Raw genomic sequence first — 60,948 nt, 5'->3', positions numbered from 1 at the left:
ATAAAAGAGTTTATATTTGGACCCAAATGCCTTTTTATTTAAATTTTAATTTTTCTAAATTTCAAAAATTCATATTTTACAAACCGTACATCTAAATATTGCAAATAATATATATACAGAAAACTTATAAAATAAGGATTTTAGAAATATAAGATTTGTTTAACAAAACTTCATAACCAGAAAAAAATAGACAATCTAAAAATCTATTACAACAATCTTATTTTATTTTTTATAAAATACTCGGGTTATTTGCAAGAAAATTTTCAGAATTATTCATTTTCATATATAGCATAACATATAAAAAAAATTAGCCCCAATAGAGACCGAATATTTATTATTATTATTATTATTTTTTAAATGGTATGTCTATAAAACAATAAAAATACTTTGACGCAAAATATGATATCTCATTAAATCGATCTCTGTTGGGGCTAAATTTTTTATATATTCGGCTTTATATGTAAATGAATAATTCTGAAAATTTTATTTTAAATATCTCGAGTATTTTATTTTTAAAAATAAAATAAGATTGTCGGAATAGATTTTTAGATTGTCTATTTCTAGATGTTATGAAGGTTTGTTGTACAAATCTCATATTTCTGAAATCCTTATGAAACATATATTATTTATAATTTTTAAATGTACGGTTTGTGAGATATGAATTTTTAAAGTTAAGAAGAATTAAGATTTAAATAAAAAATGCATTTTAGTTCAAATATCAATTCTTTTACCCCATTCGGATAGTTGAGGAGGATTCTTTGATAAAAAATTAGACAAGGAGAATTTAGTGAAAAATGTTACAACTCGAGGGAGGTTCTTTGATAAAAAAATAGACAAAAAAATTTTACTAAAAAATACTACTCTGTACTTTGTCTTTTTTAAATATTGGGACAATTTGGACATCGCAATTCAATTATATGGTTCAACTATATAGTACCTAAATTGTCACTTTAATAATGTCAAATGTTAAGGAGTGTGAGACTTGTCCACTTGTCACGACTTCTAAATTAACAGATTTTGAAAAGAATAAAAAATAATGTACAAATTATACTTATTCAATATAAAGATTCACTTTGTAGAAAAAATAAAATAAAAAAATCATCAAATTAAATTAGCATATTTTGGAAAAAAATAAAAAAATAATGAATAAAGTGAAAAAAAATCATAAAATAAAATTATAATGTAAATGAATTTTGATACAAAATTTTGACTCTTTTAAACAATTAAATGTGACCCGCATATAAATAATATTTGCTTAGTACACATTTCTCATATAGTGATGATTATGTTTTTAAAAATAAATAACACGAAAAGCGGACAATATTTAGAATAAATAATGACCAAATTCAAAAATTATCAAATTGAATTTATGTGACAGACTCGGTAGTGGTATCACTATTCAATAATAATTAATTATAAACATTTTTTTTTTGCCTTAATGCGTCTGCCTTCTAACTATTATCGTCCACTCTACCCTTTTCAACGGTTTCAAGACTCTTTTAAGTCTCAACTTCTCTCTCTATGACCCATTTCTCTCTGACTGCGAAATCCCAATTACCTCCATAGCTTCTCCGTTCTGCTCACGCAAACTCTCTCACTGTCTCGCTATAAATATAACTAGACAAAGAAGAAGGACAACAACAAAAATTATGGAGTCCGATTTGATAGAAACAATGGAGTCCAAAGCTAACGGTCCCAAAGAGGAAGAGAATCGGAGTCGGGTTATCGATGGACCGACCAATCCAATGGTGACACCTCTTCTCACAGATCTCTATCAGTTCACTATGGCCTATGCTTACTGGAAAGGCGGCAAGCAGAACGAACGAGCCGTGTGAGTCCATTTTTTTTCCGAATGCCCAATTCGACCCTTTTCATTGATTTTCTTGTTTTCTATTTACTTTCACTGTTTGTTGATTTATGGGTTTGTTTGATTTGATAGTTTGTATTTATTGTTAGTGGTTTATACAGTTTGTGATTTTGAGTAGTTTTTTCGAATGCCAATTCGACCTTTTTTATTGATGTTCTTGTATTCTAGTTGCTTTCATTGTTTTTTTTATTTATTGGTTTGTTTGATTTTGATAGTTTATTTTGACAGTTTATTTATTGTTAGTGGTTTACGGTTTGTGATTATTGTGGATATATGTATGTTTGCATGCCTGGGTATGTAACAGAAGACATAGTCAGACTGGTTGTTTTTGATAAATTCAATTATTTCAGTTGTTTCTGTGCTGAAATTTGTCAAAACGTCGGTTAGTTTTGAATGATCGATTTTACTGCAACACTTGAAGCTGACCTATGAAGTTTCATGAATAGTAATTCGTTTTGGTGTGAATCCAATTTTTTGAATGCCAATTCCCCTTTTCATTGATTATCTTGTTTTCTGTTTGCTGTCACTGTTTGTTGATTTATGGGTTTGTTTGATTTTGATAGTTTATATATACATATTGCTTGTTTTTATTTTTAGTGGTTTACAGTTTGTGATTTTTTTGGATATATATATGTTTGCATGCTTGGGTATATAAAGAAGACAGAGAATTTTTTATTTTATTTTATTTTATTTTATTTTTGGCAAGAAGCACACCCACACACCTACTTTTTGCCCCTATGGGGACTTGAACCCTTGACCTTCTACTTTGGAAGGTAAGTGATGAAGAACCGGGCATGGCCCGAGAGTTTGAATTGCGCATGACTCTCACCTATGCATGGAGGAGAGGCAAGGACAGATAGATCTTAGAGTTGTTCTATATATTTTAGGAATTTTGGTAAATAAGAGTTACCTTTGCAATATCTCCTTTTTAAATGGTTTTAGTCTAGGTTTTCCTATAAATAAGGTATGCTGTCTCACAGCTATGTTGGAACTTAGCATAGCTATTTTCTAACTTTAGGCATAGGCACGGCTACATGGCAGCCATTACGGTTACATGTCTCACTAGGCTCATGGCAGCCATTTTTATTAACTTTTTATCTTTGCAGCAACTATTTTAGAAGTAAGTTTGTTGTGGTTTGCCTGTATAAATCTAGGCATATGTATTGTATTAAGTACCTTTGATGAATATTGAGTATTGAATTGCATATCTCTTCTCCCTCAGATTCTTCTTCTCTCCTGTCTTCTTTCCTCTCTCTTCTTCCCTCTCCCATTGTCTCTTCTGGTTCTAAATCACTCACACTAGTCTCTTTTACATCAGTAAGGAAGTACCACTAGGCTACAAGGATCTTGGTAAGAAGACATAGTTAGATTGGTTGTTTTTGATAAATTCAATATGTTTCAGTTGTTTCTGTGCTGAAAAATTTCTTGAATAAAATGTGGGTTAGTTTTGAATGATCGATTTTACTGCAACACTTGAAGCTGACCTATGAAGTTTCACTAATAGTAATTCGGTTCAGTTTTTTCTATGTTAAAATTTATCTTAAATAAAATATGGGTTAATTTTGAATGAATGATTTTACTGCAACACTTGTAGCTGACCTATGAAGTTTCACGAATATAATTTTATGTCGGTGTGGCAAACTGTGTTTGCTTAAGGCACGTATAGATTTTTTTTCGTAAAAATGGGCGGAAACAAGTTAAAGGAAAGGAAAGGCACAAAGAATGTCACTTTGTTTTAAGGAATGCGGAAAATTTGATAAGAGCTGAGAAAATCATGAGTTTGGTGGAGTGGATATGAGAGAGTTGAGAATTTAAACAGGGATTAATGTGTCAAAAGTTCAAAAGTACGCTAAACTGTGCTAAAATGGAAGTAGTGTCTTGCTTGTAAAGTTTTGGGTCTCATTTAGACATGTTATAAAGGTGTTCAGTGGAGCTGATATTACATCATTATCTATTTCACCTTTGGGAATCAGTGTGTTCAGTGGAGCTGATATTACATCATTATCTATTTCACCTTTGGGAATCAGTATGTTATGTTTCTTGTAAATAATTGTGTTCTTGGTTTTATGTTTTTTTTTAGGAGTTTAAGATATTTTATTGTACAAACTGGTCTATCAAAGTTGCTTGTGTGATCAGCTGGTTGTGAAGCAGATGAACATGAAACATGAAGTTCTGTTTTGCTTAGTAGTGAGGCAGTGCGACTCATACATGGAGCACTTCGGTATAGTTTAAGCGACTAGCAAGTTGATTAGAGGCTTAACAACTAGCAACTTGGGCAGAGGTTTAATAGTGGTGATCGATAGAGGACATTGTAAATCCTTGCTGGAAATGAAGGTTCTAAACTAGTCACTAGATTTTTGAAGCTATAACCAATGGAGTCACAAGGAAATTGTGAAAAAAAGTGGCTACCAAGACATTTGGTGAAAAGTAAAGAGAAAAAAGTAGCCACCACCAAAAAATGCAGTTATTTTGTTTGGTACTTGACTTATGTTGATAGGAGGTTTGGAATGAGAAATTCCACTATGAAATCATAGAAATTGCGAGGTGACAAATGTCGGAATTTCACTTCTCAAAGGAAAAAGTGCAAACTCTTAACCCAATACAGTTTCTTTACCATAAACAGGGGCAAAGCCAGAAAGTTAAGGTTGGGGGGCCAGATTTGAACTATGTAACAAGAATAAAAAAAATTTATTAATCAATTGTAATATATATATATATATATATATTTAAATACTAGTCATAGCATATATACCTTGAGAAAATAAATAAATGAGAAAAATACAACTTAGACAAAAAAAAAAAAAAAAAAGTTGTTAGAAAGAAAATAATGGAGAAGAAACGTAAAGAAATAAACATTGTTAGAAAATCAATTTTCCTTTATCAATTGCCGTATTAGTCTTTTTATTCCTTTTTTTCTCTCTTGAATTAATAATATAGATATTGTACTTGTATATATAAATAAAATAACAATGTGTTGCGATAACGACTATAATAATTATTTACCAAAAAAAAAATGACTATAATAACAATGAGCTTAAATTTTTGTTTCATCATATTTGAGCTTTTAGAAGTATAGTTAAAAGAGTGCAAGTTTAAAAAATTTTAAATTTGAAGGAGACACAAACTAAATTTATTTTCAAGTGTTTTTAAAAACATTGGGGGTCCAATTGAAATTTTTAATAAATTTTAGGGGCAAAATTTACAAATTAATTAATATTTAGGGGTTATTAATATTTTCAAAAAAGCTTGGATGGTCAATATATGAGTTAAAAATATTGGGGGGCCAATTAAAATTTTTAATAGATTTAGGGACAAAATTTACAAATTAATTAATATTTAGGGATAGTAAAAAAAATTTTCAAAAATGTTTGGTGGGGGCCATGGCCCCTGCTGGCCCCCCTAGCTCCGCCCTTGACCATAAATGCACTCCATCACCTGTATTGCAACTACTGCAATGATGTCATGATGGCTATCTATCCATAGGAACTTGGAAAAAGATATCAAATGAACAAGAGAAAAGTCCCACTCTCTTTCCAACCTCTTCAATTTCTCTGCTTCTTACTAATAAATTTTCTCAGACACAAGCATATCTAGCCAGTTTTTACATTTCGTAAAATGACCTCACCAAAATGGCCAATCACATTTTACCAAGGGAAGATGAAGAACATGGGTTTGTGATTTTGAATATCAGCAAAATCAACATAAATCTACTAAACTATAGGCAATTAAATTGAATAACACAGAGTCATAGACCTTCAGCAGTTTTTTAATGCCCACAAGCTGCAATTTTGAGAAGATGAGGTTTAATATTTGCCTTTGTGGATGTAACTTATATTTTCTTCATCTCCAATTCTTTATATTTTCTATGAAGTATTTGGCACGACAAGTTCAGGGCTTCCTATTAAACATCAAATGTAAACTTTATGACCTGTGTGCGTGTGTTTGTGCGTGTGTTTGTGCGTGTGCTTGTGCGTGTGCACAAGTATGAGTAGGGAATACATGGTCATTTCTTGATCCAAGATATTTGGTAAACCTGCTCAATACAAGGAACCATGTCAGCAGTTGAATTTAATTGCAATAGAAAACTTTTCAACTTTACCACTCAATGAGGCACATATTATTTATATTTGCAACTAGGAGTAAATTTATGTGTGTTTAATTCTTGCAGTGCCTTTTTCAGCCTTGGGTACTGGATCAAGGCTGAATCTAGTTCATAGTTGGTAGTTACGCACTATTTCATGCGTACTGATCTATTTCATGCGTAACTACCAAGGGAATGTTAACTTCCAAGTTACATCAGTTCTCTCACTGCTACCCCTATCTTCTTCACTCTAAGCCTTGGATTGATTTGCAAAGACGTATCAGCCTTGAAGTTTTACTTGATAGTCTTTGGCCTCTTTAAGTGGTCTCATTTTCTTAATACATAGTCTTTTAGGTGGTCTCATAGTACTGATCTATTTCATTTTCAAGCTTCTAACTCTGTTCTTTTTACTAATGTGAAGCTATCTGCTGTCGAGACTAACGAAAAAGAGCTGTGGGACTAGTAAAGCTACACATGTTTTGAATGTTTATAGAACTATATGTTTTGTATTTGTGTAAGCAGTTCATTTTTTCTATCTCTGATATGTTTCAGATTTGATTTATATTTTCGGAAGAACCCCTTTGGCGGTGAATATACAGTTTTTGCTGGTCTAGAAGAGTGCATAAAGCTCATTGCTAATTTTAATATGACAGAGGAGGAGATTGCTTTTATCCAGGCGTCCTTGCCTAGCACATGTGAGGTAAACCAACTTATTGGTTATGTTAATGGTAGACAAGCAGTAATATACTGAATCTAGTTCATAGTTGGTAGTTACGCATGGTATAAGTATTGAGTAAAGTTAACATAGAAGAATAAGATACTAGGATTTTCTTGAGCATTTGAACTTCATATATTCAGTACAAATTTCAGAGTCACATACGGCTTACATATGCAATCGGCAGAAAGATTGTCTACTATACCATATACATTGGTGAATTGTGCTTCCCTTGCAATCTGCAAAATGATCTCATTCTTGCAATCCTGGTGAAATGTGTGCCTTTATGCATTGTTGCGGGACAATTGTAATTGGATATGAATGTTAATTTATATTTACACGCATATATACAATTGAAATTGATAACTTAAAGTCAATGTGTTTCCAGACATAAATTATATAGGCAATTTGTCTGTTTGTGATGACTAGCACTGACATAACACATTAATTCTGGAAATAAGCATCCTTGCTAGTGGTTCTTGCACAAAGACTATGGTGGTATTTTATGTACCAAGCAGAAAACATTGTAGACCACTGCATCTTTCACTTGTAGTTGCAGATTCTCCAGACTTGTGCTGCTATCATTATTTTGATGTTGTGATGTAGCATTATTGCTCTGACCAGTGTACTGAAATTGATACATATTGGACTGAGCGGAAATTGGACTTTGAATATGAAAAGACCTAGATAATCTAGCATTCACTAGCTCCATTGTTTTTTTTTTTTAATTTTTTTATATATATATATTTTTTATACAGTACTACTATATTTTATTACTTTTTCCCCCAATGTTGAGAATCAAGTATTTGTCATACTAATTTGAAAGAACTTTCACATAGATTGTCTGGGTTTCACATTCTTGCTTGTGGTCTTTAAACTGCATTTATGAGATATTGTGTCGTTCTTCATACTTTATTATAATTCATGGTTTCTACATTCAAAATAAGTAGTTCACTAATCAGTGTTGGTGAACTATAGGATGGCTTCTATGAGTATCTTAGAGGAATTGATTGTTCTGATGTTGAAGTATATGCTGTTCCGGAGGGATCTGTTGTTTTCCCAAAGGTACCCTTGCTGAGAGTTGAAGGGCCAATAGCTGTAAGTACCTATAAATTGGTCTAATCTACATGAACTTCTTTTGGACAAATGTTGTTGTGTTTTGATGAGTCAATCCATGCAGATCTTTTTTTCTTGCTTGCTGTTGAACAGCACATGCATTTCTTAGTGTTGCTTATATTTCCTTATCATGAAATACCTTAAGGATCCTATTTGTTGTTCCAGGTCGTTCAACTGTTAGAAACTCCATTTCTAACTCTTATAAATTATGCATCATTAGTTGCTACTAATGCAGCAAGGCATCGTTTTGTTGCTGGAAAATCAAAGCTTCTACTTGAGTTTGGGCTTCGACGCGCTCAGGTTGCTGATATTTTCCATTGATTTGAAGAGCTTATCTGCGTTATTCATTTTGTTAATATATTCTGCGGCTACTTTACATATAGGGGCCTGATGGTGGAATTGGGGCATCAAAATATTGCTATATTGGAGGATTTGATGCGACAAGGTAATACCCAGTGAACTACTGGATTCTTAGTTTATGCAGTTGTCTTTTTTATTGTGGGGTTTCTTATCTTATCTATGGGGATATGTTGTCACTTCTCTTGGATGTTTGCTACTTTATTAATGAGAAACTCATTTATGGGACTGATCACCCATGTGAAGCTTTGTTTAGAATGACGGTTTTACAAAATTAATACCAAAAGACTTTTGAGTGCAGTTTACTTTTTTTTCTTCCATTTGTGAGTCCAGTTTACTTTTTTTTTTTTCCTCGATAATTAGCACCCAAACAGGGAAAGCAGCCAAGAACAACTGCAAAAAAACCCTATAGCCTCAACTTATCCACAAAAGACAAAAGAATCTCCATAGATTTACAATTTTACCCCTGAACCCCAAAGAATAGAGAGCTACGTATAGAAAATCTTAAAACCCCCCAAGGGGACTCCACCCCATCAAAGGATCTCATATTCCTCTCCCTCCACAAGGCCCACCACAGACAGAGCGGGGCCGTCCTCGATGCGTCTCTATCTTGGGGCCACACTGAACACCCTCTGTAGGCATCGGTCAAACTCAACACAGAATCTGGCATCTACCCATTAATCACTTGGCAACTTGTTCCTCTTGAAGAGAGGACTGAAGTCTAAGCTAGTATGCCAAGTCCCCAACTAGACCTGGAAAAGAGGAGAGGGGAATAGGTTTTCAAAACCATGACTAACAATAACGGGGTACTAAAATCTATAATCATAATCAAGTTGGCAATAATTGATAGTACTTAAATAATAGAAATCTAAATAAACATTGATATCATATAGTCTTATTCTAAACTGATAAAATTACTTGACATACCCGTTATCCAGACATCCTTCCTCAAATTCTTTTGCTATCGATCAATGAATCCTTTCCTCGTGCGATTGGATTCTTATTCTGTGATTACTGATTGATCTCCTATTCTAGCTGTTGAACTCCAACCTCATTATCTTCGTTTGATTTTCCTTTGAAGCCTTTACACACCATCTTATTCAATATACCTAGATGATGGAAATTAAAGAAAATCTACTCTAGATAGCCTATATGCACTATATGTATGCTAGTACGCTCTTGTGTACTGTTTCCCCCCTAATGCTGTTTATATAGGCCTTTGATCGCAAGAATTTTTTTTTTTTTTTTTTTTTTTTTTTTTAATTTTATTTATAAAATCAGTTAGGAATTTGATTTTTGCAAGGTTCAATCAATTGGCTTGGTAGTTCGATCCAAAAACTTGCACAAAATGGGCCAATTGATGGTTTGATCGATCAAAAGCCCTTGTTTGAAAAAACTTAGTTTTCCAAATTAAAACCTTTTTAAAAATACTCAGTGAGGCATGCAATGTATTCTAACATAATGAATGATACAAATGCACAAAACAAAACCATAATTGGTGAGTTAAGCATATGAGAGTGTGAATTTACCTTTTTACGCTTGTCATTATCTTGAATTGTCATCTTCACCCTTTGGATCATGAGGTAGCATCTAATTCTAATTACTGTGATGAATTCAGAAATAAATAAAATACAGTTAATTTTCTGAATTCATCATGGTGATTTTACAGTTTAGTTTTGTTTATCGTCTAATGGTTCATTTCCTGGATACTTTTTGGTTGGCTGGAGCCTGTAGCGCTGATGCTCCCAAAATGCAAGTCTTGAGCGAAATATTGCTGCAGTTTTAGTGATGGATTTATCCTCGATTCTTTTTAACCTCATGCATTGTGTATCACCTAGCAAAGGGTTGAGCTTTACAGGATCAACTCTATATTGTGTACCTGGATTCCTGTCATTCACAAGGCCACGTGCACAATATCACACACATTTAATTAAACAAGGATAAAAAAGGAAAATTCTCAGATACTTCACAATGTGATAACAACTAAATGGAGTCATAGTCATTTTCCTAATTGATCAGTTGAACTACATCAGTTCGAAGAAGTTACTTCAGTCAGAAACTTTCATTGCAGACCTTTATTAAACTATATATTTGTGCCACTTTGACAGTTAACCCAACAGGTCAGGCATGATGTAAAGTTATTTTTTGCGTGCCCTTTCTGAGTGACTTGGGAATCACTTGAGCCTTACAACCTTCTTATCTTTTCCAATAACTTGTTGATCAGAGTTGTCTCTCATCTCAATTTTGTGTTAATGTGTTGACAGCAATGTTGCAGCTGGGAGGTTATTTGGGATACCACTCCGTGGGACACATTCCCATGCTTTTGTTAGCTCGTTCATGGTTGGTGAAATTTACAAGCAACTTACACAAATTACAAATGTTTAGTAGTAGTTTAATAATTCTGTTTGTAGTTTGTACCACACTTGTAAAAAAAAGAAGAAAAAATCTGTTTCTACCACAGTGGTGATCAATAACTTTATCCCGTTTATTCTTTTTGGAGTCTTCTTCTCTCAAAACACAAGTGTTTGGTGACTTTCAGTGAATCACCCAAGTTGCGGCATTAGCATGTTCATCCTATTGAATAAATTTTACCATTGGATTTCTAATTTTTTTTCCCTAGATTGAATAAGTATTTAAGTGTTGGTGGTAGGAAGGGATGGTCACGGAGAACATTTACCCGGATTTATTCAATTCTACTCGGTTAGAACTGGCCTACTTTGACTCTTGTGGAAATTTGATGAATACAAATCAAGGGATATGTTAAAATCTATGGAATTAAGGGAACAAAAAACATTTGACTCTTTTTAGGACAAAATAGTTATTATTTTAAACATTATCGACTTAAATGGAATTCATGATGAAACTGTAACTTCTTTAAAGTTTGTAAAAGATAAAATATTTTATCCATTGTTTCTTAATAAATGTCTATGAAAACAAATGATTGGTTAAATTTTGTTATGTTTAACAGAAGTCTAGACATAAATGATAGTCTTGTTGAACATTTTTATGATAAGGGAAGAAGAGGGGATGAACATAGAGTCTCCCAACCAATTACTGAAATCTTCCCACATCATCTAATGGGTCTCCATCTACGTCATTAAGCCATGGTTCTGTTCAATGGGAATATCAGGTCTAGCTCCAAGCTTGCCTGTTTCAGCCAACGAATCTAACACATACTTCCGTTGAGAAATGAACACCCCTTTCTTCGATTTGCACACCTCGATGCCAAGAAAGTATCTCAATGATCCGAGGTCTTTAACCTCGAACTCTTTCCACAATAATGACTTCATTCGACGAATCTCTTCTGGATCATTTCTAGTGATAACAATATCATCAACATATACAATAAGGGCAGTGGTGCAACCCTGGTGCTTCTTGATGAAGAGAGTATGATCTGCCTAACTCTATGTCTACCCTACTCTTTTCACAGCAGTGCTGAACCTCTTAAACCAAACACGTGGCGACTACTTTAACCCATACAAGGCTTTATTTAGCTTGCACACTAAATTATGACCATTGGCAAGCTTAAACCCTGGTGGCATAGTCATATACACCTCTTCCTCCAAGTCAACATGAAGGAAAGCATTCTTTACATCCAGCTAATGTAAGGGCCAATTCAAATTAGCTGCCAAAGAAAGAAGAACACGTATAGAGTTCATCTTGGCAACTGGAGAAAATGTTTCCAGATAATCAATTCCATACGTCTGAGTGAAGCCCTTTGCAACTAACCGAGCTTTATATCTCTCAATTGTTCCGTCTGCATGATACTTTATTGTGTAGATCCATTTGCAGCCTACTGGTTTCTTACCCCTAGGTAATGGAACAATATCCCAAGTACCATTCTTCTCAAGGGCCATCATTTCTTCAAGCATAGCTTTCTTCCATGGAGTTTGACTAAGAGCATCTGAAACACTAGAAGGAACAGATACAGAGGAGATACACGAAGTGAAAGCACGATATGTTGGAGATAAGGCATCATAGGATACAAATTGAGATATGGGATGCTTTGCACAACTACGAACACCCTTACGATAGGCAATAGGGACATCAAAATCAACAGGAATGCTATTGGGAAAAGAATGAGGTGTATTAATGTCAACTAAGGAATTACCTGGATTGAGGGAGACTTCTTGGTCCTGGGGTGAGTCAATAACTTGTTTTGCCCTCCTAGTGTAGACAATTGGCTGCTTTCCCTACTGCAAATCATTAGTGTTATGAGGACTAGACATATGTACCTCAGTAAGAAGCTCCCCCTATGGGAACAAGCAAAGGAAGGGGGCATTCCCTCTGAATGGACAACGTATTCTCTACCTGTATAATAGTCACCCCCTGTAGAGAATCCCGATTAGGGGAAAAAAAAGGAACAGACTTAAAGAATGTAACATCCATGGAGACAAAGCGACAACGAGTGGTAGGGTTATAACACCGATACCCTTTCTGAGTGGCAGAGTATCCAAGAAAGACACATCGGATTGCCTTAGGGTCCATTTTGTCCTTACGATGAGGAATGTGAACATAACAAGCACAACCAAACACTTTTGAAGGACAGTAAACAAGGCAGTGTCATGGTGTAAGACAGTGAAGGGGGATTGATAGCCAAGAACCTTAGAAGGCATGCGATTGATAAGGTATGTAGCTGTTAAGGTTGCATCGGCCTAATAACTTTTAGGCACCCCCATCCCAATTAGAAGAGAATAGGCCACCTCCGTAATATGACGGTGTTTTCTTTCAGCTACATCGTTTTGTTGTGGTGTATCAACACAAGAGGTTTGATGGACAATCCCGTTATCAGCAAAAAAGGAGGCAAGACCACCATATATAAACTCTCATCCATTATCAGATCGAAGGATTTTGAGGGGATAACCAAACTGAGTACATACCATCCTATGAAAGGTTTTAAAAATGGAATGAACTTCATCTTTGGTTTTCATAAGATAAAGCCAAGTATATCGACTAAAGTCATCAACAAACACAACAAAGTAACGAAAACCAAGTAACGAAGTAGTAGATTCAGGACCCCACACATCAGAATGAACAAGCTGCAAAGGAGTTGTATTTTTATTAATACCAGTAGGATAAGAAACACGACATTGTTTGGTAAGAACGTATGTTTCATAATTTAACTCAAAAGATTCAATAGAAGCAAATTGGGGAAGCACATGCTTCAAAACAGGAAGAGGTAAATGACCTTGTCTATTATGCCATTGCATTAACAGATTTTTATTGGCATTACTATTCCTAACACTAGATTGATTTGCAACATAATAAGAAGTTAGCCTCGCAGTAAGTACAAGCCATTGTCCTCACGTCCACTTCCAATCGTCTTCCCTGTGTCCTAGTCCTGAAACACACAATGAGATGGAAAAAAGGTTACACTACAATTCAAGCCTTTTGTAATGTGACTGACAGAGGAATGTTGTGCTAGTAGATGTCGGAGAGCATCAAGTTCAGCCTCGAACAAAGAACTCGGTGGCCCTGAGGAGGCGTAACTAGTAGAAGCAGTCTCATGCTCTGTAGTATGTGCCGTAGATAACCCCCTAAATGGAGTAGGGCGACCGTGCAGATTCCAGCATGTTTCCCCAGTGTGGCGCGTACGCCCACAGTGATCACACCTCAACTTGCTTTTGTCATCCTGTTTCCCTCCTTTTGGAGGATTGGGCTTGTTCCATTGTTGTGTGGCAAGAGCAAACCTCTTAGACAATGGTACTTCTGGCTTAGGCTTAGTGTTTACAGGTGCAGAAATAGCCTCCAGTCTACTCTCCTCAGCCTGGATATACGAAAACACATCTTTAACAGAAATAGGGGCTAAATACCTGCCTAACACTTGTACCCTGGCATGTTCGTATCTCGGATGCAGACCGCCCAAGAACTCATAGATTCGATTCCTTTCTACCATAGCATGAAATGCTTTAACATTAGCTGCACAAACAGGTATATAGTCTTGGTAGTGATCTAACTCTTCCCATTTACCATGCAGAGTGTGGTAATATGTAGCAAGAGTTTGGTCTTCCTGCTTGAATCTTGAAATTTGTTGTTGGAGTTCATACAGTTTTGCAAAATTACCAACCGAGGAATACGTCTCTTCCACAGTCGTCCATAGCTCTTTAGCTGTTTTTACAAACAGAAACCCTTTGCTGATCTGTGGCTGTGTTAACTGCAACAACCACGTCATAACTATTGCATTATCTGCACTCCACTCTTTGAATTCAGGATCGCTCTTGGAGGGATACGTGACAGTCCCTTCAATATGGTCAATCATCCTATGACCAGTGATATGCATACGAGCAAATTGAGCCCATTCCATATAGTTCATCTCATCCAGCCTAATAGTCGTCATACAAAGGCCTGGATGGTGATCACTACTACCTCCCAATATTGGAGTCAGACTAGGAGAAGACCCAACTTCTTTTGAAGTCACCTCTGAGGTAGACATTTTATCAAACAGTTTCTGGGTATACAATCCTCAAAAACAAAAACAGCAACAAAATATGTAGAGAACCACCTCTCTAAAACACAAACTTCAACTAGAAAGATTACCGTCTTCTGATGCATAAAAAAACGACCACACAGTCCCCACACAAACTCTAGAAAGCAACAAAGTAGACCATACCAGAATCGCGAACGATGAAGAAAAAGCCGTTGTTGCCCGTGAACACAAAAAAAAATCGATCAAGACTGCAATAGATAAAAAAACAGGTACAAAATTTTTTTTCCCGGGCAAGGGCGCGCTGCCCCCAACGACCCCCAGCCAACTCATTGCAGAGTTGGATCCGCGGTACGTGTGGCTGTGATTAACACTACTTCCTTGCAAACAAATCCCATCTTGGTATCTCTTCAAAACCCTTCACACCCACTAGGGTTTACACAAACTTGCCCTAGGGTTTTAACTACACACCTAGAGCTTTACAAACCATGCTTTGATACCATGTTGACTTTAAGACATAATCAAATCAAGAGTAAGTGATAAAGAAGAAGAAGGAAAAGTGAAGAAAGCGGATGCGCAAAAAAGAGAGAGAGATGGGGAAAGAGAGAAAGAATGAAAGAATACTTTCATCCTTCTACCACATTCTATTTATAATAACAAGTTTCAGAATTACACATAAGCCCTAACATTATATAGGTAATAACAAATAAGCCCCTGACAACAAAAGAAACCTCGGTTTTGCAGCTAGTTTGATCATGTCAATTTCTGCATGATACTTATTTGTTTTCCATGTCAATCATTTTAAGGCGAAAACTTGTGTTGGTGTCCATTTCATGGTAAGTCATGGAGCAAGAAGTTATCCGCAAGGGTCTTTTGTATTTTGGAAAAGATCATACCCATCGATCTTGTTTTATATGCATCGGTCTTTTGTATTGTTTTATATTCATGCACTCTAGGTTTCACCGCTACAGCTATTTATGATATTAAGTGGTTGATTGGCTTTAGTGATTTTACCAGATCTGAGAGACACTTGTAGAGTTTTGAAGGGGTGGGGAAGAGATGTTGTCAAGCTGAATGAAAAAATAACATTTTGAATTGCTAGACATGTTAATTTACGTGCAATTACGTGTCTCAAGTACTTCCGTTTTTCATCCATGTTCTTTGGATTCTGGTTCATGTCTTGGTTTGCTGTCCTCCTCCATTTCTTACCAAATATTTTGTCATATTCTCTCTTTCTTTTGTTATGATGTAACCTTCATGGGTATTTGACTGTGATGTTATTAATTGTTTTTTTATATACGCAATTCAATTAGACAGTAATCATATGCATCATTATAGTATTTTTGTCCAGTGGACACCATATTTTCAACTGTTCAGGGAAAAAAAATTATATATGTATTTGTTTGATTCTCTGTTATCCATGTATTCTTTCTTGCTTGAGTTGTTTTTTCCCCCTCTAATCTTATTAATCCTGTGATCTGCAGAGCCCTGATGAGATCATAGACAAGTCACTTCGGAGTTGTGATGGTTCAAGTGCTTGCGAGGATTTTGTTAGTCTGGTGCAAGCATGGCTAAGCAAAATAAAGGTGCTCTTAAAAACTTGTTATTCTCACTCAAGTATAAATGCATTAAATGCATGCCGTCTTAAAAAGTAATTACTAAGAGGGATGCTTACTTTGGGGCTAAAGGGAGTAATAAAATATGCATTATTTTTAAGTGCAACAAAAAATTATAAATCATTTAAACAGTAATTATAAATTTATGCAATATAGGACTGTAAATAATTATAAATGCCCAATTGTAGAAAACGAGGAAGTGAATGTTGAATGATAATAAATTGTTATGACTTTAGTGGGAGTTTGGGTCGTTTTTAGAAAAACTAGCTGGTGTATACGTGATGTTTTTGGACAGAAAGAGGAGATGGTTTGTGTACCAAAGTTACATGTGTGCTAGCCAACCCGTTGAGTACAATTATTTAACTTGTGTTTCCCAAGGGCCCCAAATTTCTATGCCTAGTGCAAAGTTTCCTCTAAAACTTTCCCTTTCCAAGGGTTAAAAATAAGCATGCAAAATCTTAATTTTAAAAAATCGAGGAAAAGAAAGAAGAGCTAAATGTGAAAGATCATAACTGGCATTCCTCTTGGAAATTCCATTAGTATATTGTTTTATGTATATTTGGGAAAAGGCTTGGTAATATTGTTTTATGTAAATTTTTGTTGGATTGAAGTTAGGTTATTTCTTTTGTTTATGTGGCGAGAAATTAACGTCTTTAATTTTTTTCTTCACTCTAAATGGAAAAGACTAGAGAATCAATATTTTCTTTTACTCTCATCATTTTCCTCTCTCTCTTGATTTTGCATATGCATATATGTATAATTTTCAGCTTCTATTTGTTTTTGTAATTGTACTGTCTAATTTTAGAAAGGCTGTTCGCCTCTACAATGGGATTTTTTAAATAAATTCGTTAGTACCATGAAAAAAATAAATTCCATGGGAATCTTAATCTTTTAGGCTCTTCATGTCTTACTTCTCAATTGTTCTGTTTGTGGATACTTTTCAGTGGTCACATGTATCTCGTGGCATTTTTTCTGAGACAAATCAGAGCGAGTTAGCAGCTTTCACCTCATATGCCCTAGCGTTCCCTAGAAATTTTCTAGCTCTTGTAGACACATATGATGTAAGTATAATTTTTTTATTTTTATTTTAAATTAGCCTTGTATTCCTTGTATATCTGATATAACCTTTCTGTTGTATTTTTTCAGTTACCTGCCTGAATGCAATCTTTTGTTTATCCATTGTTGTTTAGCATTAAACACTTGGTATTTTCCATATATACTTAATTTGGTTAAGGTGATGTTTGATCCTCAAATTTTGACGTATTACATTTATTTTCTAACTATGCATAAAATACTAAATAATTAGTAAAAGTATGGGATGCCAAATGTTCACACGAGGGACAAGCCTCGTTGAGCCCTCGTCCTCCCCGAACAGAAATGAAATCCTTGAATCAGCTTAGTGCCCCCTTTTTCATTTCCGAAATGTTCTGCAGAAAGCGTCCTTGCCCTTTCCAAGACAGTTCCAGGAATGGCGGGAATCTTTTTTTTCTTTAATTTCTTTCATTTTCCTTCAACAGGTAAGAGAAAAGGTTCTTTTAACTCATATGCTGTTGAAATCCAAGAGGGAATCTCTATTAATTCGGTGGAGTAGAGGCTGGCTCGCTTTTGCTGTTGAACTGGTCATTGGACCATTAATTTCTATGTAATCTGTTAAAAAAAGAAGGAAAAAGATTCTAAATCACTATTGAAAGTTGTTTTTATTTTATATGTTATGCTCGTAGCTATTAAAGTCAGGGTTCTCATCATTTAGCTAATACTGCTCACTTGAGTGGTTTTCTTCTAGTAAACTTCCTTCCAAGCTACTCTTGTAACTCTAATTGGGTAACGTCATAAGGATTTTCTATTTAAACCATAATTACTATGTTTGAATAGTTTGATGACAATCCAACTCCCAACTATAGAGTTGCAGAACATTTTCTTGTGACTTGTGAGTGTGTTTTTGCTTCGTACTCTTCAAATTTTCTCTTCCTTGTGAGCTTTAAGAGGATCTTACATTGACAGTATTGACTTGCAACATTTTTGTTGGAACTTTGGCTTTCTTTGCTTCTTATACACCTCTTGTATACTTGGTTTTTGCCCTTGCTTACTTTGTATGACGTATGCTTATGCTTTAGATAGTAGATAATGATAACTGTCAACATGCTTTCTGTTGTTTTGCATTTCATGGTAGTTGATATATCTTGGTTTGCTAATTCATAATCATAGTGCAGTTTTAACTTCTGTACAGCCACTCTCTCTTCATGTAGGTGAGTCTAAATTGACTCACTGATTTGGCTTTTCTAACACAATGGTGATACATCCCTTTTATCAGGTCCTGAAGAGTGGAATACCTAATTTTTGTGCAGTTGCTCTGGCACTAAATGATTTGGGGTATGTCTAGAACGTTCATACATATAGTCATGTGCTGGCATCTTTATTCATTTAAAGTCTCTTTGTGCAGGAATTCTGTTTTAATGACCAATTTATGTATCTTTTGAATATTACACCACCTGTGGTTTTCTCATTCAGTAGGAATGTTTCTCTTTATGCTTGCAGTACCCTACCAAATGAATTCAATTTGGCAGAGGGGAATTAAAATAAATCTGCTTTGTCCATTCTGAAGAGTTGGATTAACAAGCGTACAGCATACAAATGATTAAGATGATTTGATTATCGTGATTATTATTGCTGGACTTAACTGTACTCAAGAAAGCCTGTCCCATTTCCTTTAACTGATTGTCCCATCTACAAGAGGTTTGAGAAAGGTTTTACATTATCTCTCAACTGACATAAAGGATAAAACACTTAGCACGAGACAAACAGAATTTGTAGCTGGCCTGGATTGAATTTACTATGTAACTTTATGCTAAATGGACATTTATTAGCTTTCAGGACCTTATTTCTTCTGCAGAATAAGAACTTCAAACTAAAAAATTAATCCATGCATAGTGAAATGTTAATATCTGTTAGTAACAATTCCTTAGGGCATCAGATGGGTTGCTTGAAATGGTTTCTAAATTACATTTAAATTTGTTAATTTTGAAATTAGTTGAATTTCATACTTTTGGGATGCCTTTCTTCCATATTTCTTCTGCAATAACACACAGTTTTTAGTAGAATTTGTACTGGAATTGATACAGTAAGGATAATAATATATTTCTAGATGGTGATTAGTTGTGCACTATTAAGAGTATAGTCTTCATTATGATCACATTTTATTTTATAATCTACCTTTCATTTAGTTGTATACAAAATTTTAACAGAGGAATATACTGGGTACATGAACAACTTTGCGTAACAATTCCTGCCTGATTAAGATACTAGATTGAGGCAAAATTTAGGAATTTTTTTGTAACTGAAGCAAAATTTATTTATTTATTTATTTTTGATCAAATAAAAAATTATTCTAAAAGTATGCTATTTGAGTGGAGCAAATGTGCCGTTCTTGTTGTGCATTGAGAAACACCTTCTGCCATCAAGTTGTCTTTGCTTTTGCCATTTTTCTCTTGGTGTTGAGAAATGTATATCCATATTACCTATTATTGTTTGTTGTTTTCTTCTTACCTCTCTTTTCCTTTTACTTCCTATCATTTGCGTAACATTTTCATGACATCATTTTTTCAGATATCCATTTGTTCATTGCTGAGTTTAGATGGCGTGCAGGTACAAAGCAGTAGGTATTAGGTTAGACTCTGGTGACCTTGCATATTTGTCTTGTGAGGCACGGAAATTCTTTTGCACTATCGAAAAGGAACTCAGAGTGCCTGGTTTTGGGAAGCTGAATATTACTGCTAGTAATGACCTTAATGAGGAAACTTTAGATGCTTTAAACAAACAGGTAAGATTTCTAATTTGACGGTGCTACTGACCAAATTATTCATATTCTTAAAACCACTCTAATGTCTTGCTGTCAATTGAAAAGTTTCTGAATATTGTCTTAGGCAATCAATAGAAATAATCGGAAGTGTACCACCATAAGCAATTGGACTTTCTTCTCTAATGAATGCTTTGATGCCAATTGTTGCAGTCAGTCAGCAAGCTACATGGATGTGGTGTATTTAGATGATGTTATGGTTAACAAAATTCCCTCCATTTAATAATAACCTGGCAGTGTTTTTATTGTCTAATAAATTCACTTGAAAGGCCACTTCTCTGGGGTGTCCCAATTACTTCTGAGTGCCTGACGTGATAATTGGCTTGTTTTATTTTGTTTCTATGAGGAAATTATATAAGTTGAAGTTTGTGCAACTAGTTTTAGGGTTTTAGATGAGAAGAAGAGAGAAGAATTGTTGTGAAAAATCTGTACATCTCTAGGGATTTATACAATACCTCCCTCTTATATATTAAAACCAGTAAAGAACAACAATACCCTTGATAACGAAATAATACTACAATAATGTCCTCTAACAATATAGAATTGTTATATTTCAGTGAAGCTATCTCTGGTTTTGATCTATTTTCAATTAACACCGTTTACAAATACACAAGGCTTTGTTCACTGGTCTACTTTGCAGCTTATGTATTCATAATATCGTGTGACTCTGCCGTTAGAGAACACAATAATGGTAAATTGGCAATTAAACTTTCTCCAAAATCTCAATTTATTTTGAAAAATGCTATACTATGGGTGACATGAGGTTAACGGCCGTCTTTTCAACTTTATTTCCGTCTGAATTATAATCTTTGATTAACTAATTGAAGCTTTGACAGTAATTATAATCAAGCGACCCTGCTCTTTGAGAACACAATGACGAGAAATTGGCAATTAGATTTTATCAAAGATCTCTATTTATTTTGAAAAGTACCTTACTATGGGTACACGATGGTTAGGCCTGTCTTCTGAACTTTATTTTCTTCTGCATTATAACCTCTGACCGAGTAGTTGAAACTTTGAAGGTGATGATGAGTCTATAATCACATCATGAGTATTCAGATTTTTTGTGATTGAATCAAGAAATATTTGGAAAAGAGTAAGAGCAAAATATAAAATATGCTTTTTAAAAGTTGAAATGATGATGCATAGTCAATGTACCAATGTGCTTTTACCCATTAATGTACTTTGACTTCAAAGAACTCAAGCAACAGTTAAGAAGTTTTTGCTGAATATTCGTAAACCAAGCACTGTATCAGTGACACTGACCTTCATGCACTATATCAGTGACACTGACCTTCATGTCATCCATTTGACCAGTATTGCCTTTGCAACGTCACACCTCCTGCCATTTATAACAAAAGTATAGTTTTCATTTTCAGCCTTGATCTGTGTTATCTGTTTTGATTTGATGCATGTTTTTATTTTTTTCTTTGCATTAATCTTTTTCATGCTACGTACAGGGGAATCTCTTTGGCTATTTACATACATAAAATGAAAATCATCCTTTATGTCTTCCTTAAATTAATATTTGAGTAACATTATATTTGACAATAAAAACAGAAAGTTGATTATACACTTGCACTTATAAAAGGAAATGGAAACGTGTGTATTGCTTTGATTCAATAAGAAATATGAGATGGTGCATCGACTATCAATGAACTGTCACATCATGTCGAGCTGAAGGATGTAATTATATTATTGGTGATGCTCCGTTTTTCGGTTTAGTAACTGCTCGTACTTTCTTTGCAACGCCCATAAACATTCACTATGAAATTGTGTATTGTTCAAAACAAAGTTGAACCATTAATAGAGACAGTGGCAGATGGCCAAAATTTGTTGTGATGGATTATGAATTATGTACCATTGGAATTTTCCAGTCTCAATTTATTGATTGTCAATTATTATATTGTAATGATTTTTATAGTTCTCCTTTTCACTGCACAAAGGAAGAAAAGGAGAGGAATTTTTATTTCTGGGCCTATTTGTCTATATTTAATAACTTTTTTCATGCACAGGGTCACGAGGTTGATGCATTTGGAATTGGAACCTACTTGGTTACATGCTATGCTCAAGCCGCTTTAGGTTGTGTTTTCAAGCTTGTGGAAATAAACAATCAGCCTCGTATCAAACTTTCTGAAGATCTTTCAAAGGTTTTGTCGTGCTACTGAAATATTTTAAGAGTATTCCGCTTTCGATTATGGAGGGTAAATTATTCTCTGGTTTTAGGTCACTATTCCATGTAAAAAACGGTGTTACAGATTGTTTGGGAAAGAAGGTTACCCCCTTGTAGACATTATGACGGGGGAAAATGAACCGCCTCCTAAGGTATTTTATCTACATACTGTATAGATGCTGCATATCTATTAATCTTCTTGTGAATGGTAGATGTTTTTATGCTTCATTCACTCAGATATGCAGGCTGACTCAACTGTTAATAGTACTTCATCCACTCAGATCACTACCTTGTGATAAGATTTCCCGCCTCACAGAGAGATTGGATTTTGCATTGTTGTAGCTTTTGATCGAACCATTTTGAAGTCCGGTTGAGAAATATTAATTTCACATTTTTCTCACTGATTTTTTATAAAGCCAAATCTGTTGTGTGTTAGTCCCCTAAAAACCTAATTGTTCTCTTCCTTCTTTTATATCTTATATGCCCCTATCAAGGCACAATTATGTGGACCAAAAATGCTGAATGAGATTGTACACTCCACTTGCCTCCAATATGGGAGGATACCTTTTAAAAAAAATGGAACATGGTATCCATGTCACAGAACCTTTCTCTAGGCAACAATCCTTTTATTGATGGATTCAGTTGGAAGAACTGTTTTGCAAAGGAAGTTGGGAGTTCAACTGCCTAAAAATGATAGATGGTGTTTTCTTTAATGCATGAAGTTTGTATGGGAGTATTTAATTAGGCAGACTTTGAAAGGCTATCCTTTAATATGAATATCCATAGTACCATGTCAGTTATTTCATGTACATTTATAAAAAAAAAAAAAATGTCAGTTATTTCATGTACATTATATGCATATATGTACGGTAAATTTTTTTCAGAAGCTTATATAGAGGGTAGAGAGGCCATATTAATATGGTAGAAAATAACGAACACCTACAAGGTTAGTAGTTGATTCATCTTGAAACAAGACTTAGATGTCTACTGTTTTAAGTGCTTGTTATTGTGATTTGTATGAAGTAACTCCACAATTGAGTAATACATGGAAGTGTCTCAATTATTATTATGTTTTTTCGTACTTTATTTGCAGGTAGGGGAAAGGATTCTGTGTCGCCACCCATTTAATGAATCCAAGAGAGCATATGTAGTGCCGCAGCATGTTGAGGAGCTTCTAAGGTGTTTTTGGCCTGGCAGCCCTGGTAAGAGATTTAGGATACATAATCTCTAGAGATAGTCACCACTGCATTCATAATTTTCGGCACTTTGTGCTTGTAACAGCATAAGAAGTGCCCTGTGTCTATAAATATATGTCGTCTCAATTTCCTCATTGAAAATAATTCTTTACAGTGCCTTGTTTTTACTTGGGTGGGCAAAGCTAATTGTAGGTACAAAAAATGGCCTTTTCTATGAACGGCCAGTTTTTATGCCATACACACACTCTTCTCACTCTTTCTCCTTTCTATTTACACTCTCACTGTCTTGCCCTAATTCCCTTTCCTTGGTGTCCACGTTTCTGGGTCGATAGGCCTTTCAAATTTGCTGGCTGGCCCATGGCTTGGGCTAGTCCTACTCTTTTGGGCCGACCTTTCACCGTTCGACCCATAGTAATCTTTCCTGTGGGCATTTTCCCCATTAACTACTGATTTGCACCCGATCCCCCAAACTAATCATGTTCCACCTTCCAGCGTACCAGAAATTTGTCTTCCATGGATGCGTTAAATATTGAAGCTTTTGGTTGATTTTAATCCATATTTTCAGATATCTCCCAAAATTAGCTCTTTCAACCTGTAACAAACAATATCACATTACACCCTCATTCATTCCCTAAAAGCATGCACAAATTACTATGATGCACCATATCTGATCCTGTCTTGATCTTTCTGTTTATCCGTCTTAGCATCCTTAAAATAAGGGATAAGTGCAGAAAACGCCCCTAAAATATACTCCGCGTAGCACTTTTACCCCCTGAAAAAGTGTGCAAAAAGCACCCCTAATCTTTTCACATTGTGCAAAAATATCTCATCTGACATAAATTAGTGTTGTAATACCTGTTTTGCCCTTTTACTTTTTCGAAAATGCCTAAGGGGGTATATATGCTTCTAATCTTATAGGATAGGGGTGTTATGTGCACATTACCTTATATATATATATTTTTGAAACTTTTTTCTCTATATATATCTCTAAACAATTTTTTTTTAAACTTTGAGAATTTGCAGAACAAGGATTTGAATTTTTGAAAAAATAAAAAAAATCCCAATATCAGTGTGTACAGGTTTTTGGAGTTTGGAAAAATTTTGTTTTCTTTAGTTTGCACTTTATTTTTATTTTTTATTTTCTATTTTTATCTTTTCTTTTATACTTTTATTTTTCTTTTATATTTTTATCTTTACTTGTCCATTGCCCGCGTCCTCCACTAGTGTCATTTTTTGGTCATTTTATAAAATTATTTATTTTTATATATTTTATAAAATGGTTCAGTAAGGGTAATTTAGTCAACTTAGGGTTTAAATTTGTTAGAGGGACCTATTTGCACCAGATTGAATTTTTAGGGGTGTTTTTTTACACGAGTGGGACATCCTCTAATAGTGTCCTTTTCAGTCATTTTACAAAATTATTTATTTTTATATATTTTATAAAATGGTTTAGTAAGGGTAATCTAGTTAACTTGAGGTTTAAATTTGTCAAAGGGACCTATTTGCACCAAATTGAAACTTTAGGGGTATTTTTTGCACGTGAGGGGGTGTGATATGCATCTTAAGCATACTTTAGGGGTTTTTTTTGCACTTTATCATTAAAATAAAATGAAAACTAAATTTTCAGCAATAGGTGGATTGCATACAATCTCTGAGCTAACTTTTTTTCTACTTGAAGATAAATTAAGAGACGAGTTACCACCACTTAAGGCGATTAGAGATCGTTGCATCAGGCAGCTGGAACAAATGCGGCCGGACCACATGAGGAGACTTAACCCTACACCCTACAAAGTGCTGCATTCTCTCTCTTGCTTTCATGACTTTTTTTTTGCTGAAAACATTTTCTTTCGCGAATTTTTTGCCGAGTTACAACTATGAAAATATTCATTTTATTGCTGAGCAGGTCAGTGTAAGCGCGAAGTTGTACGACTTCATTCACTTCCTATGGCTCAATGAGGCACCTGTGGGGGAGTTGCTGTGAAGATGGATGAACAAGATGTGCTGCAAATGTGATATGAAATGGAATGCAAGTAGTGATTCCAATGAAATTGGAGGAATTTCAAACAGTATGAATTTAAATGTTGAATTAGCTATGTAACTATGGGGTTGATAACTTTGATCTTTCTCTTATTGCTTAATGAAAGAAAGATATGTTTGCTTCACCTTTTATACTGCCACTGACATTTATAGGGCTTTGATGGATCATAGCAAAGGGTCCATCTAGCAAAAGCATTTAAAATTATATGAACAATGTTTAACAATATCTTTTAGGTGTGACGGTGTTGCCTGAGCGATAAAAGAGTCGGACCTTAAGTATCCCCACTCTATGGTCTTAGGTTCGAGTCCCCAACCCCCTATCCCCCACTCACTCACTCACTCACTCACTAACCATTGCCGGGTAAAAAGTCCAGTTGGTTTTGTGTCAAGACTCTCTCTTGGGCATTCTCTCGATGAAAGTAGAGAGAAAATGACCTATTGGAGGGTAAATTATATCGACTTCCTAGGAGGTTTGGGTATATTGTACATGGATAGATCGTTCAATATATATTATTTTGATCTCCCTTTCGGTGCGTGTTAGTGTTTCTTTTTTCTCTCTTGATAGATTTGTTTGATCAAATTTTATAAAATAATAATTTTATCATTTCTTTATATGAAAAGATAATAATAACTTTGTGTATTACAATATTTTATATTATTATATAAAAGGACATTATTAATTTTTATACTCAAAATTACTTTTCGACATCGACAAATAAACCAAAGTATTGATATATAATTTGTCCAAACTTCGATGTAATTCACCCTTTCAAAAAGCACAGGACTGCCTATACTTTACCTCTTGTTTGAGGCCTTAGCCAAGCCCTCTGTTCTGTTTAATATATTAATATTAAATAATTATTATTTAACTCTTATTTTACGTTTGGTGTGCAGGAATGAAATGGAATGGAATGTCCATTTCAACCATTTATTTGTTTGGTGTGTAGGAATAGAATGGAATTGTCATTCTATTGGAATGAAAATTCATTTCTGGGAATGAAAATCCATTCCACAACTAAACTTATGGAATGACCATTCCATTCCCAAGTAATTGTTTTTAAAAAATCGACTTCCCAAAAAACCCTCATACTTTAAGTTCAAAAACCACCAACCATCTTCTTTCACTACCACCACCACTACCACTGCCTTCCACCACCACCACCATCGCCACTACCATCTTTCACCACCACCACCACCACCACCACCACCTTCCACCACCACAGCCACAGCCCTACACCGTTGCCGCCGTTGTAATACCCCGAAATTTTAAAGAATGTATTTAAATTAATTTTGTGTTAGGTTAATTAATTTTATTTATTTGTGCATACTACATTATTATATTAGGTTCATTTAATTGTGCATGTAAATTAATTGTGTATGTTAAAATAGTAAATTTGTTCATGTAAATATGCATGTATTATTATTAATAATTTTATTTGTTGGTTATGCTTATATTAATCATTATTAGTTAAGTAAAGTATTATATTTGTGTTATATAGTATTATGATGATATAATGTATTATTTTGTAATAATAATAATTATATTAGTTTAATAATAATAATAATAATAATAATAATATTAATAATAATATAATAATAATAATTATAAAAGTTTTATTAATAATAATATTAGTAATAATAATATTAGTATTAAATCAAGGTAATGATGAAAAATTAAATACTAGGATAGAATTTCATTTACTATGGTAGAATGGTGGATCAAATATCTTGATTAAAGATAGCATTGTCTTAAAGCCATATAGGTAGGAGTATGAGAAATGGGTGAGAAGTTATTAAAAATAAGATATTTGTAATATTTATATTATATATTTTGTATATAAATTAACTAGCTTGCCTTAGAAGAAAATAAAAGGGAGTTAGAAGCAAAGTATAAATTCTAGAGAGCTATTTTATAAGAGTGAAAGGAAAAGAGAAAGAGAAAGAAGCTTGGACCGGTGTAGGCAATTTTACCCGACTACGCGCAGACCGGCGGATTTATTTTAAATCCAAAAAGGCAAGTTATTATCTACTTTTCCCCTTTGAATTAATAAATTAATTGTTTAGCTTATTTTTATGCATAGAGCCAAGGTTAGGAGGTTAATAAATAATTAATTTTATTTTATTAAATTAATGGAATTTTAATTATATAGGATGGTATATATTTATTTAATGTCCTATGAAATTAATAATGGCTAAAAATAATTAAATAAGACTTTAGGGATTTTTCTAGAATTTTCTAGATTTTTCCGGGCATTTTCTGCAATTTCCGGCGACCTTCCGGCGAGTTTTCCGGTCGCCGGCAGTGGGGGAGACGACCGGAGTGATCCGGTGCAACGCGGCGCACCATAGGAGGGTGTACGCGCGCATCCTGGCCATTAGTGGAGTCTGATTGATCCGGTGCATCGCGGTCCATGATACCGCGGTACACCCGGATCTGTGGACGTTGGATGAAGGAGATGTAGGTGGATTGATCCGGTGTGGCGCGCACGTAGGAAATCTGAATCAACCGACCAACCAGCACACGCCGCGTCAGCAAGGCACCCCTAGTGCGCGCGTGGTAGCGCGTGGCAGCGCGTGCACGCGCGTGGGACTCTCCAGACGCGCGTGGGAGCGCGTGGCTGATGCCAGACGCGCGTGGAGGCGCGTGGGAGAGTGGGGAAGGTTGGGCTGCGCGTGGGGAGGCTCTGGGAGGCGCGTGAGGGCGCGTGTGGGGTCCCTACAGCTGCTGGAAATTACCAGAATACCCCTAGGGCCTGTTTTGTAAATTCCAGAACCTTAAAACTTGGATTTTTAGGTACTGTGTTGGTAATTACGGGTTTAACGGGCCACGAAATTATTATTTTAACACCCGTTACTTATTCTTATGGCCGATTAATCTTTTCTAAGCATTTATTGGCTCGTTCGCAGTACGGATACTAATGTGATTTATTTAAACGACATTGTTAAATATAAATAGTGTTATTATCGTATTTAATGGTATCAAACATTACTGTTAAATTAAATAAGGCCATGGTTTTAATCAGATAAATTATCCATGATATCTTATAGGATGTTTATACTGTTAATTGATATATAAACCATGAATATTATGCTGTGTGCATTTCAGGAAATAAATGGACTGTTTAATTATGTCGCATTTATATTATATGGATGTGTTGCCATATAGAACCATATGAGCTGGCTAATAAGTTTAGACTCATTTATACCTTATGCATTCGTTGCGATAGACAGATGTGTGGCTGTCGGGGTATGTGGTTTAATATTATTGGCATGTGTTGCCTAATTGACATACTCGGTATATTTATTAATATTGTTGGCATGTGTTGCCTAATTGATATGCTCAGTATATTCATCAGTACTTTGCGAGGTGTTATCACTGTGTAGTTCGTTATAGTCTGTGTTGTCAGTACCGTGCACCATGTATAATAGCTGATTTCCCGGGTAGGGAAAGGCGACACTTGACCACCTAGTGTGAGTCTAAGTGATCACCGTCTATTCTGGTTGAGGTCATGTTATACATTGGATAGTTCCCATAGGATGTATACAGATATAGTACTCATCCGATTCATAATGATTAATTTATTTGATTCTCTGATTTGGGTCATAGTAGAGAGGACTTGCTCGTGGGGTTGACCCACCATTGTTGTTATTTCAGGATACGGTCAGTATCCGTTTCAAGGCTGAGGTTAGCAGTGTGGGACCATCATTCGAACTCATCTACTCCTACGATCCAGTGCAGGGTAGAAGTTTTATGTAGTATTTCAGTTTCAGTTTTTATTTACTTTTGACGTTGAACTCTCAGGGTTATATTTAGGGATCCCTGACGTAGGATTTCCAAGTTGTAATGAAGTACTGTATTAAATAAAGGATGGATGGATGTTGTATTATTTAATGTTTCTTTCCTGTCTAAATTCTTTTATTTCCATCATTTTGTATTCCATGCTTGTATATTGCCAATTGTTTTTGATATCCCTCGTTTTTCGTGTATAAGCCTGATCAACTTATGCGTGGGAAATGTGGGGGTGTTACAGCCGTCGCCTTCCACCACCACCATCGCCGCCGTCGCCTTCCACCACCGCCATCGTCGTCTACCACCTTCCATCACCACCACCGCCACCTTCCACCTCCGCCGCCACCTTCCACCATTACCGCCGTCGCAGCCACTGCCACCACCACCACCACCATCACCATCATCACCACCTTCCACCTCCGCTACCACTTCCCACCACCACCGTCGTCGTAGCCACCGCCACCGCCACCGCCACCGCCACCACCAACATAGTCACCACCTTCCACCACCACCGCCATCGCCACCGCCTCCATTGCCTTCCACTGCCACCATAGTCACACCACTATCTCCTTCCACCACAACCACCACACTACTGCCACCGTCTTCCACCAACACCACTGCCACCTTCCACCACCACCACTGTTGCCACCACTTTCCACCATTGCCACTACCGCCACTTTCCAACACTATCACCTACACCATTACCACTTTCCACCATCCACCACCACCATTTATTTTTAAAAAATTATTAGAGAATATCATTTTGTTAATTTTATTTATTTGTTACTAAGATGGATATTTTGGAGAATTCAATTAGAAATTTATTCCATTCTAAATTTTAAATTGGTTCAACCAAACACTAGAATGGTTATTATCATTCTATTCCTACACATTTCATATTTACAACCAAACAATAGAATGAGAATGACCATCCCATTTCACTAGCATTCTCATTCCACTCCCACTAGCATTTCATTCCATTCCTACACACCAAACGTAGCAATTAGTGAATAAAGATTTGATAGTGCGAGCGAAGTGAACAAAAGTCAAAATAAAATAAAATAAATGGTCTAAGATTGGGATGCAGATAAGTGAGTAAACTTCATGTACTAGTTCCATGTATATTTTTTTTTTATAGATTACATTTGGTAATTAATACACGAAACAAGACAAAAGGTGAAGCAAGCATATCTTTCTTTCATTTATATTAATCGCAAGATAGAATCGAGTAATTAATACTTTAAAAAATATATATATATATATAAATTTAATTTTTTTTTTGAGTTTATATAAATTTAATAAAATGGGACTATCTGGCATTCTTGTTTTTACGTGGGACCTTAGACGACTGACTATATTAATCACAAGATGGAATCGATTTATTATATTATATGATTCAATTTTAAAAAGAATATTTTATTTTATTGGGTATTAATTTTTATATTTGTATTCGTTCGTTTATAATACGATTATTTATCTCAAGTCCTACCATGCAACTCTCTAGTGCCAATAGTACCAACACTTGTTACCGGTTCAACCAAACCGGTCTATTTCCAAGTTTATACCTATAAAGTTTACTAAGATCCAAAGAAGCAACTTTTGACAGCTAGAAGCTTGGTCCTTCTCCATACACACTCACTTCATTTCCTTAGTTAGCAAATCATATCTTGCCACATGTACAAAAAACAAGCAAGGACCTCCACACTAACAAATTATTATATAATTTCGGAACCATTAGTCCTACCAACCACTAATTAACACACAAATAAAAAAATGAGAAAGTATTACATATCTGGGTATTATTGATTTCGGCCAATCACCGATTAACACATAAGTAAAAAAAACTGAATAAAAATGGACATAAAATTTATAGTGTTAATTGATGATTGACCAAGTATCAATGATCTTGGAGTCGTGTAATAATTTTCAAATAAAATTGACACATTTGTTTTAAGTATTTATTAGTGATTGATGTGGGATCAATGATTTAGAATCATGTAATAAGTTTTCATTTTTTTACTAAATTTACCAGAAATTATTAAATAACCTTCAACCATGAAATATTAATATATTATTACAAAGCATCATGATTGGAGCGCATTAGCTGCATGCGTTTTATTTTTTACTAAACTAGAAACAGTATTTTTGTTGTAAGAATGTTTTGAAAAAAAATCAAAAACATGTTTGGGAATGATATTTTGTTGTGAAAATATCGGAAACGAAAAATAAAAAAAAATAACTTTTATGGTTTTTAGAAAAAAATAATTTTTATAGTTTTGGGTTATGAACAGTTGTCAAAAGAAAAAAAAATTTTTTTTTGATATTTTATTCCCAAAGTGTATTAACACTGTATAAAATAAAATAAGACTAAATGCAGATAATAAAATAAAATAAGGTTGCATTAAGTATATTTTATTGTCAAAGTCAATATTATACCGGTCTAAAAATAAAAATAACATAAACAAAACGGCATGACAAACAGAAGAATAAATTTTCAAAGTTTACAATAAGCCGAGTGGCAGGTGATGAAAGAGCTAGTGGGCATCAACCGATTCCAAAGTCCCATCATGACAGCTGCTATTTCATACGGAACCTCTCTCTCACTGCCTTTACTCCCTCACTCTTCTAGCTCTAAATTCCTCACCAATCTCTCTCCCTCTCTCTACTTGTACCCACATGACCATAACTCTGTCTTCATCACTCTTCACATACATGAATCGATTTCTATATCTTCTTTGAAGCGCTATAGAGATCAATTCACTTCACAATCCCAAATGTCTCAACACAACACCACAGTCATGAACGAACAGCTCTCCAAACAGACCTTAATCTTCGGCTTACGCTTGTGGGTCGTATTGGGTGTCTGCGTTGGAGCCGCCTTCGTCATCCTCCTCTTCCTCCTCTCTCTCTGGCTCACCCAGAAGCGAAACAGAACACAGAGAATCAGACCCTCCACTCACACATCCGCCATTCCAATCGTGTCCAGAGACATTCAAGAAATCAAAATCGACCGTTGTTGTCAAGACCCCAATTCGAATCCCAACAGGAATCATCTCAACCCATGCCAAGAATCGGAGCAATTTTCAGGCATTGAGAGGCAAGCTCTGCTTCTGAAGCCGGAAGAAGAGAGCCCAATTGGGTATAATCGAATTCACATTGAAATTGGTAAGGATCATCGGATTCTGTACCCTGAGAGGTTTGGTGGGTTGTTGAATTCGCATGGAAATGGTGAGAATCGATCGGGTGATCAGATGGCTATGGTGGGTCCTGAAGTTTCTCACTTGGGTTGGGGACATTGGTACACTCTCAGGGAGCTCGAGGCTTCCACGAATGGGTTCGCCGACGAGAATGTGATCGGCGAAGGCGGGTATGGGATTGTTTACCATGGTTTATTTGAGGACAACTCTCAGGTTGCTGTCAAGAACTTGCTCAACAATAGGTGATCATCACTTGCTACTTTATCCATTTAGTGCTGTCACTTGTTGGAATGTCATGATATTTAATCTGAATGGGATAATTCTAATTATCATTTGAATCATTTTCAATAGATGAGTTATTAATTCCTATTATTATATTGGATTGAAGTTTGTTATTTTAATTTTGTTTTTGATGTAGTAGCATTTTGAGTGTATTATTGTATGGTATAATTGTGAAATTGGTGAATTGAATATTTGTAATGCTGTAGGGGTCAAGCTGAGAAGGAGTTTGAGGTTGAAGTGGAAGCAATTGGACGTGTAAGGCATAAGAATTTGGTGAGATTGCTCGGATATTGCGCCGAAGGAGCACATAGGTACTCTGTTTTTTGGCCTATTGGGACCTTCTTTTTTCACACTTGAGTTTTGGGTATTTTAATTGTTAGCTTGAACTATGGTTTTTAACTCTAATATGCTCTAAATTAAATAAAATGTTTACTTTATTTTTGTTGGGACGGCTTGTTTGTGAGTTTTGTGGCATATTTGGTGGTGTTACTAATAACTTGTGTGTGTTCTATGCAGGATGCTTGTTTATGAGTATGTGAATAATGGGAATTTAGAACAGTGGCTTCATGGGGATGTTGGGCCTTGCAGTCCTCTTACTTGGGAAATTAGAATGAATATCATTCTGGGTACTGCAAAAGGGTACTAATCAAGTTTATTTCACTCTTTCCTTCCGTTCTTTCATTGTATTGCATCATTAATCATTTCTGAAATTTAATTTTGAGTGTAGGTTAACTTACCTTCATGAGGGACTTGAACCAAAAGTTGTCCACCGTGACATTAAATCGAGCAACATTTTACTAGATAAGCAGTGGAATCCCAAGGTCTCAGATTTTGGACTTGCTAAACTCCTTGGCTCTGAGACGAGCTACATTACAACCCGTGTGATGGGAACCTTTGGGTACAGCTGCCCTCTCTCTCTCTCTCTCTATATATATATATATATATATATATATATATATACTGTTTGTGTGGGTGTGTGTGTTTGTGAATGCAAGAGAGGTGAATTCCTTCTTCTTTTGCAGCTATGTGGCCCCTGAATATGCAAGTACTGGCATGTTGAACGAAAGAAGTGACGTATATAGTTTTGGGATTCTTATTATGGAAATAATTTCAGGGAGGAACCCTGTGGATTATGGTCAGCCCACAGAAGAGGTTTGTACTAAAATATCACAGCTACTAGCTCATGAAATGGATAAAATTTGATTTTTTAAAAAATAAGAGCTTGTAAAGGTTATCATTTTTTTTTTCTTCCATGATTTTGTCTTTCTTCAACTTAAGTCATGATTTTTCAGGTGAAATTAGTTGAGTGGCTCAAGAAGATGGTTGCAAACAGGAATCCGGAGGGAGTTTTGGATCCCAAGCTACCTGAGAAGCCTTCTACTAGAGCACTGAAGCGGACTCTTCTAGTTGCCTTGCGCTGTGTGGACCCAAATGCACAAAAGCGACCAAAGATGGGGCATGTCGTACATATGCTTGAAGCTGAAGAGTCGCCTTTCAGAGATGTATGTATGCTATTCATTCTAACTATAGAATTTAATAGTGGCCAGTATTGCACTCCTAGTTGCACATACAACAAAAAGAGTATTTGTTATGTAAAGTGAATGACTTGTATCAAATTACACTATACAACTCAAATAGATAAAATAGGAAATGCTGTTATTAAATCATCCAAGATAAGTTGATATAAGTCAAAATAGAGAAAGGTTTACAAAGGTTATCAAAGTGAATTTCAATAATTGTTGTTTTTAGCGTTCTTGAGTGGTAATTCTAGTTTGAACTAGAACTTGGATGTAACATTTAATGTAATAACGCTATAGGCTATAGCTATAGGTCATTTCGTTTTCCATGTGGTCCATTTAATTTTTTTCCCTCAGAACCTGCAACTTTGGATTTCATTTTTGTTGATAATGATCTATGAACGAAACACATAATCAATGGAATAGAAGAAATAAATGCTGGAAGCATTATCTATTCCTTTTAAGCTTGAAAGTGATCCATCCAATTTTTACTTGTAGCTGAAGAATATGAAGACAACTTTTATTTCCCCCCCCTTTTTGTTACCAAGATGTTATTATTGTTTTGAATTTATTCATTCATAAAGGCTCGAATATCTCTTGTTTTAGGATCGACGAGCAGGGAGGGACCCGGGGCATGCACATCATGACAGTGCAAAAGAGGGGTCCGTAGGGATGCAAGTGACAGGATCAGGTGACAGCAGTGAATACGAAAGTGGGGTTCATGCCAATGAGGCAAGATGAGACAGCAAGAATGGCAGTGAGAAAGCCGGTGAAACTCTCTGTGCTCAAGTAACAGGTCACATGGCACATTTCTACTGCTTGCCTCTCTTCATCTTGAAGCTGGCCTCTGCAAATATTATTTACATTATCCATATATAGGCTGCTTTCAGAGTTGGTGCTCTATATAATTCATAGCATATATATAGCTCATTGTGCTGCACCTTGTGTAGTTTCCGTGTGCGATCAAATTCAATTTTCTCCATTGGATTCTTTTCCAAAGAGTGCATTCATATATTATGAGCTGTAATTGTTGTTTTGGTGATACATGTATCAAACTCAATAATATTGAATGAAAGATCATCACATCTTTATCATATTCTGCTTCCAAGTATAGAGGTTCTTAATGTCCTTGTATTCTCCTCCTCCACTTTTGTACTCCGAGTCTCTCCAATCGAACCAGATGCTCGAATCCTTTTTAACCATTCAACTGTGTCAAGGGCTCTTGTCCTTGTTGAACCTAGAACTTGAATCATGTTGAACAACCTTTAAGTTGACATTTACTACAGATAAGTTTATGTGTCTGTACTAAAATGCTGTTGTTGAATGAATATAAATACTCCAAGAAAAGCCACTTTACAATGATGAAGATGCACAGTTCAGTTTCAACAGACACTGAAAACTCCTAGTAAATTCCCATGTTGAAATTGGTTAGGCCAATAACCTTTATGCTAAGTAGGTGGGGGCTGCATAATGAATGGAAGGACCCTCCAGTAACATGGTTGCTAGTCGATTTTCCGTTGGGGGTGGGGTGCCCTAGTTGTGACTTTAGAAAGCTTGACAGCTGGGGATCTAACCATGTTCTGGTCTCTTTGGACCCCTCCACTGATGACTTAGCTGGTCCTGCCCCAACAACAAAGACACAAGGAGGCACATTATTAACACTCACCATTTTTGGCTTTTGATCTCTCTAGGAAAACAAATAGACCTACAACAAGCATCCCCACTGTTTGGGGGGGGGGGGGGGGGGGGGGGGGGGGGAGATTTGGACTTTCGTGTTTATTTCAATTTGATTTTATGCATATGACAGAGAGTTGCATTTGCATGTATGCACCTAAAAAACATGCTGCTGCTTTGATGAATTGAATGTTTTCACACTAAAGTCCAATATAATTGAACTTTGAGCTGCAGTGATTGGTTGGAAGGTTAGGGTTTTTTTTTTTTTTTTTTTTAAACCTGTGGTTGATGGGTTTCTAATTGTATTACTAATCATTTCTGCACTAACTGAAAAGGGCTTGATAAACTGTTCTGATTCATATCTATCAATTACCACTTCCCTCCCATTTTGAGGTATTTAGTGGTCAGTATTATCTAGTCTGTTTAAGCTTTATGCTCCCTTTGGTAAGGGTGATGGAAAAATGGGAGGGAGTGTCTTTTTCACTTTTTATTTAGTTGAATGGAATGGATAGGAAAAATAGGTGAATGGGAAAGGGGAGCAATGGATGGGGCATCCTAGGGAAGGAAGGCGTCTTGGTACTTTTTGTTTGGTTGAATGAAAGGGGATAGTAAAAATGATGAATGGAAACAAAGAAAACAAAGGAAATGAGAAATTTTATGGGGTCTTAGTCAATTTACAATTCATGTAATAATTTTGCTTCTCTTCCTTCATCCCTTCCCTCTACTTCTGGATGGATTAAAATTTGTGGGCCAGGAAGGGCGACTCATCCATCATCACTTTCATTTCCTTCTTGTCTCCTCTCTACTCTACCAAACGAAGCAAGTCTGCTCCTTCCTTCCTATCTTTCCTTCGTTTCTCTTCCTTCCTACCAAACAGAGTATTATACACTGGGAACACGATATATCGTGTGGGTGCATAGTACTATTAATGTAGCACAATTCATCAGTAGCCTCATTATTACAACAAATGTGGGTGCATAGTACTGTTTTTGGATTACTTGGGCCAAGGGTGTTTGCTAGACACCCCATATGCGCTTGAAAGCTAGCAGTTTTCAGTAAACAAATTCACATGAGCTTTCCTTCTCATTGGTTTGTTATCTTCCCTTATATAGGGTCTGTGTCCCCCCACATTCAATAATGAGCATACTGGTTCCTTATTAGGTTGGAAGTTTGCTTCATACTTCCATTTCCAATTTCATGCAAATGCTTGTTTTATTACAATAATTATTCATGTTCCTCTTCCTCTGCTGGATCAAAGCTGTATCGTTGGATGTAACGTAACCATTGTCTGCAGATGTCGATAGATCAATCACTCTTAAGGGGTTATCCAGCGACTTAGTTGATAGATCGCCCATTTTCCCGAATCGGTGTGCCTGTGTTTGAGTTTTTTCCCCCTAACTTGTCAAGAAATAAATAAATAAATAAAACAACATGTATAAGTTTTGTGGTAGCACTGCTTGTGCAATGTTTGGAACCTAAGCTCATCGTGTCTCTAACAATCTTCAATCTTTCTTTCTTTTCTTTTGTGTTGATTTTCTTGAACTTAATTTGATTCAACTGAATTATAAATTTTTGAAGGAGAAAAGTTTATGGTGAGCCAACTTGGGACTCTCATATCAGATGTGGAAATTGGAATGTTAGATTGGTTTTAAACCCTAACCTTCCCCCTAAAGGTGATGATGGGTTTAATTTCAGAATCTTTGCTTGTCAAATTCATCAACAAATTAAGCTTTTTAAGCTAATGTAATGGAAATTACTCAAATTAATTTGTAGATGGAATTGCTAGAACTGTATGTTCCATTTCGATTGCAAGATTTCAAACAAAGAGATTTATGTTCAATTATGTAAGAAATATAGCTTGATATTTTAGAGAAATATAAGAAATGAGAATGTCAGAGCATCAAGAGCGGAAAGTATTTGGATGCGGTCTCTCCAAGTGGAGGGCCCAAGTGTTTAGCATGGGTATCTCCGCTTTGCAAGGACCACACGGTATTATTCACTCCATTATTCATAATGTGGAGAATGAAGTAGATAATATGGGTCTAAAATGGTAAGCGAAAGTGGAAATAATAATAGAAGGAATAATGTGGGCTTCACAAAGTGGAGATGTCCACACTATGAGCTCTAAGTATTCAAATAAAATAGATAGTCACCTTAGCACAATTGTTGATGTGTCACTCTATTTTTCAAAAAAATTGGAGAGGCAAAGTAGAGTCTTCTACCGCAGATGCTTTTAAGATGGATGAGTGAAGTGACTAAAAGAGATAATATCATTAATGAAAGTACTAGCCATTGGTGAGAAAATTTAAGAGAGTAGATTTAGGAGAAAGTATACAATAGGGTATATTACATGTGATATTCCCGCCCAATACACAAATATATTTTTTTTCTTTCTAAAAACTATCATTTTCTCGTGCATCAAGACAAATTGAGAGTTTTTATAATTTTTATTGGTGGGGTACCATGTATAAATATTCTTGGGGTATTGTATACTTTCTCGTAGATTCAATTTTATTCTCTTTTTCTTTAACCTATATTGATCTTTATTCTTTGGTCTAATATTATTTCAAAAAAAATTATAATTTGAAAAATTGTTAATCTTCCAATTCAAGATTAATGTCCTCTGAACTCACATGTGAATCTTCCATTATAAGATTATGATGAACTAATTAAACTATGTATTAATAGGTACTTTGTGAAAACTATATATTAATTGAGATGAAAAATAAGATCTATTTTTTTTTTTGGTAAGTAAGAAAATAAGACATTTGAAAAAATAAATATGCAATTTTGCAAATGTTTAGTAATACTTTTACAACTCTATGGCTCTTTTCATTTGATTTATTACTGGTATATGATTGAAAAAATGATAAAATAATATAAAAATAATAATTTTCATAATAAGATGTTCTCATTAGTTATATTTAATCTTTAGTTATATTTAATCAAGGATCTTGTAGTCTCTGGAGTTCAAAATCTCATAGCGGCATTGGGTGTTTGAGTCTAAAGTCACATAGAGCAGGAGTGGGCCCGCGAGCGCGAGAATGACAAAATTTAAGTCACACAGAAAAGAAACAGGAGCGAGAGTGGTAAGAACGACACCCGTTCAAAAGAATTATGTGACTTTGGTGTGAGTGTGTTTCTTTGTGAAAAAAAGAAGAAGAAAAAGTTATATTTAGGATACAACTTGGGGTAGTAAACTCGAACCCAACCCAATTTTTTACGTGCTTTAACAACCATTTCAGCGATTATTAGGATTGAGATTAGGCTGTAAAGTCTAAACCCTAAACCAAATATTAATAACTTTTACATCTTTATAATAAAAAAAACATTATATTTTCTTATTATCGTGATGAACCATTTTATTTCAATCTGTTTTTCTTTAAATTTGATTTATTGTTTAGTAATCATTTGAAAAATTAATTTATTGAGAATTTATTAACAATTTTTACATCTTTAAATTCAATTTTTGAGTTTTTTTTGAAAATTTTTATGTACAGAAGTAACCAACCAACTCTGAGATCAACCCAAATTATCTAATCCGAGCTCAATCGATTCGAGTTGAGTTAAACTCGGGTTAAAACAAGTGGGTTGAAGGCCGGGTTAAAGTTAAACTTGGGTTGAAGGTTGTGTATCTTTGAATGAGGTTTGGTGGTGATGGGAAAAAAAGCCTGTATCGACAAAATGGGCCTGAAATTCTGGGCCTATTAAATTCTTGACCTAGTGTGGGTCATTCTGTATCTTCATAAGGCTACCAATTAGTACTGTTGGGCCTTGCCTGGTTTAATTGGGTCTTGATGGTCATAGGGTTTTCGTATAACTAAAAACTAAAAAACTGTTATTTAAATTACAAACAAAGCAAGCCCAATTTTTAGTAAGCTATAGAGATTTAGTATATTGAAAGATTAGTTTCACGCTCTAAATTTATGTTGCACAAATACCACACTCATGCATAACGAAATCTTAGTCATTCATCATAAGACCGTAAAGAGGAGGGATCCCATTTGTTCCACATCAAGCAAGCTAAGTTTTATAAGAATGGTTTAGTGCTATAAAAAAACATTTTCATTCACTTAAACGGTAGCAAAATATCTTGGGTAGAGCCTAACATTTCTCTGTTCGCTTTTAAAGCACTTCATTTATGTCAGGTGACTAAACTTTGAAACTCTCAGTTTACATTTCTTCATTCCAAAACTATTTGTTGAACAAACAAAAAGTTACTAACTAAAATTATCTTCTTATGCCACACAAATACCAGTGCACAATGAGATGAACTAATGATGATGGGAACGTTTGCATGACATTATATCTCATACATTAATTTGTGTGAAGTTGTATAGACTTGTGTAGCATTTATCTAGCATTATATAGTAGCTCTGTAAATATAGTTTTGGAGTATTCTATAATCTCGTTTTGGAATTCTTCTACAATTAATAGATATTGGCCATTCATCATAAGACACTTGGCCTATAAATAGGAGGGATTTCATTTGTTACCAGTTAAGTTTTATAAGCATGGTTTAGTGCAATAAAAAACATTTTCATTCATAGCAGGAAACCCCTTAGATCAATGTGCCACCAAACCCAAAACGACAGTATGATACTTCTCTCTAGTTCAGTGAAATTGTCGTTTATAAAAAAATTCTGATATTCAAAGCAATCAAATTCTCAATACTGCATTTGTTTTTCTTCATATAAAATAATAAAAAATAATAATTAAAACACACACCAATAGTAGACTAACCCAAACTAAAAAATAATAATTAAAACACACACCAATAGTAGACTAACCCAAACACGAGTTATACAATGAAAGAAAGAACATATACAATCTGATAAATTCCTTTAAACTTCACATTTCATTCGTGACATTAAGCTAAATAAATCATTCTGTTTCAGCTCATAAAAAACTAATGACTTAACTATGTTGCACATTTTAATTAAGTTTTCACACAATTATTCTCATATCATAACTATGTTCCAGCTAGCAGCAAAACCAAAACCCCTCCAAAAAGTACAAGTTCAAATTTGTACAAACTAACCCAACACAGTATTAATCAATTAGAGGATTGCATCCTAAAAACAAAGGCAGTGAAACTATAAAGTACAGTATAACTAACCATAAAAAAAAAATTAATAAGACTACAAAGTGTTACCAATAAGCTATACAAAAAGACAATGGTAGGATTATCATACCCACCCCAACTTAATTGTTACTTTGCTTCATTGTATTTAATTGTGTCATGCAGGTGCCAAATATCCGAGGGATTAACAAACAAATATTGTTAATCTATCTTGAGTTTCTTGAGTATGGGTTTTAAAACTTTAGTCCAACCCTTATATTCCTTTGCCCAATTTTAGTCTCTTTTTCTTTAACCTATATTTATCTTTATTCTTTGGTCTAATATTATTTCAAAAAAATTATAATTTGAAAGATTGTTAATCTTCCAGTTCAAGATTAATGGTCCTCTGAGCTCACATGTGAATCTTTCATTATAAGATTATGATGAACTAAATAAACTATGTATTTATAGGTACTTTGTGAAAACTATGTATTAATTGAGATGAAAAATAAGATTTATTTATTTTTTGGTAAGTAAAAATACCAAAAAAAAAAGAAGACATTTGAACAAATAAATATGCAATTTTAAAAATATTTAGTAATACTTTTACAACAATGAATTCACTTTATGATTCTTTTCATTTGATTTATTACTGTTATATGATTGAAAAAAAAAATGATAAAATAGTATAAAAATAATAATTTTCACAATGAGATGTTCTCATTAGTTATATTTAACCAAGGACCTTGTAGCTTTTGGAGTTCAAAATCTCATAGAGGCAAAAGTAGGTGTTTGAGTCTAAAGTCACGTAGAGAGGGAGTGGGCCCACGAGCAGGGAGAGGCAAAATCTAAGTCGCACATAAAAGAAACAGGAGCGAGATCAGTAAGAGCAACACCCGTTCAAAAGCATTATGTGATTTAGGTTTGAGTGTGTTTATTTTCACATGCTTTAACAACCATTTCAATGATTATTAGGGTCGGGATTAGGCTGTAAAGTCTAAACCCTAAACCAAATATTAAAAACTTTTACATCTTTATAATTTAAAAAATGTTATATTTACTAATTATCGTGATCAACTATTTTATTTCAATTTTATTTCTTTAAATTTGATCATTTGAAAAATTAATTTATTGAGAATTTATTAACAATTTTTACTCCTTTAAATTCAATTTTTTTTTTTAAATTTTTTAAATTTTAAATTTTATTTATTTTATGTGCAGAAGTAAGCAACTGTGATAACCACTTAATTTTGAAACACGGGTTGATCAAATCCGCGTACAAGATCAGGGGATATCAAAACAATTAAAGTATTTGAAACAAACACAGATTACAAAAAGAATTAAAAAGAATAAATAACTCGCTAAAGAAAATTAATAAATAATAACTTTATTTATACTTCTCCAAAATTATAACTCGGGAATCCCGTAACTCAAGGACCCTTAAAAACATTATCCAATAATTTAGTCAACTATAAAAAAAAAAATAAGTCTATCATCATACTTTAAAATAAACTGAAAGAATAAATAAGTCCTCCAGTTGCGGATCCTTAACCTTGAGACTTGGACCTCTAGTAACCTGAAAGATAAAAATAAGTGGGTCAAACCCACGAGCAAGTTTTCTCTACCAGGCCTCTGAAAATCAATAAAAAGATCATCTCTGACCAAAGCCAATCCTAATAAAGTCTTTTATCTTTAATATACAATGATACACACACATATATAAATAATTATATATAATACAATAATTACATCTATTACTAGGTTCATAAATTCCAAAACCATTAAGAATGATTAAATAATAATCATACCTAGACCAAACCACCATTTCTTTTAAAGAAAAATTTATTAACCTCAATTACATCCTAGACAGTTAATTAATCACTTAAACAATAAAATATAATTAAATGAATATTATATTTAATCCAAAACCCAATAATGATTTAATTATTTAAATTACACAGCCAATATCTAGGTTTTGACAAATCATCCATGTCTCTATCAATATTATTTTATTAATATACATAAAATAATACACTAACCTATAATTACTAGATTATTCTAATTTAAGAATATACATACAATAACTTTAGATGAAATTTTAATCATCTAACACATAACAATTTAATTACGTTTTGGCAAATCAACCATGCCATTATAAATATATTTATTTATATATTGGCAATTCAACCATGTCTCCTTTAAGCATATTTATTTACACATTGGCAATTTAATCATGCCTCTACAAGTATATTTATTTATATATTGACAATTCAATCATGCCTCTACAAGTATGTATATATATATACTTTTAAACTAGCAACTCATCTTTAAAAAAAAAAAAAAAAACTAACAACTCATCCATACTTCTTATGTATGTATTTTATTCATACAAATATTTAGGTAATATATTTACGCATTTGGCAACTTATCCATGCCTACAATTTAACCACGTACCAAACCTTAAAAGTTAATTTATCAACCAAATAATTCTTACATAGACAAATTAACTTATCAATAAAAGAATTCATACCTACACATTTCATGCATATCATATGCATATAATTAATTTAATAACCAAACTATCTAGATATACCAAATAAGACTAATAATATTAATCATCTTAAATAATATATACATATACACATATATTATTTAATATATATATATATGTGTGTGTGTGTGTGTGTATAACACATTCCTTAATAATCATTGATTATTTAAAATTATATATACATATATATCAATAATTATATATATATATCTAGTTTAATTAATTTATGAGTTGTATATATATATATATATATATATATATACAACTCATAAATTAATTAAACTAGATATATATATATATATATATATATATACCTCTATCACTAATATATTAATTTAATTATATTTATGTAAATTAAATGCTACTAAATATCGTCATAAATGGTTTCCCATAAATACTCTATCTCGGTTTAAATAATTTTTCGACACCATCTTACTAAAACCTAAATATCTCCTAATAGGATGGGAATCTGATAATGAAATTGGTACCATTAGAAAGAGGACGAAAAATCTTTAAATTTGAGCTCAAGAATGACCTAATTTCAATTTAAGATGACTGAGTTATGACCGTTTAAATTTCGAGTAAAACAGGTAGAATAATAGGCTGAGCTCAATCGTTACTGTGAGCGCGACCGCACCGAATCATTTCTATGTTGACCAGAACAAATCAACGGTCCAAATCTAAGTGTGCACCACTCTCCATGGTCTGCGCTTCACCAGATCACTTCTTTGTTGACCAGGCCACTTCTATGGTCCAGATGACAATGCGGACCAAAACCCCATGCCCCACACCACATTAAATTATCCATCCCTCGTCAGCACCATCCCAGGGCCAGGATCTGCGTGTACACACTATTATCCTACGCCACGCCGCGCTAGATCAATTCCCTATTGAGGCAACCGTTCCATAGACGCTAGTGTATATATTATATATAAACAATATATATGTTTGTGTATATATATATATATATATATATATTTATTTATTTTCCAAACAAATAAGAGGAAAATAAATCTAATAATTTCCAGAAAAATATATAAAAATACTAGAATTCAAAAAATTTCAGAAAAATATCAGAAGTTCCAGAAACCATAATTAATCCTCTTGGGTCATAGATCAACGTATAAATGAATTTGAAAATATATACACAACATCTATATATACAATTAAAATCCAATACTTCAAGACTAAAAATATATAATAATTCATACTTTTAAATAATCCGTTCTAGCGAATATTTAATTAATAAATTTAATTAAAGCCTTGATACTCAAGGTGAAATCCTTATGAATTTTAAGAGGAAAGATAGAGAAGTACTCGCCTGAATTTTTCGAAACGAAACCGACGCTTCAAGCCTTGATTGCCTCTTTCAAATCTGACGTCCTCTTTCTCTGATCTGATATCCTCTTTGTCAGCCTTTTAGTCTTCTCTCTCTCTACTTTTCTTATTTTTCTAACGTGTAAACTTTTAGCCCTAAAACCTTATGCGTATATTTATACACATTAAAATCCAAATCATATTCATGACTACCAAATAAAATAATAATCTTTAAATAATATATATATTTATATACACATATATTCTATTATATACATAAATACCTTTCATAAATAATCATTAGTTAAATAAATCATATATACTTATATATATATATATATATATATATATATATATAATTATGTAAAGATAATTATTTAAATATCTTCATAAGCATTGGCCTTTAATAATTAACCCAATAAGGCTCAATCCAAGCCTAAGACCACATCATTTGGTCCAACTTCCCTTAAGCCTATATCCAATTAATTTAAATAAAATAAATAATTAAATAAACACTTAAATTAAAATAACTAATTCCATGAAGCAAATAAACAAAATAAAAAATTACAACAAAGTCATACCATACCAATAAAATCAACACGCCAATAATTCAATCAATAATCAAACACACACACAACAATCATCATATCAATAATTCACGAAATATAAATAAAATAAAATAATTAATCTAAGCACTCAATAAAACAAATCAATTAAAAATTAAAATAAACGGAATTAATTCAAATTAAATCAAATAAATCATTTAAAAATAAAATAAAAGTAATTAATCTCAATTAATAAATCCTTTAAAATATCGGGGTATTACAGTAACCAACTTTGAGATCAACGCAAATTATATAATTTGAACTACCAACAAGCCTATGGCCGAGCAGTACCAAGTCCTTACTTCTCAAAGGGAGGTCAAGGGTTCGAACCTCAGTGGAGGCATGTGTGTGTGTGAGAACCAACTAGGAAAAAAAAAAAATCCAAGCTCATTCGCTTCAAGTTAAGTTAAACTCGGGTTAAAACAAGTGGGTTGAAGGTCGGGTTAAAGTTAAACTTGGGTTGAAGGTTTTGTATCTTTGATTGAGATTTGGTGTTGATGGAAAAAAAAGCCTTGTATCGATAAAATAGGCCTGAAATTCTGGGCCTATTCAATTCTTAACCTAGTGTGGGTCATACTGTATCTTCATTAGGCTACCAATTAGTACTGTTAGGGCCTTGCCTGGTTTAATTGGGACTTGGTGGTCATGAGCTGCTTTACTCCTGGTGTATGTTCGGTCCACCAACTTGGCCATATTTGGTTTTCCTTGTATATTTGGGTGCTATGCAAGTCCAAAAAGACACAACATTATCATGCAGGATGAATGTGTTCCTAGTTCGATCTACACCATTTCTGTAACACATTTATCAAAAATTCAAAAAATAGAAAATTATTTTTAAAAAAATTATAAAATAGTTTTATTAAAATATGTCTTTTTATAACTGAGTTTTCAGAAAATTAAACAAAAAATTAGAGTTTTTGTACAATTTTCTATTTTTAGAAAACTAAAAACAAGAAAACTGTTATCAAAAGTACAAGCCAAGTAAACCCAATTTTTAGTAAACTATAGAGATTTAGTGTATTGAAGGATTAGTGCCACACTTTGGCTTAAAAGGTTATGCCACACAAATACTACACTGGTGCATAACGAAATCTTAGCCATTCATCACAAGTCCCTGGCCTATAAAGAGGAGGGATCCCATTTGTTCCACATCAAGCAAGCTAAGTTTTATAAGAATGGTTTAGTGCAATAAAAAAACCTTTTCATTCACTTAAACGGTAGCAAAATATCTTGAGTAGAGCCAAACATATTATGTGGTACGCTTCCAAAGCACTTCATTTATGTCAGGTGACTAAACTTTGAAACTCTCAGGTTTATCTCACTTCATTCCAAAACTATTTGTTAAACAAACAAAAAGTTACTAGCTAAAATTATCTTATTATGCCACACAAATAACAGTGCACAATGAGCTGGACTCAGGGATGGATCTAGAAATTCATATGAGAGAATGGGGGGGGGGGGGGGGGGGGGTTTGGAATTTAAATTGAGGTTTTTTTTTTTTTTTTTAGTGGGGGTAGGGGTAATTTCAAAATTTTATGAGCATAAATGCAAAAAAAAAATGAATTTAGAAGTATAAAATGTAATAATAAAATAATTCAGTGGGGGCAGATGCTGTGATACCCCTAGACTCCAAGACATGGGTTGATCAGACCCAAGCCCAAACTCGATAGAATATCAAACAATTAAAGTATTTAACGAGCATTGAGTACAAAATGAATTAAGAATAAATAATAAGTTGAAAGAAACTATATAATAAATTCTTGAATTAATAATTAATTAATCCCCCAAAATAAAATATCCAATCCTCTGATACCATTACAACTCGGGAATTCTTCTAATGGACCCCTAATAATATCTCAACTGAAATAAAAAAGAAATCCTACATAGATAGATGATGAATATTATCTCTACTCTGCACGAACAACCTCTAAGCCTGGAGCTGATGAACACCTGAAAAATAATGGTGGGTCAGGTCCACAAACAAGTTCTATTCTACTATAGTCCAAACAGAATCTCGACGTTACGTATACATCCTAATTAACTCAACAATAGCTAAGTAGTCCACACACACACACACACACATATATACACACTATAGGACACTTACTGAACTATAGGTCTGCCTTAACCTGAATAAAAGACAACATGCAAATCGCACATAAAGTGGGCATGAGTAACTAGACCTACCAGGGTACACAGATATCTACTATATCCAATTATCCATCATAGGCAATATACGCGCCCTAACCATGATCTTGAGACTCAAGCTCATATCACGACATATAACTATATATATAAAATCCGTTCTATCCAAACATATAAACGTAAATATCCAATATGTCATCCAATTAATTCAGTGGCCTGACATGAAAATAAGTAAGACTTAACTTTCTAGTTAATCCATTCCATTATAAACTTGAATAGGTAGGACTTAACTTCTTTGGTTACTCTGTCCCTAGAATGCCACCATCCCATATGGGAGCATTAAACCATACAATCTAATAAATGATGCAGGAATATAATACATCAAATAATTCAGAGATAAGCATAATAAAAATTCACAGATAATCCTTTGCATTTAATTAAGCAAATACAACAATTTAAATAGCATGTAGTTAACTTACATTCCAAGTAATTAACCTATATCTCAGATAAATTATATAAATGTTCATAATTATGATTAGAAACTTTGTAAGCACTTATTTCAATTGTTAAAACAATTTAATAACTAACCATCCATTAAATAATTTATAAAAATTATTTATAAATCTGTATTGTCTAATTCCTTAAGCATGTAAAGTATATTATGCATTCTAGAACTTCTCCAAGTCCATTTAACCCATTTAGATTAATTAAAATAGGTTTAAAAATAATTTTGGGCAATTAAAACGAAGTGCCCAGGTCGCAGCCCAACTGAGCAGGCTCGGTTCCAACTGAGTCGCCTCGGTTGCCAACCGAGTTGGCTCAGTTACCAACTGAGTCGACTCTCGATCGGTTGATGCTGAAAGTCGTCTTCTTCGTTGATTCAGCCTCTGTAAATCCTAAAAATCTATTGTTAAGGCATCTAAGCTTCAACTTAAGTTCCATAAGTCCATATTAATTTATTTTAGATGTTCTAACATGTAAAGATCCAAATTAAACACCAAATTATGCATCAAAATCCAAGAATATATAATTCAAGAACATGTGAATAAAATTATAAAAGCCTCCGTTCTAATCCGATTTAAGCATGGATAATTGTTCAATTATATTGTTTAAGCTCCCCTGGAATTTCCTAGGCATGCATAGAACACGAATCTAAGGGAAAAAGTAGGAGAAGAACTTGCATCTTAAGGTTTTCAGATCAAAACCTCAAACTCCTTTTTCTCTGATTTTTTTGGCGACTTGGCTGCCGTCAAACCTCTCTGTTGCTTGGTCCTAGCCCACGCATAGAGCCTCCTTTCCTCTCCTTGGGTTCGGCCTCAAGCTCCCTTGGCCACACAGTTCTTTCTGTCTCAAAACTCGTGTCTCTCTCTTTTTCTATACCTCCCAATCTCACATAGAATTTACCATAATAGATCGATATATATATATATATATATATATATATATATATATATATATATATATATATATATAACCCCTATAATCCAAGTCCTTCCCCAAGTCTAATTACTAACAAATTAATAATGAAAAATACTAATATGCATATATATACTATGTTTGCTATAACTAACGTGATATTACATATATATAGATTGAATATATAATTTACAACTATATATATATATATATACACACACACATACAATATCTGACTATCCTTTTGATAATATTATTACTATTTATAAACAATAATAATAGTAATAATAAACTAATATCCTTATATACATATATATCCATATATATATATGTATAACTACCCATGGATAATATTCGTACCCATTAAACCTCATATCCAAGTAGTCCATGCAACCCAATTGGTTGGTCCAGTACTACTATCCAAATCCATACCTTTAAAATAAAAATAAAAATAAAAATAAAATAAACATTTAATTTAACAATTAATTACAAATAATCAAACACATCATTCAAACAATTAATTTCAAATAAATCATTTAAACACACAAATTACATTTAAACAGTTAATTCAATTAAACACATAAACAAATAGCCAAATAATCCATTAAATAATTAAAATTGCACTTAAAACAATGAAATAAATACCGAGACTATCTTTTTAAAATTAGGAGTATTACAAATGCTCCCACTGAGCCTTTCACAAACCCGTCCCTACTAATGATGATGTGGAACGTTGGTATGACATTATATCTCATACATTTGTGTGAAGTTGTATAGACTTGTGTAGCATTATCTAGAATTATATAGTAGCTCTGTAAATATAGTTTTGGAGTATTCTATAATCTCATTTTAGAATTCTTCTACAATTAATTAATAGATATTGGCCTGCCATTCATCATAAAGACCCTTGGCCTATAAATGGGAGGGATCTCATTTGTTACGAGTTGAGTTTTATAAGCATGGTTTTGTGCAATAAAAAACATTTTCATTCATTTAAATGGTAGCAAAATATTTTGAGCAAAGCCTAACACATTCACTATGACAATTTGTAACAGTTTTCAAAAGTAAAGAGGTTGTATACTCATATCCTATATTACCACGTAATTTTAAAATACTTATCTCTGCATTCAAAATATAAAAATTGGTGGATCAGTTTAGATCCTCAGATATATACATGATCACAAACCATGTACATGATCATTTAGGTCCGTTTGGTATAATGGAAATGATAGGAAAAGAAAAGAATGGAAATGGAAGGAAATAAAAAAATAGTTTTGATAGAAAATATTGGACGAAAATGAAAGGAAAATAAAGGATTTGGAGGGATAGAATTGGCATGAATAATAACTTTTGTTATTCTCAAAGAAATGGGAGGAAAGGAAAGAAAAGAATATTTTTAATAAAACTATGTTAATATCAAATTTATCCTTATTTTTATAAAAAAAAAATTCTATGAAAAAAAAGGTATGGTTGTAATTTCACTAACAATAGCTTCATTTCTTTTCTTTACTTTACTGATCATGATTACTATTAAAATTTTTTTTTTTTAATCAAACAGACAAACAATTAACACAATCATCTCATTTCTTTTCTTTTTCTTCCTAATTATCAATTTTATTTTATTTTATTTTATTTTATCTATATATATATTTTTTCAGTATACAAAATATAGCAAGAGTTGAAATAAAGCACCACCCATCCACCAATTGGTCCAAAAAAAGGTAGGCTCAGTTTTTGCTGCAAAATTTACTCGGCCTCTACTTTTCCCGGAAAGGGAAAGAGAACGCAAGAATTTCGAAAAGGGCAGCAGCCGATGATGATGGATACAATGAACATGAAATATTTTGGCTCCCTCGCATTCTGAGGAGCCGATGGTGTGACCTTCCGTAACATGGAGACAAACAAGTCATATATGCATGTGAACTCAACTGAGCACGTTAATTTAAAACAAACAAAAATGGAGTGTCTGCAATTAAAGGCCCGACTCCTGAGCACTCTTGGAACTAGTAAAAGGGGCAACTTGGACATGTTCTCATCTTTAGTGTAGCGGTGGAATCTGTCTTGCTTCAATATATATATATATATATATATATATATAACACAATATATAATCACCGAGTCAATAAACAAACTAAAATCTCCTCTATATAGACATGTCTCCCCCAATAAAGAATTGATTGTGAGTTCTCGGTGTCGCTTCAAAGCTAAAGAAACCATAAACTAAGAACCCAAAATTCCACTCTGAATTTAACAATACGCAAAAGAATAGAGTAGTAAAAAATCCTCCATTAATGGCTGTGAAATCTTGTGGGTTTCACACTTGTGAGATGTCAATACTCGACAAGCTAGCTCAGCCGCTACCCAGAAAATATTCGATGCTCCGGCGACGGTTTCAGCTTTGAAAACGGCCTCAAATTGTATAATCTGTTCTTGGAGTATGCGTCTGGAGGTGCTTTAGAAGATAAGCTACGGAATTCTGGTAACAGCCGGCTGCCAGAATCCGACGTAAAGCTATACACGAAGTCTATACTCAAATGGCTTCACTGTATTCACAAGCATGGATATGTTCACTGTTACATTAAACAGCAAAATTGTCTGTTGTTTTCTTCTAAACACGGTGAAGACGATGTCGCGAGGGACTTTGGCCGGCTAAGAAAGATGGAATGAAGAGTGAAAAAGCTGATATATCATCTCTATGTATTTTTTTTTATTTTTTTTAAATTTCCTAATTCTGAACTAAACTTATATTAGTATCTTTCTGTTTATGCTTATATTTGTGTAAAAATATGCAGTATAGAGTAAAATTATATTATGCTGCACCGCATATATTTATATGTGTATATGTATATGTGATGACCTTGTGGGCGGGTATGCCGTGGGCGGGTGTCAGGCTACCACACTGGCGAGCTACGGGTGCACAGTTTCACATCGCCTAGGTAGAGGAAAGGTGAAGTGCTTATATGTAAGTGTGTCACCTCCAATTGGTATGAGGCCTTTTGGGGTAAAGTCCAAGAGTAAAACCGTGAGTGCTCAGGCTCAAAGCGGATAATATCATACCATGTGGTGGAGTGGGTCGTTACTAATGGTATCAGAGCCTGACCCAGCCGGAAGTGTGCCGACGAGGACGTCGGGCCTCCAAGGGTGGTAGATTGTGATGACCTTGTGGGCGGATGTGCCGTGGGCGGGTGCGAGAGACACTGTCAGGCTACCACACTGGCGAGTTACGGGTGCACAGTCCCACATTACCTGGGTAGAGGAAAGGTGAAGTGCTTATATATAAGTGTGTCACCTCCAATTGGTATGAGGCATTTTGGGGTAAAGCCCAAGAGCAAAACCGTGAGGGGTCAGGCCCAAAGCGGACAATATCATACCATGTAGTGGAGTGGGTCGTTACAAATGGTATCAGAGCCTGACCCAGCCGAAAGTGTGCCGACGGGGACGTCGGGCCTCCAAGGGGGGTGAATTGTGATGACCTTGTGGGTGGGTGTGCCGTGGGCGGGTGCGAGAGATACTGTCAAGCTACTACACTGGCGAGCTATGGGTGCACAGTCCCACATCGCCTGGGTAGAGGAAAGGTGAAGTGCTTATATGTAAGTGTGTTACCTCCAATTGGTATGAGGTCTTTTGGGGTAAAGCTCAAGAGCAAAACCGTGTGGGCGTAGGCCTAAAGCGGATAATATCATACCATGTGGTGGAGTGGGTCGTTACAAATGGTATCAGAGCCTGACCCAGCCGGAAGTGTGCCGACGGGGACATCGGGCCTCCAAGGGGGGTGGATTGTGATGACCTTGTGGACGGGTGTGCCGTGGGCGGGTGCGAGAGACACTGTCAGGCTACCATATTGGTGAGTTACGGGTGTACAGTCCCACATCGCCTGGGTAGAGGAAAGGTGAAGTGCTTATATGTAAGTGTGTCACCTCCAATTGGTATGAGGCTTTTTGGGATAAAACCCAAGAGCAAAACCGCGCGGGCTCAGGCCCAAAGCGGACAATAACATACCATGTGGTGGAGTGGGTCGTTACAAATGGTATCAGAGCCTGACCCAGCCGGAAGTGTGCCGACGAGGACGTCAGGCCTCTAAGGGTGGTGGATTGTGATGACCTTGTGGGCGGATGTGCCGTGGGCGGGTGTGAGAGACACTGTCAGGCTACCACATTGGCGAGTTACGGGTGCACAGTCCCACATTGCTTAGGTAGAGGAAAGGTGAAGTGCTTATATGTAAGTGTGTCACCTCCAATTGGTATAAGGCATTTTGGGGTAAAGCCCAAGAGCAAAACCGTGAGGGGTCAGGCCCAAAGCGGACAATATCATACCATATGGCGGAGTGGGTCGTTACAAAACAAATGGTATCAGAGCCTGACCCAGCAGGAAGTGTACCGACGGGGACGTCGGGCCTCTAAGGGGGGTGGATTGTGATGACCTTGTGGGCGGGTGTGCCGTGGGCGTGTGCGAGAGACACTGTCAGGCTACCACACTAGCGAGCTACGGGTGCACAGTCCCACATCGTCTGGGTAAAGGAAAGGTGAAGTACTTATATGTAAGTGTGCCACCTCCAATTGGTATGAGGCCTTTTGGGATAAAGCCCAAGAGCAAAACCATGCGGGCTCAGGCCCAAAGCGGACAATATCATACCATGTGGTGGAGTGGGTCGTTACAAATGGTATCAGAGCCTGACCCAGCCGGAAGTGTGCCGACGGGGATGTTGGGCCTCCAAGGGGGGTGGATTGTGATGACCTTGTGGGCGGGTGTGCCATAGGCGGGTGCGAGAGACACTGTCAGGCTACCACACTGGCGAGCTACGGGTGCATAGTCCCACATCGCCTGGGTAGAGGAAAGGTGAAGTGCTTATATGTAAGTGTGTCACCTCCAATTGGTATGAGGCCTTTTGGGGTAAAGCCCAAGAGCAAAATCGTGAGGGTTCAGGCCCAAAGCAGACAATATCATACCATGTGATGGAGTGGTTTGTTATAGTATATGTTTGTAGGTATACACTGCACGTTTCTACCATGTTTAGAAGAAAACAATTGACAATTTTACAACTTCATGTCACAGTCAACATACCGAGCTCTTTTGAGTATAGACTTTGTGAACCGCCTTACGATAGATTCTGGCAACCGGCTGTTCTGGAAGCATACTAGAAGAACATGTTATACAATTTGTCACCATTATCAAAGTTAAAATCGTTGCCGAAGCACCGAATGATCTCTGGGCAATGGTTGAGCTCGTCCGGTATTGATTTCTAGAGAATCAGAGTGCAAAAATTCCCCACAAGATTTCACCGCCATTAATGGTAGAATTTGAGTACTCTGTTTTCATGGGTGGGTCTATCACCACAAACCCAATCCATGGACTTTATCTAAGTTTGTTTTTTGGGTTTCTTTAGCTTTGTAAAGTTTCTATGTTTTTGTTTATGAAATGGAGAGATTGAGAAACAGAAGTCACAGCTATCTCTTTGCAAGGGGATTTTGTATATATATATATGATTTAGTTTTTTTAGTTCAATTTGAAGAAAAAAAAAAAAATGGGGGAGCACTCGTTCAACATTATATCATTCCAGCTCTTAATATATATGTAATACCCCTAGTTTTCCAAAGGATAAAATGGGGATTTAATTTTGATTTTATTGCATTTTTTTTATTTTAATTATGTGACTTATGTATTTTGTTTTCTTAATTGTTATATAGTGAATTGGTTTGTTTAATTGATTAAGTGTGAATTATTTGTTTTAGATTGATTGATTTATTTTAATTGTTTATTGGTTTTAAATTAATTGTTTAATTGGTGTTTTAAATTAATTAATTATTTATTTTAATTTAATTGGTTTTAACTGACGTGTCTTGTTTATGGCTTATATGGTTTATATTTTAGGGTTATTTTAATTTAAGTTAGGGTTTCATTTATTCTTGGTGTAGCCGACTTGTAAATTTAATTGAATTAAACATAGGTTAAATAATAACCTATATATATATAACTGTATGGTCTGCTAGGGTTGGAGAAACAAAAAAACAAAACCCTATTCATGGAATAGTATTTTGAGAGGAAAATAGAGAGGGTTCTTGAGAGAATCTGTGAGGCTAATGGAGGAAGGATAGAGGACGAGTAGAGGAGTTGCTCGTGGGTAAGTCAAGAAGCAACAGAGGAATATAAGGTTTATCAAAGGAGGAAAACAATCTGGGGAATTCTGAAACGTAGAGACGGCGTAGAGGTTTTAATTCAAAATCTCATAGGCAAGTTTCATTCTATCTCCTTCCTGTAAACTTGTGTTTTGTGCATTCTAAATAGTCTCCAGGGGATTAATTAAAGTTTTAAAACTAATAATTGATGCATGTTTGTCGGACTGTAATTGAGGAACCTTTGAAATAACTGAAGCTTATTTCTTTGCATAAACGGTGAGGATTATATGTTAAACTCTTCTAAATTAATTCATAATGGAATGTGAGGAGTTGCTAGGATGGTTAAGAAGTTAAGTAAACTTTAAAACAGATGTGTATGCATGACAAACTAAATTGTAATCTGTGTATAACTGTTTCACGTTCTGTAACTGAAGTTGCTTCGTTTGTATAAACTGTTGTGAGCGGGAGTTAAACCTCTGTAAATTAATTTGGAATGGAATGTAAAGAGTTTCTAGGATGGTTAGGAAGTTAATTAAACTTTTAAAATGGATTGTATGCAGGTTAGAGTATTTCTGTAATTAGTTATGCGTTGTTGAAATTGGAACTGTGGGTGTTTCTGTATAAACTGCCCTGTAATTGTTTGGATTTTTATAGAACAATTGGCAGTAGAATCAAGGGAGTTTATAGGAGTATTAGGGCTTAAATTGAACCTTTAAAAATCCTTAAGAAACTTAGGACAGACAGTTGGAACTTCTGCCAGAAACAAAGACGAAGCAGTGAAGTAGAGAGGGGTTCTCAGGGGTGAGAGCCGGCTCCTAAATGGTGGGAGCCGGCTCCCATGAAGAGAGAGCCAGCTCTCCATGAGGGAGAGCTGGCTCTAGAAGCCTAGGAGCTGGCTCCAATAAAGGGGAGTCGGCTCCCATGGGAAAAAAACCCCTACGGATGTTTTCTGTAATTTTTCTGAAGTTCAGGGGCTTAAAGGTAATTACTGGAAAGTGATGGGGGGTTTTAAATGATTAAAATTAACTTGTTAAAGCCTTCAAATAGTTGGTTTATGCTAAGGTACTAAACCTATATGCATGTCATAAAACATAAGCTTATAATAGGCCTACTGTCAAGGAAGGAGGAATGCTTGTTTTGCTAAGTTGTTTTGACTACTTAATTTGGACTGACATTGTAATTGTTGTTAGAATTTATATCAATGATATATTTAGCATAGTTCAGTTCCAGGAATGTTGGTTATGATGTCATGTACTCGTATCTAATAAGTTGTATATTGTCGGGAGTAGTGGAAGGTTAGTTGCTAGTTTCGCGTTAGTAAATTAAATGAAACTGGTATAAAATACTTTTGAAGTTTCATATGATGTACTTAAACTTTGGAGTGTCATTATATTCGACACAGAATTTTATAATGGGGAATTACATAGATGCCAGGAGATTTAATTATAGATTTGTATGCCGTAAAGGATTTGGGAGGATGTAAATGCTAGTCATCATTTTAACATTTAAAACGAACTAGTATGGATGTGTTGATTTGGAATTCTAGTATAATATGCAGTTTAAAATTCTGATATTCATTATATTATGTTATGGAGGATAATTGCTGAACTGTCTTAATTTTGGTTCTATCAATTACATGGAAATGGATGGGTTAAATTGTTTATTCTTATTTTAACAATTTAAAAAGAGGATCTATGATTATAAACATATACTGGATGCATGATAGGATCTTATCAATATCTTATTTCTATTGTGTTGGTTTCCTGATGGATTTGATGTTCAAACATGTGTGCATCATTGATGGATCATTTGCATTATATGTACCGGTATGGGACGGTGACATATTAGGGATGGATTAGATCAAAAAAAGCTAAGTCCTACCCCTTTCATACATATGGAATGGATTAACTCAAACAGTTAACTCCTACATGGATGCATGTCCTGTCCACTAAAACAGTTGAACGACATAATGGATGGTTGCTTTACTTTTCTGTATTAGGAAGAGATTTAAATATATACTTAAGTGCCGTGATACGAGCTTGAGTCTCTTGATCATGGTTAGGGTGCGTATATGGCCTAGGGTTGATAACCAGGCCTGATGACGTTTCCTTGGTTTTTCTACTCGGGTTGAGACGGATTATGTGGGCTGGTGAACGTCCTATAGTGTGTATATATATCTATATGGACTATCTTAGCTATTGTTGAGCTATCTAGGATGTATCTGCGTATCGGGTTTATGTATGGATTGTAGTGGTATGGAACTTGCATGTGGGCCTGACCCACCCTTATTTTTCAGGTGATCGTCTATAACAGGTTTAGAGCTTGTTCGTGGTGATGCAGATACAGTCATTCACTCTTCCGACTAAATAGGATTTTTCTTTCTGGTTTTAGTTTTGGATTTTATTCTGTAAAGTTTTATCAGTTGAGATTATTAGGGGTCCACTAGTTGGATTCCCGAGTTGTACGGATTGGAAAGTTAATTTATATTAAAACTTTTATTTTTGGAGGTTTTACAATTAGAATTCTTTTTAGCATATCATTATTTTATTCTTAATTCAGTTTTATTCCTGCTTGTTTATATATTGATTGTCTGGTATCCTTCGGATCTGTGCCCGGACTTGATCACCCGTGGTTCTAGAATTGAGGGGTATCACAGTTGGTATCCGAGCACTCCAGGTTCTAGTGTCCTTAGGAGTGTCTTTCGTTAGAAGTCTTCCGCGTTGCGTCTCTTAAAACTTAGAGCTATGTTAGGATTCATTGTACTCTTTTACGGTTCGTTAGGAGAAGCAGCTGATGTCAATTATATTCTATAAGTATAGAATGGTTGACACTAGAAGGAGGATGGGGTCCACAGCAACAGCGATTCAGACCCAAAGGAGTATGTTATCAAGTTCTTTATCAGAAGCAGAACTCGGGATCAAAGGTTTAGTTCCGGTTGGCATTACTTTTAGAGGTATAGGCCAAGGAAGAATTTAGGAGTGTGTTTGAGGTCACCGCATGAAGGGACCAACACGATTGCAGTTGTTCTCATAAAGGAGACAAACGGGGAATAGGAGTCCCAAGAGGATTCTAGTTGAGAAAATTGTAGCATACCCCAGAAAGAGGGTATTGAATCTTATCAATAAAGGATCGCGCGAGGGTGATGTTGTTCGCTAATAAAATAGTGAACGATACTTATAGGGTTGGTGTGGATAGTTAACCTTTTGGGTTACCTTTAAAGGAGGTAGATAAAGGAACTCTTCAGGGGTTCAGGAATCGGATGGAGTTCTTCTTAGAACGAGGCAATGATTTTATATCACGTTCCGGGAAGTGTGGGAATTAGGTTGTGACAGTCTAAGTTATTTCTTAAAGCTACATTAGATGGTTTGCATTTCGTATATAAGGAGGATGAAGGTTAAGCCTTTGGAATTTGCTGAAGCAAATGGATATGTTATGAGCTATGATTGGAGCTTATGTGTCGAGGTTGGATGATTACCTCTGGAATTGAAAAAGAGATTATGAACAAATCAAGTAAAGTTAATTTCTAAAGGAGATTTCTTTGCTAGGAGGAACGGTGCTTTATGTAAGATTCTATTGTTTTTTATTGTGTTTTAGCGTGTGTGCTGTATGTGTTTCATTTTGGTTAATTTAGTCAGGATCGGGATTACGATTTAGTTGGGGATACAAACATGTGACCAACCAACTACTGTTTTGGCGAAATAACGTTAATTATGCTAGGATTTTGGGTATGTGGTCGTAGGATTTGGTAAGTATACATAACTTAGCCAATCTAAGGAACCTAGACATGCGTGGTTATCTACGAAATGGTTGACTATTTGTGGAATGGGAAGATTCTATATAAAGGGCTGTGCCACACGAAAACGGAAATGAATTTTGCAAAGTTATTAATTCAGAGTTTCGTGAATTCCGAGGATGGAATTCCTTTTGTTAGGGGGGGAGAATGTAATACCCTTTGTTTTCAAAAGGATAAAATAGGGATTTAATTTTGATTTTATTGCATTTTTTTTTATTTTAATTATGTGACTTATGTGTTTTGTTTTCTTAATTGTTATATAGTGAATTGGTTTTTTTAATTGATTAAGTGTGAATTATTTGTTTTAGATTGATTGATTTATTTTAATTGTTTATTGGTTTTAAATTAATTGTTTAATTGAATTGGTGTTTTAAATTAATTATTTATTTATTTTAATTTAATTGGTTTTAACTGACGTGTCTTGTTTATGGCTTATATGGTTTATATTTTAGGGTTATTTTAATTTAAGTTAGGGTTTCGTTTATTCATGGTGTAGCCGACTTGTAAATTTAGTTGAATTAAACATAGGTTAAATAATAGCCTATATATATATAACTGTATGGTCTGCTAGGGTTGGAGAAACAAAAAAACAAAACCCTATTCACGGAATAGTATTTTGAGAGGAAAACAGAGAGGGTTCTTGAGAGAATCTGTGAGGCTAATGGAGGAAGGATAGAGGACGAGCAGAGGAGTTGCTCGTGGGTAAGTCAAGAAGCAACAGAGGAATAGAAGGTTTATCAAAGGAGAAAAACAATCTGGGGAATTCTGAAACGTAGAGACGGCGTAGAGGTTTTAATTCAAAATCTCATAGGCAAGTTTCATTCTATCTCCTTCCTGTAAACTTGTGTTCTGTGCATTCTAAATAGTCTCCAGGGGATTAATTAAAGTTTTAAAACAATAATTGATGCATGTTTGCCGGACTGTAATTGAGGAACCTTTGAAATAACTGAAGCTTGTTTCTTTGCATAAACGGTGAGGATTATGTGTTAAACTCTTGTAAATTAATTCATAATGGAATGTAAGGAGTTGCTAGGATGGTTAAGAAGTTAAGTAAACTTTAAAACAGATGTGTATGCATGACAAACTAAATTGTAATCTGTGTATAACTGTTTCACGTTCTGTAACTGAAGTTGTTTTGTTTGTATAAACTGTTGTGAGCGGGAGTTAAACCTCTGTAAATTAATTTGGAATGGAATGTAAAGAGTTTCTAGGATGGTTAGGAAGCTAATTAAACTTTTAAAATGGATTGTATGCAGGTTAGAGTATTTCTGTAATTAGTTCTGCGTTGTTGAAATTGGAACTGTGGGTGTTTCTGCATAAACTGCCCTGTAATTGTTTGGATTTTTATAGAACAATTGGTAGTAGAATCAAGGGAGTTTATAGGCGTATTAGGGCTTAAATTGAACCCTTAAAAATCCTTAAGAAACTTAGGACAGACAATTGGAACTTCTGCCAGAAGCAAAGACGAAGCAGTGAAGCAGAGAGGGGTTCTCAGGGGTGAGAGCCGGCTCCTAAATGGTGGGAGCCGGCTCCCATGAAGAGAGAGCCGGCTCTCCATGAGGGAGAGCCGGCTCTAGAAGCCTAGGAGCCGGCTCCAATAAAGGGGAGCCGGCTCCCATGGGAAAAAAACCCTTACGGGTGTTTTCTGTAATTTTTCTGAAGTTCAGGGGCTTAAAGGTAATTACTAGAAAGTGATGGGGGTTTTAAATGATTAAAATTAACTTGTTAAAGCCTTCAAATAGTTGGTTTATGCTAAGGTGCTAAACCTAAGTGCATGTCATAAAACATAAGCTTATAATAGGCCTACTGTCGAGGAAGGAGGAATGCTTGTTTTGCTAAGTTGTTTTGACAACTTAATTTGGACTGACATTGTAATTGTTGTTAGAATTTATATCAATGATATATTTAGCATAGTTCAGTTCCAGGAATGTTGGTTATGACGTCATGTACTCGTATCTAATAAGTTGTATATTGTCGGGAGTAGTGGAAGGTTAGTTGCTAGTTTCGTGTTAGCAAATTAAATGAAACTGGTATAAAATACTTTTGAAGTT

At 34.7% G+C, this 60,948-nt stretch overlaps 2 protein-coding genes across 2 annotated transcripts; both read left to right on the top strand.

Moving 5' to 3' along the window:
• The first annotated feature begins 1,464 nt into the window (after positions 1–1,464).
• On the top strand, positions 1,465–25,560 carry LOC132266904 (nicotinate phosphoribosyltransferase 2-like). The gene is made up of 15 exons (XM_059767916.1): positions 1,465–1,831; positions 6,501–6,648; positions 7,642–7,761; positions 7,945–8,079; positions 8,163–8,224; positions 10,401–10,476; positions 16,045–16,146; positions 17,121–17,237; positions 18,488–18,546; positions 19,819–19,993; positions 22,045–22,179; positions 22,256–22,354; positions 23,296–23,404; positions 25,077–25,189; positions 25,302–25,560. The coding sequence occupies exons 1-15, from the start codon at positions 1,650–1,652 to the stop codon at positions 25,377–25,379; spliced, it is 1,710 nt and encodes a 569-aa protein (XP_059623899.1). The 5' UTR covers positions 1,465–1,649; the 3' UTR covers positions 25,380–25,560.
• A 6,217-nt stretch (positions 25,561–31,777) lies between these two features.
• On the top strand, positions 31,778–35,315 carry LOC132266903 (probable serine/threonine-protein kinase At1g01540). Its single transcript, XM_059767915.1, has 7 exons — positions 31,778–32,664; positions 32,911–33,015; positions 33,221–33,343; positions 33,432–33,602; positions 33,727–33,856; positions 33,997–34,206; positions 34,828–35,315. The coding sequence occupies exons 1-7, from the start codon at positions 31,793–31,795 to the stop codon at positions 34,960–34,962; spliced, it is 1,746 nt and encodes a 581-aa protein (XP_059623898.1). The 5' UTR covers positions 31,778–31,792; the 3' UTR covers positions 34,963–35,315.
• Positions 35,316–60,948: the final 25,633 nt, after the last annotated feature.

The sequence above is a fragment of the Cornus florida genome, unplaced genomic scaffold, assembly GCF_030987335.1.
Source record: "Cornus florida cultivar Cherokee Brave unplaced genomic scaffold, ASM3098733v1 CherokeeBrave_3.0.0_Hap2_Chr07, whole genome shotgun sequence".
Lineage (NCBI taxonomy): Eukaryota > Viridiplantae > Streptophyta > Magnoliopsida > Cornales > Cornaceae > Cornus > Cornus florida.
Note: the sequence above shows the minus strand (reverse complement) of the source record. Positions and strands in the feature narration are given on the sequence as shown.

Bases quoted from the DNA above. Each gene is read 5' to 3' on its own strand.
- LOC132266903 (XM_059767915.1), top strand. From the start codon at position 31,793: ATGACAGCTGCTATTTCATACGGAACCTCTCTCTCACTGCCTTTACTC. The intron at 33,603-33,726 runs GTACAGCTGCCC...CTTCTTTTGCAG, and splicing joins CGTGTGATGGGAACCTTTGG to CTATGTGGCCCCTGAATATG. The intron at 33,857-33,996 runs GTTTGTACTAAA...ATGATTTTTCAG, and splicing joins ATGGTCAGCCCACAGAAGAG to GTGAAATTAGTTGAGTGGCT.
- LOC132266904 (XM_059767916.1), top strand. From the start codon at position 1,650: ATGGAGTCCGATTTGATAGAAACAATGGAGTCCAAAGCTAACGGTCCC. The intron at 18,547-19,818 runs GTATGTCTAGAA...GATGGCGTGCAG, and splicing joins CTGGCACTAAATGATTTGGG to GTACAAAGCAGTAGGTATTA. The intron at 22,180-22,255 runs GTTTTGTCGTGC...CTCTGGTTTTAG, and splicing joins TTTCTGAAGATCTTTCAAAG to GTCACTATTCCATGTAAAAA.